Source organism: Salvelinus namaycush, chromosome 40, assembly GCF_016432855.1.
Source record: "Salvelinus namaycush isolate Seneca chromosome 40, SaNama_1.0, whole genome shotgun sequence".
NCBI lineage: Eukaryota > Metazoa > Chordata > Actinopteri > Salmoniformes > Salmonidae > Salvelinus > Salvelinus namaycush.
The window spans coordinates 6,103,549-6,159,065 of NC_052346.1; the positions used below are offsets into that span (position 1 = coordinate 6,103,549).

At 42.7% G+C, this 55,517-nt stretch overlaps 1 protein-coding gene across 1 annotated transcript; it reads left to right on the top strand.

Moving 5' to 3' along the window:
• The first annotated feature begins 9,236 nt into the window (after positions 1-9,236).
• On the top strand, positions 9,237-36,818 carry LOC120033182 (contactin-associated protein-like 5). Its single transcript, XM_038979465.1, has 20 exons — positions 9,237-9,377; positions 15,904-16,051; positions 20,891-21,094; positions 21,286-21,470; positions 21,649-21,792; positions 26,221-26,494; positions 26,661-26,804; positions 26,987-27,152; positions 28,260-28,366; positions 30,100-30,219; positions 30,392-30,592; positions 31,141-31,297; positions 31,469-31,596; positions 31,791-31,961; positions 32,227-32,445; positions 32,600-32,839; positions 33,550-33,810; positions 33,913-34,046; positions 34,172-34,451; positions 36,568-36,818. The coding sequence occupies exons 1-20, from the start codon at positions 9,252-9,254 to the stop codon at positions 36,816-36,818; spliced, it is 3,660 nt and encodes a 1,219-aa protein (XP_038835393.1). The 5' UTR covers positions 9,237-9,251.
• The last annotated feature ends 18,699 nt before the right edge of the window (positions 36,819-55,517 follow it).

Consider the following 55,517-nt stretch of genomic DNA (forward strand, 5'->3'; position numbering starts at 1 on the left):
CGAAGGCTTTCTTACTGCAAAGAAAAAATTACTCTCATCTGTGTACTGAAAAGGGACCTATAGGTCATTGTACCCCTTCTATGGGTTACATTTTCAAAAATGGCCTGGAGATTGTGGAGACACTCAGAGTGTAGGACAATGTGCTAATCAGGAAGTGAGGTGTTTGGTTTATCTTTTATCCCAAACTATTGTTGAAATGACAGTCGGAGACACCTTGACACATTGACAAATGAGCACATCCAAATAGCAAATGCGATGCAGGACACATATCTAAATGAACGTCATTTGTTGAGGCAGCATAAGACGTAAGCAATAATTGCTTCTGTGCACCAATGTTTAACATGAATATTAAGCGGGGACCTTACCTAACTTCAAGCACAGTCATCCCTGGTTATATATATGATTAAACTCTAAACTCTATGCAAATAGGGAATGTAACATTTTGATTAAAATAAACAATCTGATTGATAGGCATTAACCTTAAAACAATTACATTCCAATACTTTTTTTGCATTCGATTGCATCTCTCAGTTCAGTCTTTTCTTTGAGCGAAAGGGTCAGCCCCAAAAATATTTTTTACAAGAATAATGTATTTGGTTTTAATATTTTGCACAGTATGGCAATTTCCAAAAACAGTGAATTGCTGTTGGTGCTATTTAGTAGAGTCACTTATAAACATTCTTACTGTATATACTGTACAAATTGCTTTTTCATTTAAAGAAGCCTGATCTGCAGGAGGAACATGATCTTGTAATGGCTGGAGCACACTGAGACACAATGTCTGTCCTCAGAAAGGGATTTAGTGGCCAGGGTCACAGTCCTACTGTCGCCATGTCCTCTCCACTGGTCTCTCACGACATCTGAAACGTATTTGTATCATCCTCAGAGGATCTACATGCACTATGGACCCTCTGGGACAAGATGCATTCTTCAAAACAGAACTAATGAAGATGCATTACGGAACAGACCACCTTACTGGAAAATGGATTCATTCTTGGAGAGTCAAGTGTCAATGCTATCCTCCCATTTCTTGCAAGTGATTATTGACCATTGTTTCAGTAAATTCTTAAATAGGGCATCATGATTCATGATCAAACATTATTAAATGATTAATCCAACTTAAACTAAGCTCAGGGAATGTGATACAAGCTCTTCATCTTCACGCGCATAACAGCACGACAATAGTCAATAATGAATGTTGGTGCCGCAGAGGTTCACTTTTCAGACATCTGATATCTTTTCAGATCGCAGCTGGACAACTCCCTCTGCCTCTTAGGCAGGTATGTTTCGATGTGTTAGAAGACACATCGAAGACACAGGTGAAAGGTTTGAAATGAGAAACGCCGTGGCCCTCAGACACGGGTGAATATAGCAGAGAGAATGTGTCGGGTCAGTGGAGCTGGAAAAGTACGTTATCTTACCGGCTAAACTGGTTTTAAACAAGTGAGTTTAGTACTATTTTTATACAAGCTCACGAACAGTGTTAGTAATCACTTAGTGTGACTGTGTTGATTTGACTACGTTGCAAGGCATTCAAAGACAGTCCAGAGACAGAAACATCAGTTTATTCGTCTAATTCGAATATTTTTCAGGATCAGGTCCTTTTAGCCGGAATTATAGTCCAACATTTATCCAGCGCCGCCACAAAGTACAGTCTGACTGTGGCCTCTTTGTAAGGTTGTCTAATTGTTCAGATCTGATGGCGTCTCGGCTTCATCGTCATATTGATGTATTGAATGCGACTCTATGTTTGGCTGCTGTGAAACCACAGACAGTATTTGCTCCCCATAGTTAGCCTGACCACCTTCGTGTTCAATAAAGCAGCAGCACCTCAGACTCTAATTGTGCCATGGCCTTACCAGAAGAATATCAAGAGAATATTGAGATCTAAAATGAGGCATTTACAGGACGCCTGAGCTCAGCACAAATTCTGTCTTGTGTTTCATGTTCCATTACTGGCTTACTGAATTTGAACATTTAAACCTAAAATGTAGTTTAAAAATGAAATGTTTATCAATTTGAGAGTTATTAGTATTTTATACAGAGGGTTTAAAAATAAGGTTTTCGGGGTATGAACAAAAACGTGTTCATGGCATGTCTTATAATGCGTAATAACTGCCTCACAATGCATTACATGCAGGAATTAAGTAGTGTTGCTATACGATCATAATACATGATTTATGATAACCTACCCCTTAATCCTTTAGCTGAATTGTTCAGATGCATCAACGATAACAGCCATAAGACCAGCTATAAGCTGACGAAACATGACCATATAGATAAGATGTAATGTGGAATGGCTTTCCGCTTCAGCCCAGTTCACATTTCTCCAAGCTATTACTGAGCAATCTTGTCTCTCAATTGCCTCAATCTTGAGCAATCAGGCACCAGAAGGGTACAAGTCTAGCTGATGATGGCTAGCTACATTTCTAATGACAAAGAAAATGAACAGAGAGAGACAGAGGACAAGTGCCAAATGGCATCCTATTCCCTATATAGTGCACTACAGTACTTTTGCTCATAGCCCTATTGGCCCTGGTCAAAAGTTTTTTTCTGAACCATATACATAGTGACTTGCGAAAGTATTCACCCCCCTTGACATTTTTCCTATTTTGTTGCCTTACACCCTGGAATTAAAATATATTTTTGGGGGGTTTGTATCATTTGATTTACACAACATGCCTACCACTTTGAAGATGCAAAATATTTTTTATTGTGAAACAAACAAGAAATAAGACAAATAAACTGAACTTGAGCGTGCATAACTATTCACCCCCCTCAAAGTCAATACTTTGTAGAGCCATCTTTTGCAGCAATTACAGCTGCAAGTCTCTTGGGGTATGTCTCTATAATTTATCTTAGGGCTAGGTCCCTTTTTTCTCAATTTCCGCCTGAATGACGTGACCAAAGTAAATTGCATGTTGCTCAGGCCATGAAGCCAGGATATGCATATAATTGGTACCATTGGAAAGAAAACACGTTGTAGTTTGTAGAAATGTTAGAATAATGTAGGAGAATATAACACAATAGATTTAGTAGGAGGAATCCCCCCCCCCCAAAAAAAATACAGCATTTTTTTTGAGAGCGAGACCATCCTCTTACAATGGCAAGTATAAGGGCATACTGAAAATTAGCTCCCATGATGCAATTCCTATGGCTTCCACAGGGTGTCAGCAGTATATGTTCAAGGTTTCAGACTTTTAACTTCCAAAACGAATAAGAAATATCAGTTTTATTACAGGGACACAGTCTTGGAAATTCGTGTTTGCGCGCGCCATGAAGACAGGACAAACCTGTTAAAATCGGTTTCCTATTGAACATACTTCATTTCATAAGAAATATTAGAATTTGATTACATTTTAGGGTATCTGAGGAGTAAATAGAAACTTATTTTAACTTGTTGAAACAAAGTTTAGGGGTAGATTTTCGGATTCCTTTCTCTGCATGTTGAACGAGTGGATTACTCAAATCGATGGTGCCATCTAAACAGACTTTTTGGGATATAAAGAAGGATTTTATCTAACAAAAAAACACTACATGTTATAGCTGGTACCCTTTGGATGACAAATCAGATAAATATTTTCAAAAAGTAAGTGAATATTTAATCGCTATTTGTGAATTTATGAAACCTGTGCCGGTGGAAAAATATTTTGATGAAACCAGCTGTACTTTGGTTTCTGTCTGAAGTAACCAGACCATTAGTACATATCATACATGTTGGAGGTGCACACTGAGGCCAGCCTGAAGCAGAAGCAAGCAGGAATAGACTGTATGTAAGGACAGCAAAAGTCACGAATAGGCAGGAGAGGACATTTTCAGTTTTTCCTCCTTTGTGAGCTTCTTGTGACCTGGCCAACCTTTGGAGAGAATCACACAGCTGTGAGATTGTCCTTGTCCAATTGCAGGCCATCAGGTGAAAGTGAAGCTCACAAAAAAACTATCTCTACAAGACTTTAAAAAATAATAATAATTGGTTGCTGTGGACAGACTGCCTCAAAGCAACTAAAAGCAATGCCACTGTGACCTTTATATAAAATGCTACTTATTTTCCCCTTATATCCGCACCTGATCTGATTCAACCAGTGAGATATGTCAAGGGCAGAGCAGGATAAAGTATGAATTTAACATGCTGAATGCGTTTATTGAATGCTCATTCACCAGCCTCAGATGAAGGATCATAATTTGATCACCCTGTTGCAGGAATTCAAACTTGTAATGAATTTGACATTTTAAAAGGTTTCTGAAGTTTGTAATTTCCACTTTGAAATTTCAGACTTGATTTTCCCGAGCAAAAAATGTATCATCCCCTACAAAAAATATCCATGAACTATAATCCACATAATAATTCACATTTCTTTGTTGCAGGTTGCTTAGAATAGTTTGTTTTAATATCTATGTTTTGCATGCACATTGATTGATTAATTGATCTTATACTACACAAAGTTAAATAAAAACATTCTTAACTAATCCAATCTGTAATTGGTTGGACTTATTTAGCTCGTTATTGAGATGGTTGTCAGTTTAGACGGTTTAGGTAGTCCCATTTATCAATCTTCCCTACCTTGGCAGTCATTCTAACTGTGATTAAAAGTTCAAATTATTTGGATTTCCTAACTCTAGTGATGAGAAACCGAGGCTTTTTGAAGGCTTCGGCGCTTTTACCAAATTGTGGCGAAAAATGGTTCGTTTCTCAGAGCTTCATTATCTGTTCACAATGCACATTACTGACATCTGCTGGTCAGCAATAAATAGCAGCGTGAGATTATCAGATATAAAAAAAAAATCTCCACTGTTTTCATTAAAACTTTGTGGTGCACCGGTAAGTCATTGGCAGCAGTAGCCTATAATCAGTTGGAATTCCAAGTTTACTAAGCTACTAGTCAGGTGAACCTTTTTGTCTAAGATCCTAACTATATTTGTAAGTAGTGGTCGGTGTTTGAAAGCAGAATTGAAAAAAGCACCGGAACCTCGGCAAAATCAGTGGGATCTTGCCTTTTTTGACACACAGTTTAAAAAGCACGTGATTAAATGAAGCTTCGGACGTCAGTGAGGACATATTTCTGATAAAGTGATACACGCATCGGCACACTGCTTCGAAGCTAGCTGCTTAGCGATTTCGACACATGCCTCTGAGCTTCGTATCAAACATAACATCACTATCTAACTCTGGCTGGATTCCAATAGGAATTATATAACACTTTCCAAACCAGCATAATATGATTTGCTGATGTGGCCTGCAAACCAGGAGTTTCAGACCACTGTGTTATGGTAGAACTAGGCTGTCGAAGTATGGTATTTTCAAAAAAAGTTATGTATTGTCATATAATAAATAATGTAATTTTTATAATGAAATATTAACTTGGGGAAGGCTATGGAACTGAAAGATATCGAATGCAACAACCATGTCTCTGTCACTAGAAAACACAGTCATGGGTGGTACTGGTACCTAAAAAAAAGTTGCTTAATAAGCACCCTGGGAAATAAATATGCAAATATGGATCTACATCGTACAGTGTTAAACCAACATCCCTAAACTCGTTACTTTAACACAATAGATGTAAACACTGAGAAAGTGTAATAGCATCAGCTCTAATAAAGTATTAATTTGTCTGAATTTGCAAAACCCATGGTGTTGGTGACGCAACTATCTTGGGGTGTTTGTTTATCAACACTTTAAAAAGTGTGAGTTTAACCCTATTTTGGTGGGTTCATATATAATTACTAAGAAAGTGTTAAATGTGCTATGTAGGAGTGCTTATTCAGACTGAATATATGATAGTATTAAGCCCATGTATACTACGCTGCATGCAGAATAAAATTAGTCCTGGATTTCTCTGACATCATGACGTCAGGGGATTAAATCTGCCATTGGTCTTTGAATATCTTAAAACTTGTCTCATTTGAAAGAAGACCATCTTCTGTTTGTGTATGCATTGTATATTTTCTGTACATTTACTCATCTACTCTACAGTCTTTTGGGATAGTGAATTTCTAGATGTTTATAGAGGTTTTATAGATGCTACAATTTTTGCTGTCCCCAAAAAATATTTTCTTTTTCAGATCTGTGCACTTTTAATTGGAATTTGGGAGACAATACGACCACGTATCTACTGTTGTGTAACAGACCAGGTAATGTCATTACAAAGTTATTAGGCACACTCTAGTAAGTCTAATAAGAATGGCACAGTATATGTACAGATCTCCAATACAGCACAACAACATTCCATTATCAGATGTAAGTTTAGTTATCAAATTCCTAACAACTTCATTGGCATGGCAATGAATGTTATATTTCACATAGAATCTATCTTTACCATGATTTAATTGGATCCAGTTATCTTTGTATTAAACCTGCAACTAGTCCTTCAAAAGTGCCTTTCAATTACATGAAAACACACGAACAGCGAAACGTTGATTACTTGGATGGATGGCGTACTTGGATGGATGGCGTTTTCACCAACCTGAGTTGGTGAAAACAGAAGAGAGCTTATTTAAAGCTGTTTTAAACCTTCCATCTGGCCTTCTAGGGTTATGGCTGCATGTGTACCCACAGAAAACAGATGTTGACTGGCCTTGCCAGACAACCCAACTGAGCACTGCATTATGTTATCTATGGAACAATGCTCTTATATGATCCAGGATGCACTTACGTGTGTGTGTGTGTGTGTGTGTGTGTGTGTGTGTGTGTGTGTGTGTGTGTGTGTGTGTGTGTGTGTGTGTGTGTGTGTGTGCGTGCGTGCGTGCGTGCGTGCGTGCGTGCGTGCGTGCGTGCGTTTAAAAATAACAGCATGGTAGCAACACAACATGGCAATAACAAGGTAGCAACACAACATGGCAATAACAAGGTAGCAACACAACATGGCAATAACAAGGTAGCAACACAACATGGCAATAACAAGGTAGCAACACAACATGGCAATAACAAGGTAGCAACACAACATGGCAATAACAAGGTAGCAACACAACATGGCAATAACAAGGTAGCAACACAACATGGCAGCAGCACAACAAGGTAGCAACACAAAACAAGGTACCAACATTGTTGGACACAAAAATGTATTTAATTAGACATTTATGAGAGAAGAAACCAAAAGTATAAAAGTACAGAGAGAGCAGTCAGATCTGAAATATTATTGCAAATAAGTGATTAATAAATAAAATGACATGATTTATTCATGATTTTAGAGCATCTGACCGTCCAATTTCAAATGGATACTGTTGTAACACGGATAACATCACTTTCAGTCCGAATGACCTTGCTGGATTAATGGTGCAGAGATGATATGAGATAGATTAGGATTAGGTTTAGTATATGATGACTAACACGTTACAATGCAATAATCTGTGATAGGCAATCACAATCAAATGCCAAGCAGCGTCTAATTAAATATAGGGCTGATGAGTTTATTATGGCATCTGAACTGAACAATCTATATGCGTCAAAATTGTTGGTCTCATGTGTTGATGCTATAGTGTGAAAGCACAGCGGGATATGCAAGTCCTGGCAAAAGCTTGGACGTCCGCGGAGCTGTCTGTGGTGCTGAATCTCTCTCTCGCTCTCTTTCTCTTTCTGTCTATTTGACACTTACTTTCTCTCTCTCTCACACACACACACACACACGCTTGCAAATGAAGCAGGTGAGATGCTCACTGCGTGCTCAAAATTCTGATTGATTTCCCATTGGAGTCGCGACGATGCTTGTGCGTCGGAACGCACCAGAAGTAACCACCAATCGTTGATGAAGAACGTAAAGCTATTGTCCTTATAAATAGCGACTTTTGTTGCTTTGGAAACAACGTCTTTAAGATTATATTTGTGAGAGGGTCTCTACGATTTAATCACATGGCTTTTACAAAAATATTTCGAGGGTAGAGCTGGAAAGGCACAGGAACATTCTGAGCAGTGGGGCGCACACATTTGGATCTATATTCTGGAGACCACGGGCAGATGCTGTAACGCAACTTGGATATAATGCCTGCTGTGTTGGCGAACATGGGCTCGAGAAGCGCCTCGTGGTTCTATATATTCAGTTACTTTGTTTTGAGTATTTGTGGATCCATACATGCAGCAAGTAAGTCAATTGCAAGTCTGTTTACAGCAGGGTAGCCTATTCGATATCGTTGTTTAAGGTTTGCAAATATATCTGTCACACTCCGACACTCATCCAACTCAAGTTTCGTTATGATTTTTGAGAGGTATATATAAAAATGTCCCATAATAACTCTGGTAGGCTATTGTTTTAACACATTAGGACAGTTATGTTAGGCTAAGAAAATGCATTTGGGGGGCTTTGGATGAATATTCAATTGTCTTATATACGATTGCATGGAGTCTATGTTGACTTCAAGTTGACAGGTGTTAAATGTTTATTAGGCTACTCAATGTAACTGTTTTGGAGGAGTCAGATGAAGTAGGCTACTGTTTCAGGTGGTTTGCTGGGACACTCCCTCTTTCCCTCCTGGAGGCAGTGTTTCACACTATTGTTCACTGTAAGGTATAAAATAACCAAGATACTCTTTCAGATAATTGCAATGGACCATTGTTATCAGTTTTGCCTGAGTCATCTTTCAAAAGCTCTTCAACGTCCTCCAACAGTCAGCTGCCTCACTCTGCTAAGCTAAACAGAAGAGAGGGTAAGTATTGCCCCATTCACTGTAAGCAAAATATTGTCAGTTCTAGTGAGGGATTTGGCTGTATTGGCCGGCATCATTAGAATAAGAAGATTCCGAGTGTTTAATAGTCACATGTACAGGGTTGCGGGTGTGAGTGCAGGGTAAAGTGAAAAGCGTGTGTTCCGAGCTCCGACATACAGGACTAAGTGAAATAAAATAATGAAAATGGTAATAAAAAAACAACAAAAGAAATTGCACTATATACATCATAACTCTGGCAGTGATGAATAAATAAATGTCCATTGGGGTGGAGGCAGAGTAAAGACTGTTGAGAGGGTGGGGGGGAATGACCGTAGGGGGAGCAGCATGACCACTGAGTGGGTGTGAGGACCAAGTGAAATAAAAACAATAACAATTATCCTAAAACAAAAGACATAAATAATATACATATTAACAACTGCAACAGTGATGAATGTCGTTGTTAATTGTCACAGAGACACAGACACACACACACACACACACACACAAACACGGAGAGACACACACCCATTGTACCCGTTCCTGCTGCAGGAGAGGGTGGCTGGGCCCCGGAGCGGTCAGACAGACAGCCGTGGCTCCAGCTGGACCTCAGGCAGAAGATGGAGGTCACGGCCATCGCTACACAGGGCCGTTCAGGGAGCTCTGACTGGGTGACCAGCTTTATGCTGCTGTTCAGTGACTGTGGCCTGGCTTGGAAGCAGTACGGACAGAGCGAAGACACTGGGGTGAGGCTCTGCCTGTCCAGCCCAGCCTCACATTCAATTCGCGCATATATGTACAAAATGTATTTCAGCAGATTTCGTGCGTTTTTGTGCATTTTTGGGGTGGTTCAATTCGTTTGAAAATACACGAATTTCTGTGCTACTTAATTCGTGCGAAAATACACGAATTTCTGTGCTACTTAATTCGTGCGAAAAGACACGAATTTAACCAGTAGGCGACACACAAGCCGTTGCAACAACCATAGACGCGATCGCCTGTATTTATTTATTTTACGTTATGAATATATAGATATTTTGTCTTTTTTTAACCATTTAACCATAAGAGGTTATATATATATTGTCTTTATTTAATCCCTATTAAAACATTGTGGTTTTATGCCTATATGTACTGTTTTCGATTTTTCTGAACAGACTTTTCAGGATAGAATGAATGTAAGCAATGCATGATGGTTAATGGTGTTTTATTCGGTTGTAGTTCCATGTATTTCTTAAAAAATAAACGTGTAAACCATTTTTATTGAACAGAATGTAACTGGAAATACAATGGCAGCCTTGCCATTGTCCATCAATAACAAAACATTTTTTTTTCGTATAACATTTGGGGAAACGTATGCAGTCATTGTAGTCTTACATTTTGTTGGCCAACCAAAATTACCAAAACGTTAACCCGTAATAAGGCTAGGGTGGCTGAGTGTAAATACATGGCTCTGAGTGTAAGCACCTTTTCACTAGAAACGTTCTTGTGTTCAAATTACCGTCAGTGCGAAATAGCTAGAAAGCTTTCGTATTTCCACTTGGCTGCACCTACGGTTACGATAACGATAAATCAAGTGCAATACCTGCGTCGACCTGTGTCGAGCAGCAAAACACCGGAAAGCTTCTAGCCTACCGGAAAGTTACAAGAAGAACAAAATAGCATTCTGAAATCACCACTAAAAATGACATCACCATAGCCGTGCCGAGTTCAACGAGATGCCCCGCTTGACCGTAGCTTGCTCGGTCTGAGCGCAGCGACAGGGACAAGAAGATGACCCTTGACCTACATTTCAAGTCTTTTGCTTTTGGGAGACAGAGAGAGAACTGTTAAGGTTTAGAAGCACAATTTGACCTCAGGAACGTTCCTAAGGTCTCTGTGCAAGCCTAACATTGACCGTGTGGCATTAACCCTTAACAGTTAAAAGAAGGTGTTTACATCAAACAGTTTACAATGACATCTCACCCCATAGGAACACATTGCCTGCACCCCTAAATTCAACCTGAAGCCTATGTGGGTTATGAATGTCTTATGAACCTGTCTTCAATGACAATCCATCAAGCCACTATGAGGTCTACCTGTGTTGATTCTAAGCTTCCTGGAGCAACCGGAAGTGATAAAATCACCCTAAAAGTGTTTTGCCATACCCAACCAGCAGTTTGTGATATATAGTGCATTCAACCCTGTGTAAATCAGTCAGTTCTTAACGTATAGACTTAAAACTCAGGATTCTGTAAAAGCATACCCCGATCAGGATATGTATTTACTTATAGCTTCCTGTGCCAACCGGAAGTGCCTTAAAATGGGGTCATAGGTGCTGTTTCGAAGGTTTAAAAAAGTCAGATCTTTCCAAAACTTTAAATGTGTGAATCGGTCAACCCTCATGAACTGTAAATCAGTAATTTCGCTAAACAGATGTCAAAGAAAAGCTCTCTCTCTCTCTCTCACTCACACACACACACACACACACACACACACACACACACACACACACACACACACACACACACACACACACACACACACACACACACACACACACACACACACACACACAGCAAGGATGGAGTGAAAAAGTATGGTGCTTAAAGACACACAGAGCCTTAAATGCTTTTAGGGGGGATCCAGACTTCCATACCCGCTCTGGGAGCGCTATACTACCGCCCCAAATCAATGGGTGCTGGCCTGAGTGATTTATGGAGGTTTTCAAAAAATATTCTGTTTTTTCTTCTGGAAAATATTTTATGTTTTTTCTTCTCGAGTCAATGGCCTGAGTGATTTATGGAGGTTTTCAAAAAATATTCTAAGTCCAAACTTTTCATGCACCTGGTATTTTTTTGGGGTTACCAGGCGTCATTTTTCAAAACGGTTGAAATTGCTTTTAGGGGGCATCCAGAGTGTCACATGACCGGATGAGGTAACTATTCTTGGTGGTTTTTCACTGTTGAAACATATTGCAAATGCACAAAAGTCAACTAGCAAGTCAGTGTCCATCAGCCAATTAGATATTTTCAGACACCAAACTGATACCATCTGACTCCAAACTCACTTTTTCCAACTCGTTTAGAAGCCAACTATCACATATTTCAGAGCAGGCCCAAAATTCACAGCGCCTTCCATTTAAACCATAATAAAACAAATAATACGTAGTTATGTTCTAGCTGCGGGTCCAGTTTTCACATTATGTTTAGCCCTATGTGAGGCGACCTCGAATCCCAAGTTTCGGCTTGATAGGTCATTCGGTGCCCGAGCAAAACCTTAATTGGTGCTGAAATTCCACTTTTTTCCATGCCTTGCTACGGGGTCCTTGAATGAGCTATCGGACAGAAATGTCGGGGTCCGTCTCTATGGGCCGAGCCGGTTTCAATGCACCTAGTCTTGCAACTCTGGGACTTTTCTAAATGTCACCATTTTGTAATGCTCAAAATTAATTGAAGTCAATGCAAATGCACCGAGGCTTTTTATCGGTCCGAGAACCTTCTAGAGCCACATAACTCACCGTGCACAATCGACCTGAGCTCTAGAACAGGTTTGTAAAGTTTCAGAACTCTAGGTCTGACGGTTCTTTAAAAGTTCAAACAAAAGTAACTATTGCAGGCACTGTCTGCCTCTAAGCCCCTCAGTGTGTCACTCCATCCTTTCTGTGTGGGTGTGTACATTTTTCCTTGAAATCTGATGGGATGAATGACTGATTTACAGTTCATGAGGGTTGCCTATTCACATATATTAAGTTTTGGAAAGATTTGACTTTTTTAACCCTTCGAAACAGCCCTTTTGACACCAATTATGGCACTTCCGGTTGGCACAGGAAGCTGAAAGTAAACACATATCCTCATTGGAGTGGGCTTTTACAGAATCCTGAGTTTTAAGTCTATACGTTAAGAACTCACTGATTTACATAGGGTTGAATGCACTATTTCTCTCAAACTGCAGGTTGGGTATGGCAAACACTTTTAGGGTGATTTAACCACTTCCGGTTGCTCCAGGAAGCTTAGAATCGACACAGGTTGACCTCATAGTGGCCTGATGGATTGTCATCGAAGACAGGTTCATAAGGCATTATTAACCCACATAGGCTTCAGGTTGAATTTAGGGGAGCAGGCAATGTATTCCTATGGGGAGACATGTCATTGTAAACTGTTTGATGTAAACACCTTCTTTTAACTATTAAGGGTTAATGCCACACGGTCAATGTTAGGCTTGCACAGATCGGGAGGACCTTAGGAACGTTCCTGAGGTCAAATTGTGCTTCTAACCTTAACGGTTCTCTCTCTGTCTCCCAAAAGCAAAAAAATATGAAATTGAGGTCAAAGGGTCATTTGGGTCCTTCTTCTTGTCCCTGTCGCTGCACTCAGACCGAGCTAGCTACGGTCAAGCGGGGCATCTCGTTGAACTCGGCACGGCCTGGAGATAATGGCAATGCCATTGCAGGCTTTGTGTGTCTTTAAGCACCGTACTTTTTCACTCCATCCTTTTATCCCCTTTTCTTCGTGGTATCCAATCGCTAGTAATTACTATCTTGTCTCATCGCTACAACTCCCGTATGGGCTCAGGAGAGACGAAGGTCGAAAGCCACGCGTCCTCCGAAGCACAACCCAACCAAGTACTGCTTCTTAACACAGCGCGCCTCCAACCCAGAAGCCAGCCGCACCAATGTGTCGGAGGAAACACCGTGCACATGGCCCCCTTGGCTAGCGCGCACTGCCCCCGGCCCGCCACAGGAGTCGCTGGAGCGCGATGAGACAAGGATATCCCTACCGGCCAAACCCTCCCTAACCCGGACGACGCTAGGCCAACGGACCTCCCGGTCGCGGCCGGCTGCGGCAGAGCCTGGGCGCGAACCCAGAGACTCTGGTGGCGCAGCTAGCACTGCGATGCAGTGGCAGAGCTTCGAGACCCACTTAAAAAATGTTCGTCTGAACACACTGCAACTGGATCTGTAACTTTTTTTTTTTAACTCCTTTTTGTGAACATGACCAATTTGTCAATGTACGATTTCTCTTAAATTACGATAGATAAATGGCTGGTTCTTTTTTTCCTGACACCGTATGCTTATGTACTTTGACGTGAAGCGGTCAAATTAGCACCCTACTTTACGTTTTTGACCGTTAATCCCAGAAAAATGGCCATAACTCAAAAAGCGTTGAGGCCTCGACGCCATCTTGTTCGGGGCCAACTGTCCATTACGTCTTCGAAATATTTTCCGTTTAGGAGAAAAGGCCACATGCATTTGCAATGTGCTTGTGCATTTGCAATATTATTTATTTTCCCTCTGGTGGGAATTTCCTAGACTGCGGAAAAATGACCAAAATGTGTTATTTTTATAAAACGGAAACCGAACGTCCGAGAGATTTAGTTTGATGACTTCCTGAAAGATCTCTCCCCCGCGCACGGCCCGACGCCGTCCGCGATTTTTAGAAACGTTGCAGGACGTCTAGTAAGGGACCTTACATTTGCAATGTGGCGTTTCTCACTAACCAAATGGCGAGTGCTAAAATGTTCCCTTAAGGTATGGAAAGGCCTTGGAAAGGCCATAAGTGTAAGCCAACATAATTCATTATTTTACATTAACATGTAATACATGCATTATGAAGAAAGTGGTGTAATTTAGGCTCCACGAAATATGAAATGGGTTATGAAGAAAATCGTGTATGGTTGCCTACATGACAAAAAGGCGTTCTGATTACAAGTGCACCAGTATCCAAAGTATTAAGCGAAATCAAGCACAGAAAACAGCATTGGCATTAATAAAACAATATTTCCCACGAATTAAGTCGCAGGTAAATGTGCGTCTTTTCTCAAAAATTCTGTTCAGCAAGTCTAAAACAGTACATATAGGCATACAACGACACATTTTAAAACATGGTTAAACAAAGACAACATTTCTGTATATTCATGACGTTGAATTAGCCATTAAGAAGAACAAAAATGAAATACAAATTATCGCGTCTACATGGTTGTTGCAACGGCTTGTGTGTCACCTACTGGTTAAATTTGTGTCTTTTCGCACGAATTAAGTAGCACAGAAATTCGTGTATTTTCAAACGAATTGAACCACCCCAAAACACCCCAAAAATGCACAAAAACGCACGAAATCTGCTGAAATACATTTTGTACATATATGCGCGAATTGAATGTGAGACTGTGTTGGCCTGTCTGGCAGGTTGATGTTTATTGTCATGAGTCTTGCCCTGGAGGCAGAAGTAAGCGGCTTTTCCCGCTAGATGGGCCAACTGCAAAGTCAAAATTGGCTATATCGTATAAATTCATGAAAACTAAAATGGCACCATGTCACTGGATTTAGGTTAAAAGTTGGGCGGAAAAAATATGACATTTCCTTATGTGAATTACTTTTTCAGAAAAGATGTGCCTGTACCTCAGTGATTGAGTGAACAGCATATCTTACATCATTAGAGGGCATTTGAAGTTGACATGTCACTTCGAAAAGCATAATGAGAAAAATAAGATTTGTGTAAGAAGTAGGGATTCATATCAGGTTTGAACGGGAATCCTTCCGTGGCAGATATTATAAGACATTTTAAAGCTGTAAATTAGAGATTTTGGTGAAGTACATGAGAGAAAAGTAGAATGCGAAAATTAAATGTTTTGCTGCAATTAATGGAAGAAAATAAGAAGAAAATCAGAAAGAATGAAAATGTCACACTTCTGAAAATACTAAATGTAAACTTTTGTTTACCTCATCAACCCCCAGCTATTTTCTGCTCTCTGTACTCTCCCCCCAGATGCTCCGGGTGGCCGCTTGAGAGATACACAGAGCATAAAACACAGTCAACACAGTCTTCTGCCCTCTAGGGTCCAAGCTCTGCTGCCTTCCTTTTTGCTTGACTTTAATTACTTTATTTTTGGGGGTTTGTTGTATTTGAACAACTTCTGAATTGATTTGTGTGGCCACTGTGCCCACCAGAGACAGAGGTCGCTATTGCTTCTTCTCATGCTGAAAGGCGAAACAAATGGGCTCAGATGGGCTTAGGCCTCCACAGAAGAACCAATACAAGTCATTAAAGAGTTTCATCGTCCCCGTAAATGTCATGTTCCTCCTCATTCTTCTCAAAAGTTTTGGGGAAGAAATAGAAAAACTGCATCTTGACACAAAAGCAAAGCCCTCATTTGCCCTCGTTAGGTCTGGTTACTATTCGTGGCTTTTTTTTACATTATATTTAAATGAATGATGACTTTTCATGATCTGTTACCAATTGTTAAAAACTTTGATTTGAATGTAGTAAATATCTATTCTCCCGCTCCTCTTCTCAGCAGACATACACAGGGAACACTAACTCAGAGGGTGTGGTCCAACACAAGCTGGTCCATTCCATCACAGCTAGGTTCCTGCGCTTCATCCCAGTGGACTGGAGCACTACAGGATGGATCGGCCTCAGAGTGGAGGTTTATGGCTGTGTATACAGTGAGTGGGTCATCACATCAGGCTGTCTCTAGTCAGGATATTGTTTGTGTCAGCTGTTTGATCACCCGCAACCGCCCGACTATGTGTGATCGTGAAAATCGGAGGCCCGCAAAATATAGAAAATGTGTTGTACTCTGACTGTACGGCACATTTTCTATATCAGAGATGGCGAAAACATTTTTGACAGGCCTTTAAATGTTTCTGCTTATCATTTCAGATTTTTTTTGTATGTTATTTGTTACTCGACTATAATTAGGTACATGCAGCTTCTCTTCTGTCATTACGTGTTGCGCTAGAAGACTAAATAAACCCTTGCTCGTCAGAATAATGTCATACATTTATAGAATTAATGTTTCAATGTAGTTGACATCTCTAAAGTTTGTTTTCGCTTTCCTCTTTAATCTCTGCTTCTCTCGCGCAGCAAAGATGTTTAGGGACCGGGGAGAAAGTGCAATAATTTTTTTTTAAACTGGAAAGATTTTCAGTGCAAAATGTCCACATGACATCGGTTTGACTGGTTTTAATGAAAATGGTGTGTATTTGGCTCACTAAAATTAAGCTCTAAAGCTTAGGTTTAGGCTCCGCACTAACGGCAGATAAAAATAATGAAAGAAAAACCTTAATGTAGCCCAAAGTTAAGAATTGCACATGGATTTTTAATGCATTATTATTTAACCTGCCCGCCGCACACTGTTAAATTTAAGTGCTTCGTAACGACCAAACTAGTGGCAACTGAGCTGCCACCAACTTGAAGGAGACGAAACTTTAACTTTGCTGGAGTATTGAAACTCATCATCCTGAGATGTTTTGAAACATTACATGGTGTGTTGTAACACCACTTAATCAAGTGTTGTCCAACACCTTGCCAGGGTCTGGGAGCACTAACAGAAAAGATTGAAAACACTATTTTGGTGTTCTGAGTCCTGTTTAGTGCAGAATTAGATACCTTCTCTTTCGGTGCCATTTCCTCCCTCTAAAGCAGGGCTGCCCAACCCTCTTCCTGGAGATCTACTGTCCTGTAGGTTTTTCGTCCAACCCAAATTAAGCATATCTGATTCAGCTAGTTAAGGTCTTGTTGAGCAGCTAATTCGTAGAATCAGGTGTGTTAAATAGGGTTGGACTGAAAACCCACACGACGGGAGCTCTCCAGGAAAAGGGTTGGGCAGCCCTGCTCTAAAGCTTCTTAAATCCTGTCTAGTGCAGAATTAAATCCCTATTTCTGAAGTCTCTTAATGTTTCACGTTGTGTTATATATCTGCCATTTTATGCCATTTTGGCAGACATTGTCAGGCATAGTGTTCAAATCACCAGCAGTATTTGTAGATTGACCTGAAAGAATTGAGGATTCTGCACCTGCCTCTTTTGTTGACAACCACGTTCTTCTTCTTATTCTTTGGTATTATGGCGGTCCACAAAGAAATGTTAAATGTGCCTGGCGCCACCTACAGTATTGGCTGTGTATCAGCCTACTATTTTGGTAGTATAAATTCATTACACTTTGTGAAAAAATTGCCCTACTAACTAACCCTACACCCATTAAAACATAAAACTATTCCACTACTTGGTCCTCCCAGCAGCCTGGGAGGACAGGACACTATTGTTCAAAACACCGTGTAACTCTTCTGCAGTAAAATCTCATACACCCAAGTACTTCTCTGCAGCTGCCACCACAACATCTATCCTCTGTGATTTACGTTCCAGTCCTGCGGTACAGTTGACAACATTGAACATTGACGGTTTTGATATCCATTCATCATGATCTATTACGTCTCATGGCACAACAAGCTGTTTTAATACGAATATAGAAATATACTTTTCTTTCTTCAAACATGCATACAGAAAGACAACATTTTGAATGACCCACAATCTTCTAAAAACAGAGTTGTGTGGCAAGATAGAAAATGTAAGGTGATTCAAACTAAGCGCTTCCAATGAGGGGAGGTAGGTAGCCAAGTGGTTAGAGCGTTGGGCCAGTAACCAATCAATTCCCCGAACTGACAAGGTAAAAATCTCTCATTCTACCCCTTAACAAGTCAGTTCCTTCAGTGGGAACAGTGATAAGGTTTATTTCTAGTGTGTTTTATCTCATGCCTTTTCAGGTTAGCTAAAATGGTAAAAGTCTTTTCACACTGTTCCTAGGCTGTCATTGTAAATAAGAATTTGTTCTTAACTGACTTGCCTAGTTAAATGAAATTAGTTCAGTCACTATATTTTCTCTCTGGTTATCCTCATGAAAGATGCTGTACTTAAATTTTGAGCAACATATTATTAAGTTGGATTTATTCTGACGTTATTTTTGGTAAAATGAAATGAACAAATCATTGAAATGACTTTGACAATTTATTGAGAGGGGATACAGATTGAGAGGGGAAACAGATTGAAGGGAGCGTGGAATTTAACCCCGGTCTTCGGTGAGGTGAGGAGTGACGTGTCTAAGTCAGCTGCGTTAGGCCTACCGCTATACCACGGGCTCTGCACGACTTGCATTCATTTTTATTAAGTACTGTGTATATAGTGCATTCGGGAAGTATTCAGACCCCTTTCCACATTTAGTTACGTTACAGCCTTATTCTAAAATTGAGTATATAGATTTTTTTCCTCATCAATCTACACACAATACCCCATAATGACAAAGCAAATGTATAAAAATGAAATATCACATTTACAGAAGTATTCAGACCCTTTACTCAGTACTTTGTTGAAGCACCTTTGGAAGCAATTACAGTCTTGCGTCTTCTTGGGTATGACGCTACAAGCTTGGCACACCTGTATTTGGGGAGTTTCTCCCATTCTTCTCTGCAGATCCTCTCAAGCTCTGTCAGGTTGGATGGGGAGCGTCACTGCACAGCTATTTTCAGGTCTCTCCAGAGATGTTCAATCGGGTTCAAGTCCGGACTCTGGCTGGGCCACTCGAGGACATTCAGAGACTTGTCCCGAAGCCACTCCTGTGTTGTCTTGGCTGTGTGCTTAGGGTCATTGTCCTGTTGGAAGATAAATCTTCGCCCCAGTCTGAGGTCCTGAGCGCTCTGGAGCAGGTTTTCATCAAGGATCTATCTGTACTTTGCTCCATTCATCTTTCCCTCGATCCTGACTAGTCTCTCAGTCCCTACCGCTGAAAAACATCCCCTCAGCATGAGGCTGCCACCACCATGCTTCACCGTAGGGATGGAGCCAGGTTTCCTTCAGACGTGACGGAGCATGGTATTTAGGCCAAAGAGTTCAATCTTGGTTTCAACAGACCAGAGAATTTTGCTTCTCATGGTCTGAGAGGTTTCAACAGACCAGAGAATTTTGCTTCTCATGGTCTGAGAGTCCTTTAGGTGCCTTTTGGTAAACTCCAAGTGGGCTGTCATGTGCCTTTTACTTCCATCTGGCCACTCTACCATAAAGGCCTGATTGGTGGAGTGCTGCAGAAATGGTTGTCCTTCTGGAAGGTTCTCCCATCTCCACAGAGGAACTCTGGAGCTCTTTCAGAGTGACCATCGGGTTCTTGGTCACCTCCCTGACGAAAGTCCTTCTCCCCCGATTGTTTGGCCGGGCGGCCAGCTCTAGGAAGAGTCTTGGTGGTTCCAAACTTCTTCCATTTAAGACTGATGAAGGCCAATGTGGGGACTTACAACTCTGGATACATTTTTTGGTACCTTTCCCCAGATCTCTGCTTCGACACAATCCTGTCTTGGAGTGCTACAGACAATTCCTTCTACCTCATTGCTTGGAATTTTGCTCTGACATGCACTGTCAACTGTGGGACCTTATATGGACAGGTGTGTGTCTTTCCAAATCATGTTCATTCAATTAAATTTACAACAGGTGGACTCCAATGAAGTTGTAGAAAAGTCTCAAGGATGATCAATGGAAACAGGATGCACCTGAGCTCAATTTCGAGTCTCATAGCTAAGGGTCTGAATACTTATGTAAATAGGGTATTTCTGTTTTTTATTTGTAATCCATTTGCAAACATTTCTAAAAAGCTGTTTTCACTTTGTCATTATGGGGTATCGTGTTTAGATTGATAATATATATATTTTTTAATCAATTTTAGAATAAGGCTGTAACGGAACAATGCACTGTATATGTTTGTTTTTTTGAGTCAATTTCTATTGACCCCAGAATAATTTCTTACAGTGATGCTGTGTGGTTGAGCGGGTAAAACTCCAACGAAATGTGCTATGTTATTGCTCCTCCTCTAGTTTCTAATCTGTCCAAATAAAGCGTTGAAAAGATGAAGGTGGAATTCCACAAAAAAAATTCTCCATGGGCCCTTTATCGTCAATCAATAAACCATTAATTGTATGAGAAACATGCACTGAAACCCACTCTCTTAAAAATACCATTATTCAAGGTGAAGAACCACTTTGGGGGATGTTTCAGACTATTTTGTTTCTGTTTTACTACACAATCTGTGTATTAAAACACTCGCATTGGGTTTACATTCAAACACCCCCTAAACACCAGATCTCAGATTAGGTGTACTCCTTTTCATGGTTATTTTTACAGTGCACCTGCCCTTCATCCACACAATATTTGTGTGTGTGTGTGTGTGTGTGTGTGTGTGTGTGTGTGTGTGTGTGTGTGTGTGTGTGTGTGTGTGTGTGTGTGTGTGTGTGTGTGTGTGTGTGTGTGTGTGTGTGTGTGTGTGTGTGTGTGTGTGTGTGTCTGTGTGTGTGTGTGCGTGCGTGCGTGCGTGCGTGCGTGCGTGCGTGCGTGTGTGTGTGTCTGATTATACACTAATGTATTATAAAGCATTAGCACAAATTTTAACGTTATGCTGATATTCAGTAGATGGGTAATCTGACCGTGCTTTCTTCATGTCAATCTTCGTCCACAATTGGTTCACAGAGTCAGATGTGGCAGACTTCAACGGCAGGAGTGCTCTGTTGTACCGGTTTAACCAGAAGTCCCAGAGAACGGTGAAGGATGTGATCTCCCTCAGGTTTAAGAGCTACGGGGCAGATGGGGTGCTGATGCACGGGGAGGGACACAGAGGAGACTACCTGACATTGGAGCTGCACCACGGGACCCTGGCTCTGCACCTCAACCTGGGTAAGCACAGTCCAATGGTCCCATAGCACTATTCCCTTATAGTAGTTCTATCATTATGACAAAATCAAATGCACGGTATGAGATGCTGATTCTGAAGACTCCTCATTTAACCTCTGTGTGTTGTACTCTTCTTCTTCCCTCCTGCTCCTCCTCCTCCTCCTGCTCCTCCTCCTCCTCCTCCCTCTCTCTAGACGACGCTAAGCTCTACCCCAGCAGTGCGAATGTGTCAGTGTTCCTGGGCTGTCTCCTGGATGACCAGCTCTGGCACTACGTCCTAGTTAAACGCTCCAACAAGCAGGTCAACCTCACCGTGGACGGGCACACACGTCACCTCAGCACCACAGGTGTGCAAGACTCACTGGAGGTGGACTATGAGGTGCGCAATCACTCATTATTAATATACTGTATTTCATTAGAGCCATTGCAAACTATGTGCCATAAATCATTCATTCATTCATCCATACATTACTGAATGAAATATATTTAGATGTTTTTTAGTGGTGTGATCAATCAGTAATATCTTGTTTGGAACCCACTCTCTTTGTGTCTCAAAGCTCAGCTTTGGAGGAATTCCTATACCCGGTAAACCAGGAAGCTTCCTTAGGAAGAACTTCCATGGCTGCATAGAGAACCTCTACTATAATGGAGTCAACATTATCAACCTGGCCAAGCGACGCAAGCTCCAGATCCACAGTGTGGTAGGTATACTATACATAAAGCATACTGTATGCACATACTGCACTCCAACTCAATAAACTCCAATAAGAATGACCGTTCATGAAAATAATTCAATACATTGCGCCTAAATGAACCAGTATGGATGAATGTGGGGTGTTCTGCATTAAAAACCAGGTGGTTCGAGCCCTGAATGCTGATAGTCTGAAAGCCGTGGTATATCAGACCATATACCATTGGTATGACAAAAACATATATTTTTTACTGGTTTAATTACGTTGGTAACCAGTTTATAATAGCAATAAGGCACCTCGGGGGTTTGTGGTATATAGCCAATATATGACGGCTAAGGGCTGTATCAAGACACCGCCAGCTTTGCGTCGTGCATAAAAACAGCCCTTAGCCGTGGAATATTGGCTATACCACATCTCCTCCGGCCTTATTGCTTAATTATAAATTTGTTTTGTGTCATGGAGGTTCACACCTCTCAAAATACATTTTAAAAACTACAATGCTGGAAGACAATGCATATATACAATTAAATGGTGGTTAGGAAGAGGCAAAGTAGGTGCAGTTTTCTCAGTCCATTACGGAACGCCTCTGCTCAGTCTATTTTAATATAATAACGTACAGCTATCTCTAGAACCCTTTGGTGACCAATTACAGGCGGGCGCTGAGCCATGGACACCCACTCCCTCCCAGCCTACGGTGAGCTCTGTCTGTGGAGGTAATGTGTGCATCCCAAATGGCACCCTATTCCCCATATAGTGGTCGACAAAAGTAGTGCACTATATAGGGAATAGGGTGTCATTTGAGACGCAACCAATGTGAATATGTGGTAGATAGACATGTTGAGGAGGCGGCAGTAATGAGAAATGAAAGGAAGCCACTGTTGTCATTCTTTTCAGCCCACCTGGGTAACTGTGCAGAAGGCGTACCTGGCACATTGCATAGAAGCCACTTTTTTTAGACAATACTTGCCCATTATTGGCCCTCTTTATAATTCAGCTTATCATTCTTAGCATTTATCATTTATTTATTCTTATAATTTATCATTCTTGCTGCTGGTGATTCTCTGATCCACCTCTACGCAGACGACACCATTCTGTATACTTCTGGCCCTTCTTTGGACACTGTGTTAACTAACCTCCAGACGAGCTTCAATGCCATACAGCTCTCCTTCCGTGGCCTCCAACTGCTCTTAAATGCAAGTTAAATTAAGTGCATGCTCTTCAACCAATCGCTGCCCGCACCTGCCCGCCCGTCTAGCATCACTACTCTGGACAGTTCTGACTTAGAATATGTGGACAACTACAAATACCTAGGTGTCTGGTTAGACTGTAAACTCTCCTTCCAGACTCACGTCAAGCATCTCCAATCCAAAATTAAATCTAGAATCGGCTTCCTATTTCACAACAAAGTATCCTTCACTCATGCTGCCAAACATACCCTCGTAAAACTGACCATCCTACCGATCCTCGAGTTCGGCGATGTCATTTACAAAATAGCCTCCAACACTCTACTCAACAAATTGGATGCAGTCTATCACAGTGCCATCCGTTTTGTCACCAAAGCCCCATATACTACCCACCACTACGACCTGTACAATCTCGTTGGCTGGCCCTCGCTTCATACTCGTCGCCAAACCCACTGACTCCAGGTCATCTACAAGTCTTTGCTAGGTAAAGCCCCGCCTTATCACAGCTCACTGGTCACCATAGCAGCACCCATCCGTAGTACGCGCTCCAGCAGGTATATTTCACTGGTCACTCCCAAAGCTAATTCCTACTTTGGCCGCCTTTCCACCAGTTCTCTGCTGCCAATGACTGGAACGAACTGCAAAAATCACTGAAGCTGGAGACTCATATCTCCCTCACTAACTTTAAGCACCAGCTGTCAGAGCAGCTCACAGATCACTGCACCTGTACATAGCCCATCTGTAAATAGCCCATCCAAATACCTCATCCCCATACTGTATTTATTTATTTATATATTTATCTTGCTCCTTTGCACCCCAGTATCTCTACTTGCACATTCATCTTCTGCACATCTATCACTCCAGTGTTTAATTGCTATATTGTAATTACTTCGCCACCATGGCCTATTTATTGCCTTACCTCCCTTATCTTACCTCATTTGCATACACTGTATATAGACTTTTTCTACTGTATTATTGACTATATGTGTGTTTATTCCATGTGTCACTCTGTGTTGTTGTATGTGTCGAACTGCTTTGCTTTATCTTGGCCAGGTCGCAGTTATAAATGAGAACTTGTTCTCAACTAGCCTACCTGGTTAAATAAAGGGGAAATAAAATACTTTTTTTTTTTTTTAAACATTACCATCCATGTGAACTGTGGAAGCCAATGAAAGAGACAGTAAATGTATTTGAGATGCTGCCTGGCAGAGAGTCTGTAATCTGTTAGGGGACAGTTTCAGTTTCAGTATTTGTATTTGTATTTATTATGGTTCCCCATTAGCTGCTGCCAAGGCAAGTAGTGATGAAGTCAATCTCTCCTCTACTTTGAGCCAGGAGAGATTGACATGAATATTATTAATGTTTGCTCTTTGTGTACATCCAAGGGCCAGCCGTGCTGCCCTGTTCTGAGCCAATTGCAATTTTCCTAAGTCCCTCTTTGTGGCACCTGACCACACGACTGAACAATAGTCCAGGTGCGACAAAACTAGGGTCTGTAGGACCTGCCTTGTTGATAGTGCTGTTAAGAAGGTAGAGAAGCGCTTTATTATGGACAGACTTCTCCCCATCTTAGATACTGTTGTAACAATATGTTTTGACCAAGATTTAGTTGAGGTTTAGGGTTTAATGAATGATTTGTCCCAAATACAATGCTTTAAATTTTTTAAATATTTATCACTATCTTATTTCTAGCCACCCCTTCTGAAACTAACTGAAGCTCTTTGCTAAGTGTTGCAGTCATTTCAGTTGGTGTAGTAGCTGACGTGTATAGTGTTGAGTCATCCGCATACATAGATACACTGGCTTTACTCAAAGGCATGTCGTTAGTAAAGATTGAAAAAAGTAAGGGGCTTAGAAAGCTGCCCTGGGGAATTCCTGATTCTACCTGGATTATGTTGGAGAGGCTTCCATTAAAGAACACCATATGTGTTCTGTTAGACAGGTAACTCTTTATCCACAATATAGCAGGGGGTGTAAAGCCATAACACATACATTTTTCCAGCAGCAGACAATGATTAAAATGTCAAAAGCCGCACTGAAGTCTTACAAAACAGCCCCCACAATCTTTTTATCATCAATTTCTCTCCGCCAATCATCAAGTTATTTGTGTAAGGGCTGTGCTTGTTGAATGTCCTTCCCTATAAGCGTGCTGCAAGTCCATTGTCAATTTGTTTACTGTAAAATAGCATTGTATCTGGTCAAACACATATTTTTCAAAACTTTACTACGGGTTGGTAACAGGCTGATTGGTTGGCTATTTGAGCCAGTAAAGGGGGCTTTACTATTCTTAGGTAGTGGAATGACTTTTGCTTCCCTCCAGGCCTGAGGGCACACAATTTCTAGTAGGTTTAAATGGAAGATGTGGAAAATAGGAGTGGCAATATTGTCTGCTATTATCCTCAGTCATTTTTCATCCAAGTTGTCAGACCCCGGTGGCTTGTCATTGTTGATAGACAACAATACTTTTTTCACCTGTTCCACACTCACTTTAGGAAATTCAAAAGTACAATTATTGTCTTTCATAATTTGGTCAGATATACTTGGATGTGTAGTGTCAGCGTTTGTTGCTGGCATGTCATGCCATGCCTATGTTTGCTAATCTTGCCAGTGAAAAAGACGGTTGTGCAGCCAGACTTATTTGCCATTCCTTTTGCCTCATCCCTCTCAACTATAAAATGTTTCCATTCCTCATCAATCCACAGGGATTTAACTGTTTTTACAGTCGTTTTCTTAATGGGTGGATGCTTATTAGTAACTGGGATAAGAAATTTCATTTAAAAAATGCGTCAAGTGCAGATAGACAGCCAGCGCCTGAGTTCTGTTCTCCTCTGTGGCAGGCAGCAGGATCGAGGATGTCTTCACAGCCAAGCTGAGCATTTGTATCGGACAAATACTGAACTCTGTATTCACTCTCACTGCTCCTTCATTCTCCCTGGGACATAAAAGCAGAATTAGTGATAACATTTGACATTTCCATGGCCTTTCCACTCAGATGACCATGAATAACATTGTATCTGCTAGTGTGTGTGTGTGTGACGTACAGTATTGTCAGTGACGCATGCACATTCCTTTAGTATATGCCACAGGAAAGGACTCCAGAACAGACACACAAAAGGAATGACTTTCCATACTGTATACAATTTCCATCTCTTTGAACAGTTGCTATTTAGCACATCTCAATAAAAGACCGTAGTAGGCTACCACTGAATGGGTATGGTATTGATCCCGACTTATCCTTTCCCCTGTTCCCCAGGGCAACGTGACCTTCTCGTGCTCTGAGCCCCAGCCCCAGATGGTGTCCACCACCTTCCTGTCCTCCAGCAGTAGCTACCTGTCTCTACCCCTGGAGCCTCTTGGGGTGTGGGGGCTGGACGTACACTTCCACTTCAGGACCTGGAACCAGAAAGGACTTCTGTTCTCCACCGGCCTGGCACAGGGATCACAGCACCTGGTTTTGCAAATCAGCAGAGGCCAACTGCACCTAATGGTCCATGGAGCTGCTGAGCAGAAAACAAACATTTCCATAGGTTAGCAGCTAGCTAGCTAGAAAAAGGCACCTAACGGCATGTCACAGTGACTTTACGGTGGCTAATGTTTGCTACGTTTGCTAATAACAATGAACTGGCAGCATTATGGGACTGCAGTAAATGTAGCCTAACCCATGCTGTGTTTTTCTGTCTTCTGTTTTACTAGAAGGCAGTGTAACTGATGGACTGTGGCATTCTGTTAGTCTGAGCTACAGAGATCTGATGGTTTCCCTGGTCTTGGACAATGAGCCAACATCTACCATGGAAGTACAAAGTCATGCAGACTCAGGAAATAGTGTATTTTTTGGAGGTAAGACGGCAGTCTTTTAACTATTGGTTATTATTGGTGGAAAATTGGTAATGACTGTGTCTTAAATTATGCTTGAATTTTTTAGGTGTGTGTTTTAATTAGATCAGTGTTTCATCAAAATGTGGTTGATGACTATTTCTGGAATGATTTACCAATTCAAATATTGTCATGATTTCCAACAGGTTGTCCCCAATACAGTGGGGGCTGTAAGAACCCTACTGTGGCCTTCCAGGGGTGCATGCGTCAGATCCTCCTAAACAACCAACTTATGGATCTACCCCGTGTGCAGCAAGGGCTTTTGGGTAATTACAGCAAGCTTCAGTTCGACATCTGTGGGATCCGCAACAGGTATGCTCACGAAATCTCAACAATTCATGTTTTTATATCTTGTATTTAGGTTACTGTATGTCATTTGTGACACTGTTCTATGTAATATAAGGCAAAGTATCTCTGTTTCTGTCTCTTCAATCTATCAGTATGACATATGTATGACCTGAGATCAGATGGAAGGATTCCCATTACAACAGACAGTATGACATGTGTATGACCTGAGATCAGATGGAAGGATTCCCATTACAACAGACAGTATGACATGTGTATGACCTGAGATCAGATGGAAGGATTCCCATTACAACAGACAGTATGACATGTGTATGACCTGAGATCAGATGGAAGGATTCCCATTACAACAGACAGTATGACATGTGTATGACCTGAGATCAGATGGAAGGATTCCCATTACAACAGACACTATAACATGTGTATGACCTGAGATCAGATGGAAGGACTCCCATTACAACAGAGAGCTTTTTCCTGGGGTGGATCCTAAATGGCACCATAGTGCTCTACTTTTGACCAAAAGTTCTGTACTATATAGGGAATAGGGAGCCATTTGGGACACATGCCCCTGGACTGTATGCCTGTACTGTCACACTGCCAAAGCCAGAAACATCCTCTGAATAATTAATTCCTGTGTGTGTGTGTGTGTGTGTGTGTGTGTGTGTGTGTGTGTGTGTGTGTGTGTGTGTGTGTGTGTGTGTGTGTGTGTGTGTGTCTCCCATCCCTCCCTGGGCATCTATCCCTGCCAATATTGATTTGCCCGTGTGCCAGCTCTGACCATTAGGCTGAGTGAGAAATATGTTGTGGCTGTGCCAGAGCAGGCAGCAGTGATTAGGTTGACGCGCTCCAGGAGTCACACGCTGTTTCCTCCCTAAGCCTGCTCTATGGAGGAATGGAGAGATAGAGGGGTGGAGGGAACGGAGGAGACAGCACAGGCAGTGGCTATATCGAGGGTTATAGACAGTGGATATGCAAAGACACAACACTATGATAGAGGAACTGCCTTATATATCTCTTTTATCTTCTATTAATGGATTTTCATGCTACTGTATATGCAGCTCTGCTGTCTTGAGTTGCGTTTGGAGTTTGAACATGTCTCTCTCTCTCTCTCCGTAGATGTCTGCCTAATTTTTGTGAGCATGACGGACGATGCACCCAATCATGGGATACATTCTACTGTGACTGCTCAGGGACAGGCTACACTGGAGAAACCTGTCACAACTGTAAGTCAACCTGTCACAACTGCGCCCAATTGTAATGCCCGTGATAAATTTGGGCTGACTTTGGATATCCCTACGGGGCTAGTTAGACACCATCGGTAAATGACACAAGGTACATGGGACAAAGTGTTCAAATTCCAATAGCTCCAAATTTCAAATTCTTAAAAACCTCAAACCAACTATACATTTTAGAAAATCCTATACAAATATTGAAAGCATTTAATGAGAAAACTAAAAGGTGTGTAATATGAAAATATTACGAAATATGAAAATAAAATATTGTCTAAATTGTGTAATTTATTGATGGTCCCTAACTAGCCACAGGGATAGGCTATCCAAAGTCAAACCAATTTTGCCATGGTCGCACACCAGTTAGCTGAAGTTAATTGGCTAAATTATTTGGTTAACTCTTCCCACCGACGAAGACACACAAGAGACACCGACATCAAACTACACCCCAAAACCAACTCAGTCACCCTTTAAACTGGCTCCTTCATGACAATGAAAATATTCACCTGTGAAAAGATACAGTACAAATACACTCAGTGGACAGTTTATTAGGTTCACAACCCTGTTAGAGAAAATGGTTTGCCCCTACAGACTGTGAGTCACGTGGCCGTGGCTTGCTATATAAAGCAAGCAGACAGGCATCGAGGCATTCAGTTACTGTTGGATTGAACTTTAGAATGGGCAAAATGAGTGACCTAAGCGATTTTGAGCGTGTTATGAGCGTCGGTGCCAGGCGCGCCGGTTCCAGTATCTCAGAAATGGCCGGCCTCCTGGGCTTGTCACGCACAACAATGTCTAGGGTTTACCGAGAATGGTGGGATGAATAAAAACCATCCAGTCAGCGGCAGTCCTGTGGGCAAAAACAGCTCGTTGATGAGAGAGGTCGAAGGAAAATGGCAAGAATCGTGCAAGCTAACAGGCGGGCCACAAACAGGCAAATAACTGCACAGTACAACAATGGTGTGCAGAATGGCAACTCGGAACGCACAACTCGTCGATCCTTGTCACGGATGGGCTATTGCAGCAGACGACCACACCCGGTTCCACTCTTATCAGCTAAAAACAGAAAGAAGAGCCTCCAGTGGTCACGTGATCACCAACACTGGACAATTGAGGAGTGGAAAAACATTGCCTGGTCCGACGATTCACAGTTCCTATTGCGTCATGCTGATGGCAGAGCCCGAATTTGGTGTAAGCAGCATGAGTCCATGGCCCATCCTACCTGGTGTCCACCCGGTACAGGCTGGTGGCGTAATGGTGTGGGAAATGTTTTCCTGGCACACATTAGGTCCCTTGATACCAATTGAGCAACGTGTCCATGCCCAAAGAAGTCAGGCTGTTCTGGAGGCAAAGGGGGTCCGACCCGGTACTAGACGGGTGTACCTAATAAACTGGCCACTGAGTGTATATTATGTTTAATATACTGTATAGAGTGACTAAAGTTACATTAATGTTTACACTATTTCCCATCACTGAACTCTCATTGACATTCCCATCAGGGTGTCATTAATTGTGAAGTGGAGGGCACTTTACTGACTGCTGAATTATAATGTACCTCAACCGCCGGTTAAAAGCTGCCGTGGCTTTCTACTTCAAACCATTACCGTTCACACATTTTGCGTGTGACAAGAAAATGTAATTGAGCTAGTGCTCTTGGCATACGTTCATACATTCACTGCGACACACATATGGGCTATTGATATAAGTATTGATCTTGCTTCCCACAGCTATTTATGAAGCGTCGTGTGAGGCACACCGACAAATGGGGAGTACGTCTGGCTACTTTCACATTGATCCAGATGGGAGTGGTCCTCTAAAGGCAACACTGGTCTACTGCAACATGACTGGTGAGCTCATGGCTTGGCATAGCCTAGAAATGTCAAGGACACCTATCTTGGGAAACAAAATTACATTCTAGAAGTCTTTCTCATGCTAATATGATAATCTGGATTATCCACAGTGCTGTTAACCTGATTATCCTGTATATAAAGTTAAATGCCTGCTCTGTCTTCCCTATAGAGGACAAGGTATGGACAGTGGTGGGCCACAACAACAGTGGGTCTGTGAATGTGACTGGAGCCACAACAAAGAAGCCGTATGTGATGCAGTTCAACTACACAGCCTCCCTGGAGCAGCTCCGCACTCTGATTGGACGGTCTGAGCACTGTCAACAGGAAGTGGTCTACAGCTGCAGGAAGTCCCGTCTCTTCAATACTTGGGGTGAGTCTTATCGGAAGCCTGGTAAGTGCAAACAGTATACTGAGAGCTCAAGTTTAATTCAAATTACATAATGGATTTCTGCCCCAAAAAGTTGTGCAAAAATATTCAGAGTGAGTATTGCCGAACCCTCTGCTCCCTTTGATTCCAACTCCCACTGTGAAAAAAGCCTCGCTGAGTTCTTCTGCTGTCTCGCCTGGGGATTTTTTGTTTCTCATATGAAATATTGATGCAGACGGTCTTGTTTTAGATACAGGCAAGACAATATGTCAAGACAAGGTATTTCACCAACTTGCAGTGGAATTGCCTACAAAGTCTCCCGAGGCAGACGTTTGCCTCCCACGGCGTGCGCAGGGTCGGGTTTACAAGACTAAAAATCAATCATGTGTTTTCTATGATGGCAGAAGAATAACCTCTGTATGTAGCAGGTGAACATGTCCTATGTGCCAAGCAGACCACATTGGCCAGACAAAGAGTAGAGTTGATGATGTAATACATTGTTTTCTTTTCATAGAGATTGCATGATGGAAATAAATGTGCCTTGGTTGTAGATGGAAGGCCCCTGTCATGGTGGCTGGACGGGAGTGGAGAGAAACAGACCTACTGGGGAGGCTCTGTACCTGGGGTCCAACAGTGCTCCTGCAGCCTGGAGGAAAACTGCATCGACATGAACTACTTCTGCAACTGTGATGCAGACACACACTTATGGTACAGTGGATGCCATTGCATTTATGTTTTATGACCTGCATTAACAACATTTATGTGTTTTACCAATCAGTCTTCCCTTCTATAAATTGATCATTTCTCAGAGCTTTGAGTACATCTTTAAAATGAGTAAACTGAGGTCGTGTCTAAATTTATCTAGAATTTTTCCAACAGGGTAAACGACACAGGATTGCTGTCCTACAAAGATCACCTACCACTGACGGAGATTGTAATAGGAGACACCAACAGGACAGGCTCAGCAGCTGTATACAGAGTCGGCTCCCTTCACTGCAACGGTGACAGTAAGTTTCGTTCAGTTCATATAATTATCCCAAAAGCGAGTATGCCAATAATAATTATATTTTTTGTTCATACAGACTATGCCAACAAAAAAGTTCTGTATTTTTTTAACAGTAGGGGGAAGTCGGGTAAATTGTCCGAGTTATTACATATTCAGTTACTATATTTTTTTAACTGTACTTTCCTGTATTTGCAGGGTTCCTGTGGAATGCAGCCTCGTTCTATCCTGGGTCGTCGTCCCTCCACTTCCCTAAGTTCCAGGCTGAGCTCAGTGCGGACATCTCCCTGTATTTCAAGACCACAGCTTCCTCTGGTGTTCTCCTGGAGAACCTGGGGACCTCTGACTTCATCACCCTGAAGTTGACCAGTGAGTCTGTCTCTCCCTGAATCCCAAATCAACCAGACCCTAACTCCTCTCTGGTCACTTGTGTAAATGATCACCTCAAGTTGAAACCTTTTCTGTTCTAGATGAAAGATAACTTGGATTTGATTAGATAGTCCTGATAACATTATGGAAAACTGTGGTTTAGTAGGGAGAATACATTGGCCCAGGAGCCAAAGACTACAAGCCAAAGACAAATCCATCTTAAATCCATCTTTAACTTGAATTTCTGTCTGTCTGTCCTCCTCAGCTCCCTCAGCTATAACATTCATCTTTGACGTGGGGAATGGCCCGGTGGACTTGACGGTGACGTCCCCTGTCCCCTTGAATGATAAGCAGTGGCACTACGTTAGGGCTGAACGCAACCTGAAGGAGGCTTCCCTGCAAGTGGACCAGCTGCCCCTACACACTCTGGAGGCCCCCTCTGAAGGGCACTACCGCCTGCAGCTCAAAAGCCTACTGTTCATAGGTAGGCACTAGACTCAGGTCAAACCATAACAACACTTTCTTTGCATATTAGATACTGTTTAGTTCCACATTGGAAGTAGTATTCTTCTATTTCAAGAGCAGTTTAAACGTACTGTTTATACTTCCTGTGTTTCCTACTGCCTACTTCCTGCCAGGAGGATCCACCTTCAAAGAGAGCAGTTTCCTGGGCTGCATCCGTGCATTGACCCTGAACGGCGTGACCCTTGACCTGGAGGAGCAGGCCAAGTTGACCCCAGGAGTGACCCCAGGCTGCCCTGGCCACTGCAGTGGCTCTGCTAGTGTCTGTCATAACAGAGGGCGGTGTATGGAGAAAAACAGTGGATATGTCTGTGACTGTACACACTCTGCCTACAATGGACCACACTGCAAGAAAGGTGAGTAACCCCAACAAACAGCAATAAGCTAAAAAGATTGCGAGAAGCTGAGTTAATGCCTGTCTTTGTGGTTAGGAAAATGTCGCTACAATATTTGAAAGTATGAAATTAGATTTATAAAAGTATTATTTCAAAAGATTTGGGAAGTGTATTTGATCAAAGGAGTGATCAAAGCATATGTATTAAAAAGATCAGAGATACTTTCTTTTCAATCCCTTTGGCTCATTCATTTCCATAAATCTGAAACTAATATGACAGGCCAGGACATATTTTCTATTGGATTGAATTCCATTCAAAAGCTGTGTTCATGTTGGCCTGACACACAACAGGAGACTACGCCACCCATTATGGATAAATCCTGTATTAATCCACTGGCATCAAAGCAGGTTTTATCACTTCAGATATTCAGATATCACCTATTCACAGCGTTTTGAATGAGGTTTCTGGACAGGGTCGTGCTTTAGGGGTAGAGGCACTTGGTACCGCAGAGAATTTGTGACTTCTGTTTGATCCATTGATGATCTAGCCATGTTTCTTTGAGTTTTACTCTTTCAAGCATCCCTTTTGTTCTGACCCATTCCCCATTCAGATAAGCCGGTTCTTGCAAATGCTGTCTGAATCAGTGTCTGAGATCAACAGCACAATACAGCACTACTGAATAGGAGCCTTCTACACTAATAACAACATCCATGTTTGTATCCCTGTAACAGAAGTGTCGATGTCCTTTGAGAGTGGCTCCTCGGTGACCCTTACCTTCCAGATGCCTTTTCCAGTCATGCACAACAGAGACAGAGGTAGCCAGTCGTCCAGCAGTCAGCCAGTCCATAGCCAGTCCTCAGCCATCTATGCCCACAACGGCGAGTCCAGAGAAAATGTTGCCTTCAGCTTTCTGACGACTCACACCCCTGCCATGTTACTCTGTGTCAGCACCTACCATCAACAGTACCTGGCTATCATCCTCGCTAACAACGGTAGCTATCTTTTGCTATCTCAATCCCATTGTTCTCTCTGTCTTTATCTCTTAACAACATTGTAAGATGAGAAGCTTTTTATGATTTTCTTAACTTTTGTAGGGAGTCTGCAGATCTGGTTCCATCTGAACAGAGAGAAGAGAGCAGCGATCTTTACTCCCAAAGCCTCCAGCCTAGCCGATGGGCAGCTCCACCGTGTCCAAGTACACCGGGAAGGCAAAGACCTTTATGTCCAGGTCAGTGATATCTATCTGAATCTATTTCAACATAGCAAAGCATCATGCTTATAGCATAGACAGTCATCCCACCTTGATGGCATGTTCAAGTGTATTTGGAAATGTTTGCTTTTTTCTTAAACCAGATTGACAAAGACATCATCCAAAAATACAACCTTTTTTCTGACATGAAGATGAACACACTACGATCTCTGACTTTGGGTAAAGTCACAGTTACATCAGCAGGACATGCTGGTTTGGCTGAGGAGGTAATTAGGGCAGGATCCAAGGGTTTCATTGGCTGCCTGTCGTCTGTCCAGTTCAATCATTTGACACCGCTGAAGACAGCCATTTTGAATCATGGAAGCTCATTAGTCCATGTTCTTGGCAATCTAGTTGAATCGAACTGTGGAGCCTTGGCTGATAGTACAACTTCACAATCAACATCTGGTGAGTTTAACAGCATTGATGTGAATCATGTTTGGCTTCACAATATGGATTTTATTTATGTAATTCTATTAGCATACAGTGCATTCGGAAAGTATTGAGTTTTCCCACATTTTGTTACATTACAGCTTTATTCTAAAATTGATTCGACCATTTTTTCCCCTCATCAGTCTACACACAATACCCCATGATGACAAAGCAAAAAAACGTTTTTTGTTTTTTTACTCAGTACTTTGTTGAATCACCTTTGGCAGCGATTACGGCCTCGAGTCTTCTTGGGTATGACGCTACAAGCTTGGCACACCTGTATTTGGGAGTTTCTACCATTCTTCTCTGCAGATCCTCTCAAGCTCTCTCCGGTAGGATTAGGAGCGTCACCGCACAGCTATTTTCAGGTCTCTCAAGAGATGTTTGATCGGGTTCACGTCCGGGCTCTGGTTGGGCCACTCAAGGACATTCAGAGACTTGTACCGAAGCCACTCCTGTGTTGTCTTTGCTGTGTGCTTAGGGTGGTTGTCCTGTTGGAAGGTGAACCTTCACCCCAGTCTGAGGTCCTGAGCACTCTGGAGCAGGTCATCAAGGATCTCTCTGTACTTTCCCCCGTTCATCTTTCCCTCGATCCTGACTAGTCTCCCAGTCCCTGCCCCTGTAAAACATCCCCACAGCATAATGCTGCCACCACCATGCTTCACCGTAGGGATGCTGCCAGGTTTCCTCCAGACGTGACGCTTGGCCTTCAGGCCAAAGAGTTCAATCTTGGTTTCATCAGACCAAAGAATCTTGTTTCTCATGGTCTGAGAGTCCTTTAGGTGACTTTTGGCAAACTCTAAGTGGGCTGTCATGTGCCTTTTACTGAGGAGTGGCTTCTGTCTGGCCACGCAACCATAAAGGCCTGAATGGTGGAGTGCTGCAGAGATGTTTGTCCTTCTGTAAGGTTATCCCATGTCCACAGAGGAACTCTGGAAATCTGTCAGAGTGACCATCGGGTACTTGGTCACCTCTCTGGCCTAGGCCCTTCTCCCCCGATTGCCCAGTTTGGCTGGGCAGCCAGCTCTAGGAAGAGTCTTGGTGGTTCCAAACTTATTCCATTTAAGACTGTGTTCTTGGGGGCAGAATTTTGTTGACACCCATCTTCAGATCTGTGCTTCGACACAATCCTGTCTCGGAGCTCTACGGACAATTCCTGGTTTTTGCTCTGGCATGCACTGTCAACTGTGGGACCTTATATAGACAGATGTGTGCCTTTCCAAATCATGTCCAATCAACTGAATTTACTACAGGTGGACTCCAATCAAGTTGTCGAAACATCTCAAGGATGATCAATGGAAGCAGGATGCACCTGAGCTCAATTTCGGGTCTGATAGCAAAGGGTCTGAATACTTATGTAAATAAGGTATTTCTGTTTTTTATTTGTAATATATTTGCTAAAAATTCTAAACCTGTTTTTGCTTTGTCATTATGAGGTATTGTGTTAAGATTGATGAGGGAAAACATTTATTTAATCCATTTTAGAATGAAGCTGTAACGTAACAAAATGTGGAGAAAGGGAAGGGGTCTGAATACTTTCCGAATGCACTGTAAATCCAAATTATGCAAAGGGTTGTAACGGCTGTAAGTACCACAGAGTGGGTCTTTAATGACTCATTAACTTGACCTATCTCTTTTAGGATTTGACATGAGCAGGCATAATTACTAAATTAAATGACTCATTGATTGAAATGCTTTTATAAATTCCACGTAGCCTTTCATCGTCCACCGAATTTAATTGAAGGTCATGTCTGACATCTCCTTTGTTTGCTTGCTTCCTTTCTTCTGGAATAAATCATTCAGAGGGCGTCGATAGGGGCATAGATCGACTGAAGAAGACAAGAAGTGATTCAGCAGTAATTGGAGGTTAGCCAGAAGATCATCCCCAGTTATCTGTTTCTTCATAATTGAAATTATGTAGCAAATTATTTAATTTCTGTCAGTGTACAGCCATTCTCCCTGAAACAAATACTCTTGACTTTAGGGATATTCATATTTACCAAGTAACCCCCAGAATTATTAACTTTAAAGTTAAAGCAATGTTCTCTCTCTGGCTCTCTCTTCCCAGGTCTTATCACAGTTGTGTTCCTCATCACCCTCTGTGCCGTGGCCGTGACGTCATGCTTCCTGTACCGCCGCTACAGCCACACCCACCCCAAGGAGAAGTCCTCAATCTCACAGAAGAAGGATCCCAGACACAGCCCGGAACACAGCTACCCTGCAGGCCTGGAGAACAGCTATCCTGTAGACTTGGTCTTGGATCTAAACCTGGACCTGCTCAGCTCTGTGAGTCACAGCAGAATGGAGTACTACATCTGATGCCACCATAGCCTTCTTTGCCCAATTTCCTGCCTCCTGTTCTGCGCACTGTTCTTCCTGGCCTCAAATACAGAACAGGCCCCTCTGGGTAGGTTAGTCACCTGCCTGTCCCTGGGCTTTCTAGGAGCAGTGATCATTGGTGATCCATTCACTGTCTGGCTCCAAGAATGACCCAAGGGAGGATGGTCATTCCGCAGTTTTATATCTCAAAGGCTGTTTATTGGGGCATGGGAGCTGTACCACTTTTTATGTGCAATGACAATTGGAGAACATTTATGATATATCTACTTTATATTATATTGCTCTAAAGTCAGGAGACAAAAAGCCTCAAAGAATCAGATCCACCCCAGTGACTTTATAAGCGCGCTTTATATAGCCTACCATTCTGAATGTACAATTAAAGGGATTTATCCGTTTGGGGTTGGTTGGGCACCGGTACTCTAACTCACTTACTTGTATTCACTTGTGGATTGTGAATGTGATAACGACTGATTAATGATGTTCGGCCATCTGCCAAGGCAAGGTCTGGGCAAGCAATGCACCTGTTCTTGCTCCCTGGCTAAACCACTGATCAAATCTCACTGAAAAGCATTGTGACTGTGTGCCAAGGACTTTGTGGCTGGTCCCCTTTTGTTCTCTGAACACATCGGTTTTCTGTTCCCAGTATGTTGTTTGTTGTGCCCTCACTGCCAATAACCGTTTCATTTCTTTCTGCATCCACCATCGCCGACACCCTGCGACATGTTATGCTTTTATGAATCACCAAAGAGTGGTACAGTAAACGGATACTAGATGTCTGAAAGTCAAAATATAGTACAGTACAATGTTATGTGATTGTGCTAGTAACTTTCGAAATGAATTATCTCTAGACCTGAAGAAGATAATCCGAGGGAGTTTAGGGTATAACGGTCGTTTCCTTCTCAGGAGAGCGCTTGTCCTGGTTGTTGTTGTGAGTTTTGTTGAACGGAGAAGTATTGTACACATTTGCTACAGTCTCCTCCAGAAACCATGTCACTTGCTCTTACATTGGTAAAACGTCAAGTCTTCATATTTTGCACTATTAGCAAACCAACAGAACAACTCAGTTGTACAACAAATCTGGGTGGCAAGCTTGCTATACAAAGGAAACATGTATTCAGGGGATGATTTTCTGTCATGAAGGACCCACGATAAAGGATTGTTATTGGCTGTTTATATTATTTTAAGTGCATTAGGTATTTATCTACAGAATGTTATTGTAAAAGATGTACCTCATTGTACCTCACTGATACAATTATTGAATACAATTAATTTAAATATTCTATTTATTTTGAATTTGTTTTATAGAATTATTCAGGTATATTGTAAACAAATGTATATTTAATAAATACATTTTTACAGCTTTATGTGAAAAACAGTATATGTTGTGATTTGATATGAAATGTGTTATTCTTATCTCGCTTTCCCAAATCTCGTTTGCCTCTTCCATCTGAGCTTGGGTCAGTACAAAGTACACACTGTTATCTGTCATATAATCTTAAAAACATCTATTATCAAAGTCTGGCACTGTGATTTATCCACAATATAATTTACCCCACACTATCACAAACCAGAAAAAGAAAACTCCTAAAAAATGTGGGAAGAGCATATTTATGAGTAATGTTCTTATGCGGACATTTGTTTATATTTTTTAGGAGACTAGGGAAAAGCGGGGTGGTTGGATGATAGAGATGACTTTTTATATCATATATCACTCGGGAAGAAGCGGTTCTAGAGGCCCAGAGTGATGAAGTAGACCATTACCCTGTCCTCTGCCCTCAGCTAGTTAATAATACAATTACAAGCTGTGGGCTGATCCTAAAATCGAAACCGTGCTGTTATACTCTGGTCCACATTCACTGTTGTTGTTCTCCTCTCCTTCCTCCTATCAAAATAAAATGGCATGCAGTGGAAGAAGAAGGCTAGTTCAATATTCAAAACGTGGTACTAAGCATTTGCACATGAGCAAAGTTTGCACCTCATACCAGTTCAACTTATTATCAAGCAAAAGGAAAACATTTCGAAGAAATCTAGTCTGGATGTTGAGAAACAACAAAGCCAGCAACATGAGCTTCAGGTTGGTTACAGAGGGAGAAAATAATAGAAGAGTTGACGGAGTCCTTTTGGGACATGCCAGTAATGAGACTATATGTCTTCCTCTAGCTGTTGTGACAGCTACAGAGATATACATGGTGAGGATGATGATGCCACATTACCTGAGAGCTTTGTCTTCCCTAGTTCTTCACCTGTGTATGATTATCAAATCAAATTGTATTTGTCACATGCGCCGAATACAACAGGTGTAGACCTTACAGTGAAATGCTTTCTTACAAGCCCTTAACCAATCATGCAGTTTGAAGAAAAATGTGTTAAATAAAAAATAGATAAGTAAAAAAGAAAAGTAACAAATAATTAATTAAAGAGCAGCAGTAAAATAACAGTAGCGAGGCTACAGTGGCAAGAAAAAGTATGTGAACCCTTTAGAATTACCTGGATTTCTGCATAAATTGGTCATCAAATTTGATCTGATCTTCATCTAAGTCACAACAATAGACAAACATAGTGTGCTTAAACTAATAACACACAAAGTATTGTATTTTTCTTGTCTATAGTGAATACATAATTTAAACATTCACAGTGTAGGTTGGGAAAAGTATGCTAATGACTTCTCCGAAAGCTAATTGGAGTCAGGAGTCAGCTAGCCTGGAGTACAATCAATGAGACGAGATTGGAGATGTTGGTTAGAGCTGCCTTTCCCTATAAAAAACACCCACAAAATTTGAGTTTGCTATTCACAAGAAGCATTGCCTGATGTGAACCATTCCTCGAACAAAAGAGATCTCAGAAGACCTAAGATTAAGAATTGTTGACTCCTAGAATCCTAGTGTCAGCTAAAGACTTACAGAAATCTATGGAACATGCTAACATCTCTGTTGACGAGTCTACAATACGTAAAACACTAAACAAGAATGGTGTTCATGGGAGAACAACACGGAAGAAGTGTCACGTTCTGACCTTTATTTTCCTTTGTTTTGTCTTTAGTTAGTATGGTCAGGGCGTGAGTTGGGGTGGGCAGTCTATGTTATGTGTTTCTATGTTTAGGTTTGTCAATTGGCCTGATATGGTTCTCAATCAGAGACAGTTGTTTTGCATTGTCTCTGATTGGGAACCATATTTAGGTTGCCTGTTTTCACTGTTGGTTTGTGGGTGTTTGTTTCCTGTGTCTGTGTTCGTGCCACACGGGACTGTTTCGGTTAGGTTACTTTGTTATTTTGTATATTTTGTCGTGTTCAGTTAATTATATTAAAACAAGGACACTTACCACTCTGCGTCTTGGTCCGATCCCTGCTACACCTGTAACTTCCTCCTCTTCAGACGAAGAGGAGGAAATCAGCCGTTACAGAAACACCCACCAACCAAGGACCAAGCAGAGTGGTAAAGGACAGCAGCAGCAGCGGCAGAAGACACAGGATTCATGAACTTGGGAGGAGATTCTGGACGGCAAGGGACCCTGGACTCAGCCAGGGGAATATCGCCGTCCCAGGGCAGAGTTGGAGGCAGCGAAGGCAGAGAGGCGCTGGTATGAGGAGGCAGCACGGCGACGTGGTTGGAAGCCCGAGAGTCAGCCCCAAAAATGTCTTGGGGGGGGGCACACGGGGAGTGTGGCTAAGCCAGGTAGGAGACCTGAGCCAACTCCCCGTGCTTACCGTGGAGAGAGAGGGCGTCGTACTGGTCAGCCACCGTGTTATGCGGTGGTGCGCACGGTGTCCCCAGTACGCGTGCTTAGCCCGGTGCGATACATTCCAGCTCCTCGTATCGGCCGGGCTAGGTTGGGCATCGAGCCAAGTGCCATGTAGCCGGCTCAACGCATCTGGTCTCCAGTGCGTCTCCTCGGGCCGGCGTACATGGCACCAGCCTTACGCATGGTGTCCCCGGTTCGCCAGCACAGCCCAGTGCGGGCTATTCCACCTCGCCGCACTGGCCGGGCTACGGGGAGCATTCAACCAGGTAAGGTTGGGCAGGCTCGGTGCTCAAGAGCTCCTGTACTCCTTCACGGTCCAGTTTATCCGGTGCCACCTCCACGTACCAGTCCTCCAGGGGCAGCCCCCCGCACCAGGCTGTCTCTCCGTTTTCTCTCTACAGTTGCTCCCGCCTGTCCAGCGCTGCCAGAACCTTCCTCTTCTCTAGCGCAGCCAGAGTCTCCCGTCTGTCCTGAGCCGCCAGAGTCTCCCGTCTGTCCAGCGCCGTCTGAGCTGCCCGTCTGTCCAGCGCCGTCTGAGCTGCCCGTCTGCCCAGCGCCGTCTGAGCTGCCCGTCTGCCCAGCGCCGTCTGAGCTGCCCGTCTGCCCAGCGCCATCTGAGCCGCCCGTCTGTCCTGAGCCGCTAGAGCCGCCAGCCAGCCAGGAGCTGCCAGAGCCGCCCGCCAGTCAGGAGCTGCCAGAGCCGCCCGCCAGTCAGGAGCTGCCAGAGCCGCCCGCCAGTCAGGAGCTGCCAGAGCCGCCCGCCAGCCAGGAGCTGCCAGAGCCGCCAGTCAGCCAGGACCTGCCAGAGCCGCCAGCCAGCCAGGAGCTGCCAGAGCCGTCAGTCAGCCAGGACCTGCCAGAGTCGTCAGTCAGCCAGGACCTGCCAGAGTCGTCAGTCAGCCAGGACCTGCCAGAGTCGTCAGTCAGCCAGGACCTGCCAGAGTCGTCAGTCAGCCAGGACCTGCCAGAGTCGTCAGTCAGCCAGGAGCTGCCAGAGCTGCCTGTCACGCCGGCGATGCCGGAATTGCTCCTCAGTCCGGAGCTGCCCCTCAGTCCGGAGCTGCCCCTCAGTCCGGAGCTGCCCCTCAGTCCGGAACTGCCCCTCAGTCCAGAGGTGCCTTTCCGTCCTATGAGCCCATTTATTGGGGTTACCAGGCCAAGGTCGGCGGCGAGGATTGCCGCTCGTAAGAGGCCACGGGGGCGGTTAAGGAGGCGGACAAAAATTATGATGAAGTGGGGTCCACGTCCCGCGCCAGAGCCGCCACCGCGGACAGACGCCCACCCAGACCCTCCCCTATAGGTTTAGGTCTTCAGACGAAGAGGAGGAAATCAGCCGTTACAAGAAGTCACTGCTATCCAGAAAATAACATTGCTGCACGTCTGAAGTTTCCAAAAGTGCACCTGGATGTTCCACAGCCTACTGGCAAAATATTATGTGGACAGATCAAACTACAGTTTAGTTGATTGGAAGGAACACACAACACTATGTGTGGAGAAAAAAATGCACAGCACACCAACATCAAAACCTCATCCCAACTGTAAATTATGGTGTAGGGAGCATCATGGTTTGGGGCTGCTTTGCTGCCTCAGGGCCTGGACAGCTTGCTATCTTCAACGGAAAAATGAATTTCCAAGTTTATCAAGACATTTTGCAGGAGAATGTTAGGCTATCTGTACTTCAATTGAAGCTCAACAGAAGTTGGCTGATGCAACAGGATAATGACCCAAAGCACAGAAGTAAATGAACAACAGAATGGCTTCAACAGAAGAAAATACCCCTTCTGGAGTGGCCCAGTCAGAGTCCTGACCTCAACCCGATTTGAGATGCTGTGACATGACCTTACCAGAGCAGTTCACACCAGACATCCCAAGAATATTGCTGAACTGAAACGGTTTGGTAAAGATGAATGGTCCAAAATTCCTCCTGACCGTTGTGCAGGTCTGATCTGCAACTACAGAAAACGTTTGGTTGAGGTTATTGCTGCCAAAGGAGGGTCAACCAGTTATTAAATCCAAGGGTTCACATACTTTTTCCACCCTGCACTGTGAATATTTACACGGTGTGTTCAATAAAGACATGAAAATGTATAATTGTTTGTGTATTATTAGTTTAAGCAGACTGTGTTTGTCTATTGTTCCGACCTAAATGAAGATCAGATCACATTTTATGACCAATTTATGCAGAAATCCAGGTATTTCCAAATGGTTCACATACATTTTCTTGCCACTGTATATACAGGGGGTACCGGTACAGAGTCAATATGCGGGGGCACCAGTTAATCGAGGTAATGGAGGTAATATGTACATGTAGGTAGAGTTAAAGCGACTATGCATAGATAATAAACAGAGAGTAGCAGCAGCGTAAAAGAGGGGTGGGGCAATGCAAATAATCTGGGTAGCCATTTTATTAGCTGTTCAAGAGTCTTATGGCTTGGGGTTGAAGCTGTTTAGAAGCCTTTTGGACCTAGACTTGGCGCTCCGGTACTGCTTGCCGTGCGGTAGCAGAAAGAACAGTCAATGACTAGGGTGGCTGGAGTCTTTGCCCATTTTTAGGGCCTTCCTCTGACACCACCTGGTATAGAGGTCCCTGATGGCCGAAAGCTTGGCCCCAGTGATGTACTGGGCCGTACGCACTACCCTCTGTAGTGCCTTGCGGTCGGAGGCCGAGCAGTTGCCATACCAGGCAGTGATGCAACCAGTCAGGATGCTCTCAATGGTGCAGTTGTAGAACTTTTTAAGGATCTGAGGACCCATGCCAGATCTTTTCAGTCTCCTGAGAGGAAATAGGCTTTGTCGTGCCCTCTTCACGACTGTGTTCGGACCATGATAGCTTGTTGGTGATGTGGACACCAAAGAACTTGAAGCTCTCAACCTGCGGGATGCTAGGTACTAGATAAGGTACTATCTAAAGAAATGATCATGACTGCAAAAAACTACTTCACATGGATTGATTTGTTTATTACATTTATTACAGTCAGGAACTTATTGTGTTTTTCGCAGTAAAAGTTATGAATGAATAGTTCATTAGTTCATCAAGTCCGTTGCTAGACTGAGTGAAAGAGGAGAGCGGCATGGTGCTTAGTCTTTGACTGTAATAAAGCAGCAACCAGCATCCATAATGCAGAGAGAGAGATAGTGAAATAGAGAAAGAGAGAGAGAGACAGATTGAGAGCGCCACTCCGACAGTGTCACCCTGACCTTTCCCAGCATCCCGCCATCTCTGTCCTGCTTTCCTCCGCTCCCTCATTACACCAGGTTAACCTTTCCCGTAAGCTTCCAATGTATCCATCTACCTTTCCTCAGACTGATGAGGCTAAGTGCAAATGTGACTACTTCAATTCTACTTCTACTTGCAAACTAACGGAATACATTGGCCTCTTTGAGTTATATTAGGGAACGAGGGAAATGTCTAACGTGGAACGTAATGGGTGTAAAAAAACTGACAGAAAATAGGAGAGAAAAAATGGGCATTGGTGAATGTGCCAACCTTGTAGATAGGATATGAAACCTAAAAATAACCGGAAAACAAATAAGACATGTCTAAAGCGTTTAAGTCAAGGTGAGGGCAGCGGTCAGAGCAATAAACAACTTGGCCAACAAAATTACCAGCTGCAACTCATAGCCTAGAGTGAAACATGGACCCTCCGATCTTTGTCCAGGGACACTCGTGAAAAATATCCCTAAGACTCAGCTACTGTAGCAGTGCCACTAACACTCCTTTAACACAGGAGCCACATGACAGAAATTTCCTAGCGAGTGGCTAATTTATTTGAGACTTGTCAAATAAAAATGACAGTAACAGTGATCAGTGGGACCTTTCAGGCTCCTGATAGTGAGGGTTTGAGAGTCCTTCCTAGGACTGAAAGGCTAACTCTAAACTGAAATAGCTCATGGAGAACAGAGATTGATATGGAAGTACTTTGAGCTTCAATGGGTGTAGCTGTTTGAACCAAAGACTACTTGTTACAGGGAAACACAAGAAAACCTTTATTTGTAAGGTAGGATAGGAAGTTGAGTCTCTGTGTGGGAGGATAATAATATTCTGTTCTGTCTCTCACCACTTCCATACAGTAAATTGCTTGTCATGGCATATTTGCACTTCCAGCCAGCCACGACATTAGGAGAGGCAAGTGTATCTCAACCTAGTGTGTGGCTGTGCATGGGTGTGAAGATCCAGGAGAGATCATGAATATACCTCTTAATTATAGCTGTATAGTGTTTTTGACAACATCTAAGTAAATCTAGCAAAAATAATGACCTCATAATAAGACTCTTTTGAAGGTGGTAATCAAGAGAAATTGACTGTGAAGAGGCACATCCTGTACAGTATGTTGATTACCAGTCTTGAAATTGCTCAGGTACAAAGTGGGCTAGATGTTTTTCTAACACTTACAGTTGAAGTCGGAAGTTTACATACACTTACGTTGAAGTCATTAAAACTCGTTTTTCAACCACTCCACAAATTTCTTGTTAACAAACTATAGTTTTGGCAAGTCGGTTAGGACATCTACTTTGTGCATGACACAAGTCATTTTTCCAACAATTGTTTACAGACAGATTATTTCACTTATAATTCACTGTATCACAATTCCAGTGGGTCAGAAGTTTACACATACACTAAGTTGACTGTGCCTTTAAACAGCTTGCAAAATTCCAGGAAATTATGTCATGGCTTTAGAAGCTTCTGATAGGCTAAGTGACATCATTTGCCAGACCTCAGAATTAAAATTGTAGACCTCCACAAGTCTGGTTCATCCTTGGGAGCAATTTCCAAATGCCTGAAGGTACCACGTTCATCTGTACATAGAATAGTACGCAAGTACAAACACCATGGGACCACGCAGCCATCATACCGCTCAGGAAGGAGACATATTCTGTCTCCTACAGATTAACGTACTTTGTTGCGAAAAGTGCCAATCAATCCCAGAACAACAGCAAAGGACCTTGTGAAGATGCTGGAGGAAACAGGTACAGAAGTATCTATATCCACAGTAAAATAAGTCCAATATCGACATAACCTGAAAGGCCCTGAGCAAGGAAAAAGCCACTGCTCCAAAACCGCCATTAAAAAAGCCAGACTACGGTTTGCAACTGCACATGGGGACAAAGGTGGTACTTTTTGGAGAAATGTCCTCTGGTCTGATGAAACGAAAATAGAACTGTTTGGCCATAATGACCATCGTTATGTTTGGAGGAAAAAGAGGGTCGCTTGCAAGCCGAAGAACACCATCCCAACCGTGAAGCACGGGGGTGGCAGCATCATGTTGTGGGGGTGCTTTGCTGCAGGAGGCACTGGTGCACTTCACAAAATAGATGGCATCATGAAGTAGGAAAAGTATGTGGATATATTGAAGCAACATCTCAAGACATCAGTCAGGAAGTTAAAGCTTGGTCGCAAATGGGTCTTCCAAATGGACAATGACCCCAAGCATACTTCCAAAGTTGTGGCAAAATGGCTTAAGGACAACAAAGTCAAGGTATTGGAGTGGCCATCACAAAGCCCTGACCTCAATCTTATAGAAAACTTGTGGGCAGACCTGAAAAAGTGTGTGCGAGCAAGGAGGCCTACAAACCTGACTCAGTTACACCAGCTCTGTCAGGAGGAATGGGCCAAAATTCACCCAACTTATTGTGGGAAGCTTGAGGAAGGCTACCCGAAATGTTTGACCAAAGTTAAACCATTTAAAGACAATGCTACCAAATACTAATGTATTTGAGTGTAAGCAAACTTCTGACCCACTGAGAATGTGATGAAAGAAATAAAAGCTGAAAGAAATAATTCTCTCTACTATTATTCTGACATTTCACATTCTTAAAATAAAGTGGTGATCCTAACTGACCTAAAAAAAATTACTAGGATTAAATGTCAGGAATTGTGTAGAACTGAGTTTAAATGTATTTGGCTAAACTGTATGTAAACTTCCGACTTCAACTGTATCTACCACATCACAGCCTCTTCTCTGTGCCGTCATCAGTAATCAGAGCATCTTGTCATGTTCAGCATGATAACAGATGCTCTTCAAAGTAGGTAATACTTACTGTATAATCAATTCTGGTGAAGACCGTAGTAAGCCACTCTCCCATTGAGGGAGCGATCCTCCTCAGTATTTTCTCAGCTGTGACGTTTACCCTCAAGACCTCAATGCTCTGGCAGCCTAGCAGTGGGCAGGCTCTCATCAAGCACAGGTCATATGAAATGACAGGCTTAGTGTTGTGGTTGAATGTCCACAAAGGCAAGAAACAACAAAGGGAACTCCACAACACAAACATCCATGCACGCACGCATGTATGCACACACACAACACAACACAACACAACCCACAACACTCTCCCATCCAGCCTGAACTGCATAGACAGCCAATCAATACGTTGATGTGATTATGCCACCTATTTCCTGCCTGTCAAATTTGGAACAGGATTTTAATTCTAGTCCGTAGGCTACTTATTATGTAGGTAATTGACTTAGTTTAAAATTACAATTTAAATTACTTAACTAACTTGTGATTAAACCTGCCAAGTGGGCATTTTCATATTTGTTAAGTCTGTAGGCCTATTTCACAGGTAAATGTTTGTCTTTGTAATTTGTGTAATTGCCTATACAACTGAGCACCATCTGGCCCTGCTTAGAAACCGTTTAGCATCTGCAGACATGACAACAAACATTAGTTTCAGTATCACTGAAAAAAGGGTGGCGATTAAAAAGTCATTATGTTTACAGATCACCTACCCTGACTGCTATAACAACACTCAACTAGCAGTCACAGAGGGAGACAATGTGTAATAACACTTAGTTGTTATATCTAGTTTAGAGGGAGAGATTCAGCCTAGTTCTAAGAGTCTGTCTGTAACTCTTTTCTGCCTTAACACTGCCTAGCTGTCCAGACTAGGACTGGTTCCATTTTTTACATTTGAGTCATTTAGCAGATGCTCTTATCCAGAGCAACTAGGCTTAAGTGCCTTGCTCAAGGGCACATTGACCAATTTTTCACCTAGTTGGCTCTGGGATTCAAACCAGCCACGTTTTGGTTACCCAACTCTCTTAACTGCTAGGAAACCTGCCGACTAGGCAGGTATTTTCTCTCCCTCCCCTCCATAACCCTAGCCCTCACACTGTCCAAGGACCCTATCCGTGTGACACTATCACTCTACACTACAGTAGTTCACAGGCTTCCTGTGTGTGCCTCCTCCCTATCCCCTAGCCCTATCCACAACCTTATCCCAGCCAGTTCTAATGTGTGAGACAATCACCCAGCAGCTGTGGCCCATTTGTAAAAGGGAGGGGCCTGCATGCTTAACTCGTGGCTATGTAAGAGACCTTGTCTACCAGGGGAATTAGCAGATCAGCTCACAGAGCAACAAATGTGGCCCACACCCATTCAAGGGAGAGAGAAAAAAACACATTGCGCATGGGTCTCCAACTTAACACTCCTGTCAACTTATTAACAGCATAACAGTTGCACAAATTCATCGTGGAAAGGGAGTTAAAGGAAAACTTATTGCTTGACTTGGACTTGGTGAGTTCTGCATTTCTTGCCTGTTATTGTTTCTATTAAGGAGTTTGTATTGTCGTCCTATGATAGACTTTGTAGACAAGTTGCACTGTGAGAAGGACAGAGAGGAAAAAGTGACTAGAGCTTCAAGCCAACGTCCTTAATAGCTGTATTAATTCTGTCATATCAGTGATTTTCAGACTGAGGAATAATCCTGATAATGCATGTAGCCATTGGTGTAATGTGGGTGGTTTTGAATAGCGACATGCCCCACTTTGACTGTATGAGAAAATCCACTCTTAACTGTTATGAAATTCTGTATATGTAAAAGGGGAAAGGGCTATGTTTCATTTATGAAATTAATCTCTCCCAATAACCCATTCACTATTTCTCTGCATTCTGTATGTCCAGTATTGACTGTTCATCATGGAGGCATCAACCACAGCAGGTATGATAGTCCCCTCGTAATCGGAAAAGGCCTTCAACTCCTCGGTCGGAACAATTTTCACACAACTCTTCACACAACCCTCCGTAGCTGGTGAGTGTACCACATTCTTCCACACGATACAACCACAGACCTACTAGGTACTACTCTAGTGGTATTTAGGGAAGTGGTGGACAAGACAAGAGAGGACAAACTTTGCTTGGACCAGCTGTGAAGACAAAGCTAATCCAAAGGATGTGTATCCTGTTGGACAAAACCTAAAACAAATCTTTATGTAGGTGGAAATATTTAGACTATAAGATATTCTTAGGCCAAAAGGATCGCCCACTACTATCCTCCTAAGTCATGTTTTATTCATGTTCTATGCAAACTCATTAGGAAATACAAGTATATGAATTCAATCCCACACGGTTCTAAAGCAGGATCTCAGACAATGGCCTCATTCCAAATGGCATACTATTCCCTATATGGATCAAAGGGAATAAGGTACCATTTGGGATGCACACAGAATCTACGCCAACATTCCTAGAGTGTCAGAGCCCAGAACAGGTGACTGAGGAGGTTGGAGGTTGCCCTAGAGATGGTCCGGAGAAGAGAGCTTTAGACAACAGAATGAACAGACAGGAAATTACCTCTTAGTTGTTAGTTCCTCCTCAGGAAGAAAAAATGGCTTTGAAAGAGTGAAGAAGATATGAGAGAGAGAGAGAGAGAGAGAGAGAGAGAGAGAGAGAGAGAGAGAGAGAGAGAGAGAGAGAGAGAGAGAGAGAGAGTCTCCAGAGAGGGTTAGAAGGGTGTATCACACTATGGACCTGCAGATTATGGGGAGTGTCTGTTTATCAGCCAGCCAAGTCTGGGTGGGAAAGCCTCCAGCACCACAAGTTCTGCTCTAGTGATAAGGACAGAGTGACTGGTAGCAGCTCAAATTCACCCTCTATCTCTCTCGTATCACACACACACACACACACACACACACACACACACACACACACACACACACACACACACACACACACACACACACACACACACACACACACACACACACATGAGCTCTCTCACATACTCTGAAAATAATACAATTTGCATCTGAATAGCGTGTGGATGAATACAGATGTAGGACGTTAATTTGATCACCCTTTTGCAGGAACACTGCAGGAAATTTGAAACTTGTACTGTTAATTATACTTACCTTGTAGTGTTAAGTATATAGGCCAATTCTTGTGGGAATTGGCCTATATGGATAGGGCTACATTTTTATGTTTCTTACAGAATGTTTAAAAAGTCTTCTGAAGTTTGCAATTCCCACAGAAATTTAGACTTCATTTTCCCTTACGAAAAATGTATCAGCCCCTACAAAATGTACATGAATTAATTATGTTATTTAAATGATAGGAGGCCGTCTGCGCTCTTTAAAGGTTACTACTAAAGAGTGTTGGTTCCAGGTGCGTGGGAGTCCAAATAAGAATACTGGAGGAGATGGAGATCCAAAACTGAGACTTGAATGCAATAAAGATGCTAATTTGAACATCATGGTGCCCAAAAAGATCGAAACAAAAGTTTCCATCCTCAGTATAAATGGTCGGCACACACACCTGTTTCTATTTCAAGGATAATTGCATGTCACATGATCAAGCAAGAAAATACATCAGAAATTCTGTAATTGGTACCTAGTACAATAGAATGCATGATCTGCATTATACAGTATACAAAAGCGGACAGAGAAATATCATAAATGATTGGTACTATGATTTTTTTGGCCACCATGATGTTCAAATTTACAACAGCTTTCTGTGTGGCATGTAGCCTAGCGGTTAAGAGCATTAGGCCAGTAATTGAAAGGTTGCTGGTTTGAATCCCTGAGCCGACTAGGTGAACAATCTGACAATGTCCCCTTGAGAAAGACACTTAGCCATAATTACTCCTGGAAATCTAAATTACATAAAATCTTTATTTTGCATTCAAGCCTCAGTTTTGGATTTTATTTATTTGTTCAGGCAGTGTGCGGGTCTCCATCTCCTCCATTAATTCTAATCCACATTTCATGCAGGATTATTTTCCTGCTGTAGCAAACTGATTCAAATTAAGATCCTTCATGTGTATTGGCGCAAAACTTGCATGATATACTTTTTTTCTCCATCTATTCAAGTTACTGACCCAATGCTCTTAACCGCTAGGCCATCTGCCACCCCACCAATTCAATTCAAATGTGGTCTAAAATTGTTCCAAAGATTTCACAAGAGAGTAACAGTCTCCCAATTAAACCAGTGTTTCCCAACTCCGGTCCTCGAGTACCCCCAACAGCACAGATCTTTGTTGTAGCCCCTGATTCAACTTGTCATGGGCTTGATGATTAGTTGACAAGTAGAATCAGGTGTGCTTGTCCAGGGGCCATAACAAAAATATGTACTGGTGGGGGTACTGAAGGAACAGAGATAATTGTGCTCCCATTGCTTTTATAAAGGGTAGGGGAAAATATTGTGAGACAGCTTTGAAGAGAAACAAATGTGTCTTTCTGTTTCTCTCTTGTTAAATCTTTGGAACAATATTAGGCCACATTTGAACTGATTTGAACTGGTAACTGACAAAGCTTCGTCATTGTTCAACGCGGTGTTATGAAGAGGTTCTCTTACAACAAGGAGAGAGTCACTTTCTCTCACTGACATACATCATGTACATGAAAACATTCCTGTGAGAATCTTCTCCGCTCATATTCCCCTCGGTTTGTTCGCTAAAGAACAGCTATCACAGTGCCATCCAACACAGCATGTCTCACCAGTCAAAGTGACCGAATTAAACCCTTAGCTCTCCCCCCTCTTCAGTGACGGGATCCGTGTATGCCTGCATCAAAGTGACTCCGTACTGTAGTCGTACAACAGGCTCGGCGTGATGCTGTCTGAGAGGAAGACAATGCTACCTGAATAACAAAGGGACACAGCATGCTTTGGACTGTCAGAACAGCCTTGGGAGACAGTGAAGAAGCAAAGAGATCATTCTAGAATGCACTCACTGGTTAGATTAGAATTGTAAGGCAGTCATTTTGTATTTTTTTGTGAGGGAGAGTTCATTGAGGTGAGACAATCAGATGTTGATTAGCAGGTGTGTGACTATCCGCTATATCCTTTATGCTTATGTTCCTGTTGACTTAGATGCTACCAATGTGTCTAAAACGAAGTAATGTTGTTCCCAAGAGAGCAGTACTGAACATCAGCTATTAAAACATAGTTTACATTGATCAAGCTTGTGGACTGAAGACAAATATAACTTTTTGCTACCAATTGTGTTCTAACTAAAGTATAAAGAAAGAAACACAACAGGTTTAAAATAATATATACGCTAGTAGCAGTTACTCAACTTAAAATACATGATAAATTCCAAATCCACTACCACCTTGGTATGTGGATCTTAACTTGGCTTCCTGTCAAAAATCTCACGATTTTATCTTACCATTCTGCGTTAAGTTTCCCTTTACGCTCATAGGAATTGGCCTATATGGATTGGTCTAATTTGAAATGTTTCTTACAGAAGAAATCATATGCAGAAGCATGGTAACAATTGAAAGGGAACCGTTTGGAGACTATGGGGAAATTATTACACCAAAAGTGAGGACACAACAGTTCACCTGACAAGAGTGAATCCAAACATTACACTGTTGATTTTATGTGCATTTTACATTTACTGTACTTTTCACTGCATTTGTTGATAACGAAATCTGAAAATACTCTGGATACATTCAGTAACAGGATAAGAATATTCCTTGAAAATGTGAGGTAGGTGCAACATAAGACAAGAAAAATGACAAGAGTTTGAGTGAGAGAACTAACTGGTGTTTCCAAGTGGCCTAGAGCATGTAGATGTTAGTTGTGTTTGGAACAGCCCTACATCCCCACCATCACACAATTACTGTTATATATATATATATATATCGCATTATATATCGCAATCTGGGTCAGGTGGGAATCATTTGAAAGCTCTTTCTATTGTCAAGTTATAAAATATGATCGTACCAGTGTTACTCTTTCACAGGGCAGAGAAATTGTAATTTTGGTGAGCATAGAAATGAGTCATGAGTGCATTCAGGTGTGTGTTCTTCATGATAGACAAACACAGGCTCATTCTGTTCAGGACAACCCAGGCTATGACACCATGTCATCTGGTAACTGTACATCAATCATACTGATCATAAACGTTGACACTGTATATGACATGAGTTTTATGTTATGGAAATGTGAAGTGCACATTTGGATTGACAGGTGTTCGGCTTGCTTGTATGACATCAAAGCGGTATTTCTTTCGAAATACATCGAGTCATCTTAATTTGCATAATTTCTCTCACTCGGACGACAAAAAAATGAGCGGGAGGGATGGAGGCAACTTCTTGTTGCGTGCGGTGCTCAAGTTCAAAACGGCTGTCAGTCAAAACCCATACAGCGTTGTGAAGAACTGAGCACTGACGTCATGTTTAGAATGTTATTGTGCAGACACTGTGTTCCAATTTATGCGCTTATCAGTGCCCAAGTCTGCCATTTTCAACCTGTACACATGTACAAGTGTAAAGGGCTACTCAAACATTTCAGTATGATCATTCAGTCTCATTAATGTCTTTCCTGCCTGTATTCTTGCTCCAGCTCAATGACCTGAGGAGTCAAGTCTGGGTCCACTGCCTCAAATTAGACCTGTTTCCTCTCTCTCCCTCTCCCCCTCTCTCTCTATTCTCTCTCTAGCCTCGTTTATACCTGTTTCTAACATGCGTCCTTTGTCCTGATCTTATCCACATTCGGACTATGCCCGCGCTGTATCCGTTGCGTCTACAGATGGTAGTAAGATGTGTCTCTTATCCATGTACACTGTGTCTGCATTGTGACCAGATATCCTGGCCCCTCCCTGTATGCAAATTATTTGACAGTTATTCTTTCAATATTTATTTCTTTCTTTTAAGACATATATTGATGCAATAAGTCAATGGCGTTACCTGCCAACGATTCTAGAGGGCGGGATGATGATGAATGAAATGGTTTCACTATCCAGATCGGTCTACACAGGTAAGATATTCAGACATAATGCGTGTCTGACTACCTCCGGGAGGTGGTCAGGACATCCGGTCACCTTCAGATCCCAATGCATCTTTAAATCATCTACACCTGTCTAAAAATGTGGGCACAATCAGAATGTGGACAATATCAGGACAAAGGATGCAAGTTAGAACCAGGTAGAAACGGGGCTTCTCTCTCTCCCCCACCTCTCTTTCTCTCTTCACACCTCTCACAAGTTAATGTGAGGAGAGAAAGCATCTGTCAGGCATGTCAAATGGCCTGTGCCCAGCAGACCAGGCAGGGGACTCAAGGTCACCTCCTTGGCTCAGAGCAGCACCGTAGTCAGGTCCTGGGAGAGTGCCTGCGACACGGCCTTCGCCTCAAACTTCTGCTTTGACAGCTGGGAAATCAGAGTAGAAATACATTTAAAAAGCAAGAGGAGAAGGAGGAGATAGAAGGAGCTGCTGCTATCTTAATCAGGACATGGGTTGCTGTAAGTGTTGTAGCCTTGTTAAAGGAACAGCCACACACCTATAGGTAGCTCCTTCACAAAAGTATTATGTTGATCCAAATTCAATAGCCAGATCGAAATCATATGGTACATCATCCATTCACTGGAAAAGACCATTGTGATGCTTTAAGTTCTTTAACGTTTGAACAACCTTCTCTAATGAGAAGGGCAGATACTATTGATGTTGCTGTCCTTGGGGCAGTCACTATAGGGATAGTCACCGGAGCAGAAGGGCAGATACTATTGATGTTGCTGTCCTTGGGGCAGTCACTATAGGGATAGTCACCGGAGCAGAAGGGCAGATACTATTGATGTTGCTGTCCTTGGGGCAGTCACTATAGGGATAGTCACCGGAGCAGAAGGGCAGATAGTATTGATGTTGCTGTCCTTGGGGCAATCACTATAGGGATAGTCACCGGAGCAGAAGGGCAGATACTATTGATGTTGCTGTCCTTGGGGCAGTCACTATAGGGATAGTCACCGGAGCAGAAGGGCAGATACTATTGATGTTGCTGTCCTTGGGGCAGTCACTATAGGGATAGTCACCGGAGCAGAAGGGCAGATACTATTGATGTTGCTGTCCTTGGGGCAGTCACTATAGGGATAGTCACCGGAGCAGAAGGGCAGATACTATTGATGTTGCTGGCCTTGGGGCAGTCACTATCTGGATAGTCACCGGAGCAGAAGGGCAGATACTACTGATGTTGCTGCCTTTGGGGCAATCACTATAGGGATAGTCACCCTTGGGGGAGTCACTATAGGGACAGTCACCCTTGGGGGAGTCACTATAGGGACAGTCACCCTTGGGGGAGTCACTATAGGGACAGTCACCCTTGGGGGAGTCACTATAGGGATAGTCACCCTTGGGGGAGTCACTATAGGGACAGTCACCCTTGGGGCAGTCACTATAGGGATAGTCACCGGAGCAGAAGGGCAGATACTATTGATGTTGCTGTCCTTGGGGCAGTCACTATCTGGATAGTCACCGGAGCAGAAGGGCAGATACTATTGATGTTGCTGGCCTTGGGGCAGTCACTATCTGGATAGTCACCGGAGCAGAAGGGCAGATACTACTGATGTTGCTGCCTTTGGGGCAATCACTATAGGGATAGTCACCCTTGGGGGAGTCACTATAGGGACAGTCACCCTTGGGGGAGTCACTATAGGGACAGTCACCCTTGGGGGAGTCACTATAGGGACAGTCACCCTTGGGGGAGTCACTATAGGGATAGTCACCCTTGGGGGAGTCACTATAGGGACAGTCACCCTTGGGGCATTCACTATAGGGACAGTCACCCTTGGGGCAGTCACTATAGGGATAGTCACCCTTGGGGCAGTCACTATAGGGACAGTCACCCTTGGGGGAGTCACTATAGGGACAGTCACCCTTGGTGGAGTCACTATAGGGATAGTCACCCTTGGGGCAGTCACTATAGGGACAGTCACCCTTGGGGCAGTCACTA

Excerpts from the sequence above, each read along its gene's own strand:
- LOC120033182 (XM_038979465.1), top strand. The coding sequence starts at position 9,252 with ATGGAGGTCACGGCCATCGCTACACAGGGCCGTTCAGGGAGCTCTGAC. Across the intron at positions 9,378-15,903 it reads GACAGAGCGAAGACACTGGG|ACATACACAGGGAACACTAA; the intron begins GTGAGGCTCTGC and ends TCTTCTCAGCAG. Across the intron at positions 30,220-30,391 it reads GGTCTACTGCAACATGACTG|AGGACAAGGTATGGACAGTG; the intron begins GTGAGCTCATGG and ends TCTTCCCTATAG.